We start from the raw sequence: 58,147 nt of genomic DNA, 5'->3' as shown, positions 1-58,147 counted from the left end.
ATTTTTTTCTTTTGTAGAAACGGAGTCCTCCTGTGTTGCCCAGGCTGGTATTCAAACTCCTGGCCTTATGCATTCCTCCCACCCTGGCCTCCCAGAGTGCTGGGATTACAGGTGTGAGCCACCATGCTCTGCCAATTATTTTAAATTACTAGGATTAAAGTATATTATGTATGTCTTTAACTTCTTTCTTTCCCATTGATAAACTGGCACCCTTCTTTTAAGTACCTGTTCTCCCATTACCACCTATTTCCAGCTGCTTTTTGAGGTTTTTTGCTTGCCTGTCTCTTGCTTCCTTCTTAACCTCTACCACTTAAGAGAGTTTGTTATAATCAAATTTGACTTCCTAGCCTGTGGATAATTTACTATTAAGTAAATTATTACCACAGGGAGCCAGTGAGGTCCTAGTAGTCTAAAACAGTTCATGTGTTCACAAAAATTGCCTCCCCGGCAGAGATTATGCAGTAAGATAATTTAACTGAATAATACTATGTGCATGTATCTTGCCTCAGATATACTCATGCAAATATGAATATACCTCTGATATGGTTTGGCTCTGTGTCCCCACCCAAATCTCATCTTGAATGTGTACTCCCATAATTCCCACATTTTATGGGAGGGATCCAGTGAGAGAGAATTTGAATCAAGGGGGCGGTTTCCCCCATATTGTTCTTGTGATAGTGAATAAGTCTCACAAGATCTGATGGTTTTATCAGGGGCTTCTGCTTTTGCATCCTTCTCATTTTCTTTTGCTGCTGCCATGTAAGAAGTGCCTTTTGCCTCCCACCATGATTCTGAGGCTTTCCCAGCCATGTGGAACTGTAAGTCCAATTAAACCTCTTTTTCTTCCCCAATCTCTGGTATGTCTTTATCAGCAGTGTGAAAATGGACTAATAGAACTTCTATGCAGAAATATAAAATGTAACTTCTTAACATAAGGTCCTAGTCGCAAGGGTCTATGGAGGTGCTTCAGGAGATCCAAGCCTTTTTAGAATCTGTGCAAACTTCTGTGTATGTTTTTTGGAGGAAAAGTCCATAAATTTCAAATTTTCAAAAATCAGATTTTCAAAAGGATTTATTGATTTCTGAAAACTAGCAAAGATCTGCTTTTATAAAGAGCAAATAGATGGATAGATATAGGAGAAGATGCTTGACTTGATGAATAAGAGAAAGGACATATAGAAAATGAACTGAACATAAGCAGGTATTTTATTGAAGATATACTATTTTAAATAACATTTAAACACGGAATGATTGGCAATAAACTGCAAAATGAGTAATTTGGTATCATTTAAAAATGGTTATTATCAGAGATTTTCCTTTTATTAAACAGTTATTCATTAATTCCACAAATATTTATCAGGCTTCTATTATATGTGAGGTACTGAGCTGGGCATGGCTGTAAAGGAACCATCTAGGAAGTAATTATGCAATCATTTCTGAACCTGTTTCAGAAAAGTAAATCAGTGTTGGGTTTATCAGTGTTTAACATTGTTTGATAGTCCCCTCACTTCTTGAATAAATTGTTTTTTTTCACCTCACTACTTGTAGTGTGTAAAAATGAATCTATATTTCTGGGGAAAAAGTGTTTGAAATGTCCAGCCGCAAGACTGATATTAGTAGTAGAATATATGCAGTTAAACATTCTTATGGTAAAAATATGTCCATTGTTTAGTGGTTGTCAGAAAGTAAAATTCCTGCAAAATTAAAATTAGGAATTTAACTAGGAAGAATATCTAAAGACCCTTTAAAAATAGATCAGTGTATTTGGTATTTCAAGTAGCTTTATGACATCAGGCTCATTTATAAATTTATATAAAATCACAATACTTAATCCATGCATACACAGTGACAGATAATGGGAGTTATGTTTTTAAGGAGTCTTGAAAAGGCCTCTAACATGATGAGTTTAAAAAGTAATTCTCCTACATACCTATCTCAAACTTTGCTATAGTGCGGTCAGCGGTGGTCAGCAGACCACTGGTCGGGGGGTGTTGAAGTTAGGCCTTCTTATACTTGCTCTTAGGCAGAGTTCATGTATTTGGCAGACCTTCAGTGGTGGACATCTCTACCCTCAATACAATTTCTGATGACTAAGGAGGGGAAGTTGTTTGAGCTGACTGATGTTTTGGGGTCTAAAATTACATAGGGCTAAAGGAATAACGTTTCCTACGTGGTTTTTAAAATAATAGTGCTTCTGGAAGTGGAGTTTCAAAATTATTTTAAGCAATGGAAATAAGGGAGCATGCATCACTTAGCTAAGTTGATTACTTTAATAAACAATACTCATTTGAGTGTACATATGACTTACTGTCATACCTTATTTATATCTGTTTGTTGTAACATTTATTCACATAGTATTCATTCATATTACTGAGTGCCTACCTTGTGCCAGGCACTGCTCTAGGTGCCGAGATAGAGCTGTGAACAAAACAGACAAAATAGACAAAATCTTTCCTCATAAATTTTACATTCTAATGTGAGAGAAGCAGTCTGACAATTCTAAGTACCTAACTGATAAAAATAAATGGCGATTCATTTCTTGGCTGCTCAAAATTGAACATTATCTTGTCTATTACAAAATATATAGGTTCATTGATGTTCAATTCTTTAGAATATAGATAGCTTGTGACAAGAAAAATCTATGATAAAATATATGGCATAACTATATTATTCTATTTTCTAATTTTATCTATGATTATAGATAAGTAAAAGAAAGAAGAAATCTTAAATTTCTCGAATATCCAGACAGACATATACCATGCAGTCGAAGTAGTTGATTGCCCTTAGTTTGTCTTAACAATTTAATATTTAGAATGCCTGGTAGGTCTATTAATCATTTTTAGAAAGTCATCTTGGTTGAAGTTTTTCTGTACTATTTTTGATAAGGTTCTTGCATAATCCAATCACATGCTTCTTAATGCATAATATTCATTAGCTGCTTTAACTTGCATTATGATTATCCAGTTAGAATCTTGTGCATTGATAATCTTTTTAATGAAAAGAATAGTTCTGAACTGTAAAAAATATTCTTAGTTACACCCAAAATAATTGATTTCAAACTTTGAAGGAGGAGTGTAGGTCAAAGGCATAGTTTTAATAAATATTGCCAAAAAATAGTTTGGTCTTCATCATTCTATTATCAAGGGTAAAAGTAGAGAAAAGAGATAAGCATTTCAGATGGAATGACGTTGAATAAAATGACATCATTATTTTCTATATCATATTTACAACACTATACATTCTATACTGCATTTACTCTTTTATTAAGACGTTGAGAGATTTTAGTTCGGGGAGTGGCTTGAGGTATGAATCACAGTTACGAATGTTATGGGTGAATTGTGTCTCCCCCACCCCTCACCCATTTCATATATTTAAGCCCCAATCCCCAGTACCTCAGAATGTGACTGTATTTGGAGATAAGGCCATTAACGAGGTAATTAAGACTAAAATGAGGTCACATGGGTAGGCCCTAATCCAGTCCTACTGGAGTCCTTATAAGAAAAGGAGATTAGGACACAGACACACAGAGGGAAGACCATGTGAAGACACAGGGAGAAGATGGCCATCTGCAAACCAAGTTGAGAGGCCTCCCAAGAAACCAACCCTGCCAACTCCTTGATCTTGAACTTCCAGCCCCCAGGACTTTGAGAAAATACATTTCTATTGGTTAAGCACCCAGTCTGTGGTACTTTGTTATAGCAGCCTTAGCAAATAAATACAATTAATGTTTTAAAAAAGAATTTGTGACTAGTTTCAGGATTGCATATTTTTTAATTTAAAATAAATTGGCACCAAAAATGTACCTATTTTTGTCATATTTTGCACTTTTGTTGAACTTTATTTTGCCCCTGGGATTTTTGGGCTAGCAATATATATTTTCTTCATAGTCACAGGGTAGTTTTTCTGAAGATCCTGTTACTTGATGATTTGTTGAAGTTCTTTTGAATGTTTTCTGGTTTTCTTCAAAGGTAAAATGATATTTGAAGTTTAGACCAGTTAGATAATATTACAACATTAAACATGTTTTGGACTTTTTGTCATTACCACCTCCTGAATCTTCAGCAGCTAGTAAAATCAAGGAAAGCAATATTATTAGGAGTTAGTGGATATACAGTGTTTTTATTCTAACACTCCCATAATAGTAGTGTCAACTTTGTAGACTAATTAGTCATTTTAACCTAGCAAGTACTGTGGGTTTGACCATGTAAAAACTTGAATTAATATTCAGAGTTGGTCCATTCAAAAAATAAAATCTGGGTTAGGTGCAGTGGCTCCTGCCTGTAATCCCAGCACTTTGGGAGGCTGAGGCGGGTGGATCCCTTGAGATTAGGAGTGCAAGACCAGCCTGGTCAATATGGTGAAACCCTGTCTCTACTAAAAATATAAAAATTAGCTGAGTGTGGTGGCATGTGCCTGTAATCCCAGCTACTCAGGAGGCTGAGGTGGGAGAATCGCTTGAATCTGGGAGGCACAGGTTGCAGTGAACTGAGATCATGCCATTGCACTCCAGCCTGGGCGACAGAGTGAGTGAGACTCCGTCTCAAAAAAATAAATTAAATAAATAAAAAACAGAATCTGATCAATGGTTGGCCAGTTAACATCTTAGTTTCTCACTGAGACAATGCAGTCTGGAAATCTGAGCTTGATGCACAAAGCTCCATGCCTGGTGATAGAAAATAATGATCTTAGTCCACAAAGAATTCTCTATGTAGTAGCAAAAAAACTCAGAAGTAAATTTTTGTGCAAATAAAATATAGATCCGTATCCAATGTCACTTAAAGGACCTGATCATCTCTTCATAATAAAGTTGAGATAAAGGTTAAATCTAATAGTACTAAGAAATACCCTCACTTTTCACTTGCTTGGTAAAAATCACTTATTGTTTTGAAATGCAAATCATATCTTACCTTAAATCTCTCAAATGACCCATGAACATTTTTAGCCCAGCCTTCAAGGCAATACAGTATCTGGCAGCTACCTGCACTACCAGCTTCATATGTACTTCGCACTCTTTACTCTCTAGACTCCAGCTATATCAGCTTAAAAATTTTTCAATTGCACCAAGCTTATTCCTACTCCAAGCCTTCGTACATATTTTCTTACTCTTCCTCCCCAATGCCTGCTTTCTGTGGTTAGCATAAGCATTCTTCAGGAAAGCCTTCTCCATGGCCCATGTGCACACTAGTGCTTTCTTCGAGATCGTTAATTGTGCATTGGTTCACAATGTTTAGTTCCCCCACCAAATGGTAAATTGTTCAAGATAAAGGATCCCATCTTTCCCCAGGGCCTGCCTAACACAGGGCTTTATACAGAGAAGACATCTGATAAATACATAAGTGAATGGATATCAAGGAGTCAAAAACTCCTGCTTTTATTCTGAAGGACATCCTTAACTTTGTTAAGAAAAATATTTTCTCCTATGAATTATTTAAAATTTCACTAAATGCAATAGAGCCACCTAAAAGGAACATGTCAGGGCCTTTCCACATGGAGATGATTTCTTTGTTAAGCAATAACAATTGCTTACAAAACCTTCAGAGTGATAAACTTTCAAGACAGAAATTAGCATTCCACTTTCAAAATGATGTTTGGGCCATTTGATGAACTAATAGTTAATCCTAAGCATTTTAAGAATCCAAAAACAACATTAAACTTGACAAAGTGACTTTAGGAATAGAAATTTCATGCCAGAAAAAAAATGGCACAGGAATCTCATGCCAGAAAAACATCTCCCAATGTGGAGACATTTGGGAGACCGGCAATCTCAGCCTTACTCTACACGTAGGGCTTCCTTAAGCTGAAGATCTGTAAAACCACCTCATTACATGGAGAAGAATATTAAACTCAGCGAGGTTAAGCAAGCTGCCCAAGGTCTCACAGCTAATGTACAATGTTGGGACAAAAACTTTTTTCTCACCTAACTCTAATCCCCCAGATTCTGTGGTTTACATATTATCCCTAAGCATCCAGTGTTCTGCAGAGGAGCCACCTTCTAGCAAGATGAAGAGGCCTAGCTCCAACCTCTACTTCAACTGGACCGGTCAATTCGATCTGGAGTTATACATAAGATGTTGTCTGTGGCAGGGCCAGGGGGACCTGAAAACCACTAATCGGCCTGTTAAAATGATCAGTCTGCACCAGTAAAGCAGGTTTTCTGTTTGTAGTAACTCTTTATGGCTTTGTCACATGCCATTAAGCTCAGCCTAGCTTCTGGCTACATTACAGGGAGCAAAAACAGAGCCCATCTAACCTTTTTCGGCTCCTCCTTCTTGCTTTTTTGCCTCCTCTTCAATGACCTTCATCTTTGCATCATACTCATCAGCTAGTGATTTCCATTCTACTCTGTTATTCTGAAGACCACTCAGCATAGGTGTGATTTCTTTGTGAAACCGTGAGAACTCCTAAAAGGAATTTTAGGTCAGAAACTACATAAATCATACAGTTAATTTTCAGGATCTTTCATATGCAGAGAATGAGCTGTAAGGAATTGTTACAGCACTCAGAGCTGCTAGGATAAGTTTAACCACGGGCCTATGAAGTTTGGGAAAGAGACACGTGCTGTCTTTACTGCCTGCCTAAGGAAGTGTTCAGTTCGCTCACATCTGAGTTGCCTCCTTTTATTCCAGCCCTGAATAAGATTAGGGTAAAACCTCAAACTGCTTTGGAGAAACAGTGACACCCCAATGGCTTTCCATATGGGTGACTTCTAAATTTTGGTGACAGTTTGAAAGAAAATTTCTCATCCAAGTGTTTATGTATTTAATTCAAATAATTTGCTTACTTACCTTATATACAAAAGTACAAACAAAATCAATAAATCCAACTTGAAGTTTAGGTAATTCATCTCTTTTGTTTCTGTCCATCATAGGCTAGAAAGAGAAATAAATCCTTTAAGACAGGTTTCTAAGATGTATGAACAAAACAGACTGATTTGTCCTGATAACTTTTTTTTTTTTTTTTGAGACAGAGTCTCACTCCGTCTCCAGTCTGGGTGCAGTGCCACGATCTCGGCTCACTGCAGCCTTCGCCTTCTGAGTTCAAGTGATTCTCCTGTCTCAGCCTCCCGAGTGGCTGCGACTACAGGCATGCACCACCATGGCCAGCTAATTTTTGTATTTTTAGTAGAAACGGGGTTACACCATGTTGGTCAGGATGGTCTCGATCTTTTGACCTCGTGATCTGCCCACCTCAGCCTCCCAAGGTGCTGGGATTACAGGTGTGAGCCACCGCGCCCGGCCTGTCCTGATAACTTTTAATAAGTAATACATTTTTATGTCAAGGTCTTACAATGGGTTGTTGCTGCAACACTGTTCTCTCCAGATCTCCTTGTTCCCAAAATTCATTTGCAACCATAAGTGCTACCTGCAAATGAGAAAGGCTTGGTTCACTAAATCCACTTATGAATAGAGAACTTGCATTTTATTAGTACAAGTGACATTTAAGGATCGAGTTTACAGTCAATGTTTGAGGTGCTATCAAACCGTATGCTCTTAAGTTTTAAAAAGAGGTCATTTACAGATTATATTGAAATGCAAAAGGGGAGCTTTTTCTTCCTACTTCAGTGTTCTAGGCTTATTCTAGGAGTATCTATCTCCCATTTACGATTGCCACCACTTCTCACCAACGAAAAGGAGAAATAGGAGGATTAAATATTATGCTTCAAGTTCTAACACTTCGCAGGTTGTTCTTTGTCCTGTCTATCTGTTAGCATCTAGCATATGTCTGTGAATGCACATGTGACATACACCCATTAGTATGTAGCTTTACCTAATTACAGTGTGAGGATATTCCAGCATTAATTTATATCACTAAAAAAAACATTTATCAAGTTCATTGAACACCTGCTAGCTGCCTTTACATTGGCATGAGCCAGGCTTGCCAAGAGGAATAAGGGGTGATCTTTTTCTTTAAAATGTTCAGAGTCTAGTGAAGACAGTCATGTATACAGTGTGGTAAGTGCTGTAACAATAATAGTGTAAGTGCTATGGGTCAGGGAGAAGGGAGTAAAGATAAGTTTCATGAAGGAAGGAAGTGGCATTTATGTTGTATTGTGAAGAACAAGAGTAATTTTCCAGGAAAAGAGGAGGGGAAGAATATTTGCCGAGATAAAATGGAACGTACAAAGCTTCTGTGAGTGCAGGCTTAGAGTGTGAAGCAATGACATGGGAGAAGGTGATGGGAATTGATGCTGGGAGTGTGAGTTGAGGACAGGCAGTGACAGGCCATGTAAATTTTGCCAGGAAGCTTGAATTTGATTCTCTAGGCCAGTGCTGTTTACTCTTGGAGTCTAGGGTTCCCCTGAAGTGCTCTAGGGCCCAAGAAGGTGGAGACCAAGAGAGATGAAAGCTAAAGTAGCTTTGCTTTTTTCTCTTTTATAAAGTGATCTTTGGGCAAGTTTTGTTGGGAGAAAATAGACTTTACTTCTTTGGGAAAAAAGTTGGAAACCTCTGGCAATGGGGAGTATGAGCCTTTTAAGGTGTAGAATGGCTGAGTTGAGCTCTGTGTAGAGACATCCTGGCAGCAAGTCAGAGGATGACTTGTGGAGTTGATGTGAGCATCTATTAGGAGGCTGCCACCATAGTTCTGATAAAAGTCAGAACTGAGGTACTAGCAAGGCTGATATAAATGATTTTGAAATGAGGGAGATAAGCTCAAGCAGGACCCCAGGTTTCTAGCTTGGGTGACCTCATTGATAAAGAACAGAGGAAGAAGAGCAGGCATGTCGAGGTGGAAGGAGAGGAAGCGTTTGGTTTTGGACTTGATGGTGACGGAGTTCAGGACACCCTGCCCCAAAATATTTTAAGGTGACGGAATTTGAGGAAACTAAAGCAGCAGGAAGATCAGTCTCACCTTCCCCCCACCTTCTCCCCTGAAGTAGGTCATAAAACCAGGTAAGGATTTTCTGACCTTCCCCTGAAGCAGATCATAAGACCTTCATTCAAGAGGTGCCCTCCCTATTCCTGGAGGAAAGGAGCCAGAGACACAAAGATGCCAAGAAGAATCTGAACAAATCGGCCTTGCTAAGCTGCCTCACGATTAGATCATACCCTCTTTGTTGAATTCTATTTCTCCATGACTATCTAATTCATCCAACCTAGCATAAAACATACAAGTTTAACTGTTTCTTAGGGTCTTTGTTTCCTCACAAAGGCTCCTGTATTACATGTAAAACAAATAAACGTGTACGCTTTTCTCTTGTTAATCTGTCTTTTGTTATAGGGGCCTCAGTCATGAAGCTAGGATGGGTGAGAAATAGATATTTTTTCTCCCCTACACTGAGTTCTAATTATTCAATCTTTTTAAAAAGATACAACCCACTTTTATAGTTAAACCCATTTAATTCTGGGCTCTCTTCTGCTTAGGGGTTTCCCTAGAAATTATTGGAGGAAAAAGGAAGGTTTTTTCATCCAATTAGTAAGAAAGCAAGTGGTAGACTAGTGCCTCCCCAAGGTGGGGGAAGAACTTCAGTGGAAGGCAACCTTAGACATCATCTCACAGTCAGTGCCTTCTTATAATTCACAGCACATTGAAGAAGAGACTGTAGGAGCAAAAACACCCTTGATAGAGGAAAACACTAACGATGCATCCTGATCTTGTTCTGATTTACCTCATTGATATAGTTTGGCTATGTCCCCACACAAATCTCATCTTGAATTGTAGTTCCCATAATTCCCAATTCATGGGAAGGACCCAGTGGGAGGTAATTGGATCATGGGGACAAATCTTTCCCGTGCTGTTCTAGTGATATTAAGTAAGTCTCACAAGATCTGATGGTTTTATAAAGGGGAGTTCTCCTGCACACTGTCTCTCTTGCCTGCCACCACATAAGACATCCCTTTGCTCTTCCTTCATCTTCCACCATGATTGTGAGGCCTCCCCAGCCATGTGGAACTGTGAGTTCATTAAACCTCTTTCCTTTATAAATTACCCAGTCTCGGGTATGTCTTTATTAGCAGCAGCATGAGAACAGGCTAATACACTCCTCTATTTAAAAACTCAGACATTTCTTGGATAATTTTATAAAATTGTTTACAGTGTTTCAATGTTAAAGAATTCTTTCAAGAAAGAATTTTCCTTCCAAAGTTCCTTCTATTTGCTTTATTCTAGGGCCTAATCAAATTGCCTACTGTCTCACTAATATTTGTAATTTTTCAGAATTCTGAGGTTGCCTAAGATCTTTAGGTGGACATTTACATGGGACCTAGGCAGTACCTGACAGTGTGACAGAAAAGAAAACTTAACTGGACTCACCTGACTTTGTACCTCCCAGGGCTTGGTGATAGCAGACAAGTCACATGCCGTCATCATCATTGCCCTTAGGAAGAAAACAAAACATTTTAAAATAGAAATAAGTACAAAATAAGTTATTTTTACAAAAAACAAGAGAGAAATACAATTTTAACTACCTACATGATAATCTCTTTTTTGGTTGGATCAACAGTTACATATTTGATGGCTTCTTCTTCTGTTTGCATTTGTTCACAGGCATCAACAATTTTTTGAAACATGGTCCTCTTCCTAGAAAAGATACAGCTGTGAGCAACAATTTTAGCATATGAAAAGAGAGAAAAAATATCTTAAATACATGCTTTTCAGATTTCACGTTCCCACTTTGCATTGTGATGTCCACATAGCAAAGTCTACAGGGCCAGAAAATACGAGAGCAGAGAATGGTGGTATAACTTTGGCTCAGAAAGGGTTTAAGGCAGAAAAAGCACAAACCATACAGAGAGAGAGAGAGAGAGAGAGAAAAACAAAACAAAACAGGTAACTTGGAATACATTACAACGAAAAAGTTACATATAAGGCCGGGTGCAGTGGCTCACATCTATAATCCCAGCACTTTGGGAGACTAAGGTGGGAGGATTGCTTGAAGCCGGGAGTTTTAAACCAGCCTGGGCAACAAAGCAAGACCCTGTCTCTTTAAAAATGAAAGTAAATACAAAATTACATATGAGAAAAGAGACCATAACCTAAAAATAAAGGCCCCAAACTATAAGATATCACAACACATATAGCCAACAAAAAGTTGGAACCCAAAACACATGGATGTCCAGCTGGTCTCACTGCTAATCAAGAAACTACAAATTTGAACAATAAGATATTATCTCACACTCATTATATTAGCAAAATAAAATTTCAATTTGCTGAGTTCAAGAGTACTTCAGATATGGTATTTTTCTTTTTCTTTCTTTCTTTCTTTCCTTTTTCTTTTTTTTTTTTGAGACAGAATCTTGCTCTACCACTCAGGCTGGAGTGAAATAGCTGGATCCTAGCTCACTGGAGCCTTGAACTCCTAGGCTTAAGGGATCCTCCCACTTCAGCCTACCGAGTAGGTGGGACTACAGGCATGCTCCAGCATGCCTGGCTAATTTTTTAATTTTTTTGTAGAGACAGAGTCTTGCTATGTTGCCCAGGCTGGTCTCAAATTCCTGGCCTCAAGTGATCCTCCTGCCTTGGCCTCCCATAGTGCTGAGATTACAGGCATGAGCCACCTCACTCGGCTGGAACTCTTGTACACTGTGTGTGGGAGTGCTAACTGGCACAACTTCTCAGGAGTGCAGTTTTGTAATGTAGCATGAAATTGAAGACATGCAAATCCTACAGCATTGTCACTTTTACATTTCTTAGAGAAACTCTCATATATATACAGGGACATACAAGGTAGCATTGTAGGCAATGATGAAAAATTAGAAACAATTGAAATGTCTATGAATAGAAGACTGGGTAAATTAATTATGAATATTCAACAGTTGAATACTCTATTCAGTTAAAATGGATGCATTGGAGCTCCATTTATTATCAATGATAAATCTTTGAAACACAATGTTGCATGAATACAGCAAGTTGCAGAAAGGTATGTACAGACAGTATGATACCACCTATGGACAATTTGAAAACACACAACAGGTTGGGCGAGGTGGCTCACGCCTCTAATCCCAGCATTTTGGGAGGCCAAGGTGGGTGGATCACGATGTCAGGAGATAGAGAGACCATCCTGGCCAACATGGTGAAATCCCGTCTCTACTAAAATACAAAAAAAAAAAAAAAAAAAAAAAAATTAGCCAGGCGTGGTGACGTGTGCCTGTAGTCCTAGCTACTCTGGAGGCTGAGGCAGAAGAATCACTTGAACCCAGGAGGCAGAGATTACAGTGAGCCGAGATTGCGCCACTGCACTCCAGCCTGGTGACAGAGTGAGACTCCGTCGCAAAAAAACCAAGAAACCAAACAAAAAAAACAACACACAACAATACCATGTAAAAACATGGATGGAAATGATGAATACACATCAACGTCAGATGGTGATATCTTTGTGGAAGAAGGGAAGGGATTTTTCATAGTGAAGTAGGGGTGGAATACCTCAATTGCATCACTAGTTTTTTCTCCTTATAAAGCAAAATCTGAGGCAAATATGGCAAAATTTCGCATTTGTTAAATCTAGGCTATAGATATTTGGATATCCATTTTATTATTCTTAGTATTTGTCTTCACGTTGAACTATTTAATAATTAAATATTCAGGCCCAGTGCAACGGCTCACACCTGTAATCCCAGCACTTTGAGAGGGCGAGGTGGGCAGATCACTTGAGGTCGGGAGTTCAAGACCAGCCTGGCCAACATGGTGAAACCCATCTCTACTAAAAATATAAAAATTAGCCAGATGTGGTGGTGGGAGCCTGAAGTCCCAGCTACTCAGGAGGCTGAGGCAGGAGAATCGCTTGAACCTCGGAGGCAGAGATTGCAGTGACCCGAGGTTGTGCCACTGCACTCCAGCCCAGGTGACAGAGACCTGTATAATAATATATATAATAATAATAAATAATAAATAAATATTTAATGAAGGATCAGAAAGGCATAATTTTACAATGCCCAAGCCACTGAATATTTCAATCCTATAACTAGTTCATCTTGTTCTAACCCATTTTCATCAAGCAACTTTATAGTTCACTTATGAGAAAATGTGGAGATACTGGGAGTATCTGGTCTCCTTGGCAATATTACTGTTGTAAATAGGCTGGCTCTCTGTTACGTACGACTCAGTTTTGTAAGTTTGGTTAATGTGTGTCAATGCCACCAAAATTGTTCAGCTCCCAGACTTTGACAGAATTAAATTTCTGAGGCTGAAACATTAAAATGCCAGATTCTGGACCATAGAGAATTCACCTTGACAAAAAGCCACATTGAGAGGTCTCTTGGCTTCACTCTTTTGACAAGGCACAAACTTGGCTGCACATTCTGCAATTCAAACCTGTTTGGAGAGCAACCTACTTAATATTAGGAGCTTATGTTTTTAAAATATGTTCCCAGAGGTCTAGTAAATTTACTGGCAGGCATCTGTCTTGAAGATACTCTACTTGGTAATCCAAAAGGAGAGCAAATTTTGTGTGTGTGTGTGTGTATGTGTGTGTGTGTGTCTGTGTGTGTGTACGTGTGTGAATAAATGCCTTTTAACATTAATGCAACAGATAATTTATGGAAGGTAAAACCACACAGAGTATAGGGCATTCCACTGGGCAGAGTTATGTACTTACTTGAAATATAAAGCCAGGTCAGTTGCTATTATTGCGACCTCGAACAAATGAATAACTGTTTCAAACTGCCGCTTATTTAGGTTCTGGAAGATGTTTAAACTCTGTAAGATGAAAATTCACAATAAAATGCTATCAATAATTTGCCTCTGATTGAACAAATGAAACTATGCTTAACAAGAAGAAAATCTAAAAGTCTTTCAACACTTTTTTGTTTGTTTTTTTTTTGTTTTCCTTCCTTTTTTTTTTTTTTTTTTTGGCTTGCTTTTAGTTTTTATCTCATGGACTAAGCAAACCCCTGTACTATACTTCAAGTAAGATAATTTAATTTAAACTATAAAAATAGATACTGTTAGCCAATATTCATGTAATCAGTGTTTAACTTTTTGGAGTAAATAAATGTTTTCTTCTAGGACCATTAAAATAAATAACAATAGATTAAAAATGTGCTTGTATTAATTGAGAAGCTTTAATAAAGAATTTCTGGGAGAAGTCCAACAGTCAGACATGTTACTTTATCTACCAGGTAATTTTAGAGTGATCATAGAAACCACTGGTCTTTCAGAAATTGCAAATTACACTCATATTTGTGTATATGTAGGAAAAAATAATGAAATCCTTCCACATTATCCTGAAAATGTTTTCATGCAATTCTATTTTACCAAGACTTAACTAGACCTTTCTTCAAAGAGTTTCTCACTACATCTCTTCACATAAGGATCAGCTTCATTTCTTAGAAAATGAGAATATAGGCCGAGCATGGTGGCTCATGCTTGTAATCCTAGCACTTTGGGAGGTGGAGGTGAGTAGATGGCTTGAGCTCAGGAGTTCAAGACCAGCCTGGGCAACATGGTGAGACTCCTGTCTCTACTAAAAATATGGAAATACAAAAATAGCTGGGTGTGGTGGTATGTGCCTGGGGTCCCACCTACTCAGGAGGAGGCCAAGGTGGTAGGATTGCTTAACGCTGGGGACTGGAGGTTGCAGTGAACTGAGACTGTGCCATTGCACTCCAGCTTGGGTGACAGAGAGAGACCCTGTTTCAAAAAAAAAAAAAAAAGAAACAAAGAAAGAAAATGAGAATATAAGCTGGGGGTGGTTTCTTAAAGCCTAGTTATTCCAAATAGACCATTTTAGTCATACAGGCCAAATGACAGATATATAGTGATTTTGCCAAATGAATTTGACAGTTACAAAATACAGAAAAACTCCACTGGAAAGAAAGAGGAGATAGTCTATCAAACTATATAAAGAGAGAAGTAGCATAATGCCAAAAACAATACTGGCCTGAACACCAAATAATAACAGTAAATACTTACTTAGTTCTTACTACCTACTAGGCTCTAAGTGCTTTGTGAATATTCTTAATCTCTTCACAACAGACCCCAGCACAGAGAGGTGAAGTAACTTGCCCGAGGTTAAACAGCTAGAATGTGGCAGAACTGGTGTCTAAGCCAGTGCAGCATGGTTCCAGAGTCTGTGCTCCTAATCTCTGCACCACACTACATTACCTCTCAAGAGGGAACCCAGGTTCATTTCCTGGCTTCCCCACTTTGGCAGTGGTATAATCCTAGAGACTTCACTTAACATCTGTATTTGTTTTCTCATATGGGCATAATAACAGCTGCCCTGCCTAACTGCCTAGCACTTAGTCTATGCTCAATTAATATCTGTGGAATGGTGAATCAAATGAAATGACAACTGGGAATGCATTTTAAAACTGTAAATCGCTGTTAAAATTTATTGTTGTATCATTATTATTATTAGGTAAAGTTATGAGGCTAGCTCCTGGTAGAAATAGAATTGCAAACCTAAGACCAAATATGGCTCAGTCATTTCAGAAGATTGAAATATTAGAAAGCAATAATTGGACAAGAACTCAAGTTTTAGACACTACACTATGCCTTATATAAATCTTCACTTAAGTCATCTTTTTATAACATTTTCTAGGACAAGAAAAGTGGTGTTTTACAAAGCATATATAAGTAATAGAAGGGAAAATTGTGATTTGTTTTGTCAACATAATGAGTTCATCATAGCAACTATAGTTAAACTTTTAAAATAGCTAGAATGAAGCAATGGGTGTTGACCAGTCTAAATTACAAAAACAAAAGAGAGATTATCTGGATCAAAATCAATGTTTTTTTTCGTTTTTGTTTTTGTTTTTGTTTTTTTTTGAGATGGAGTCTCACTCTGTCGCCCAGGCTGGAGTGCAGTGGCACAATCTCAGCTCACTTCAGCCTCTGCCTCCTGGGTTCAAGTGATTCTCCTGCCTCAGCCTCCCAAATAGCTGGGATTACAGGCACCCACCACCATGCCCAGCTAATTTTTGTATTTTTTAGTAGAGATGGGTTTTCACCATGTTGGCCAGGCTGGTCTCAAACTCGTGACCTCAAGGGATCCGCCCATCTTGGCCTCCCAAAGTGCTGGGATTACAGGCATGAGCCACCGTGCCCGTCCCCCGAATCAATTTCTTACTTGCGACATTTCACAGAAGTCTATTGTACATATCAGTCCAGAATCTCTGAACCAAATCTGGATACAGGTTATTTTCAACCTGGTCTGGATTACCAGGGAGGGGAAAATAAGCGGGGTCATTTTGATCCCACTTAACCTGCCCCTGATTTTGGAACAATGGTGGCCTTCCTTTTGGACTTGGGGTGATCCAGTGGCATACTGATATCAGGGAATCACTGCCTTTATTTGTTCACTGATGAACATTGCTATGTTCCCAAAGTGATGTTTATTATGTGACTCAGATACATACTTGGCAAATTAATAATATTTGAAGCCAACCTTGATTGCTATACTAGGAAAAAAAGCAAGGGGAGGGGAGGAATGTGTGAAAATGCCTTAAACTTTTAGACAAGTTAATATTTATAGCACATTAAGTCATTTAAAGAAGCAAATCAGACTGCTGAATTCAGAGAAATAATTCCCTGGGACAGAGACTTCCTCGTCTCTACCAAGTGTCAGATTGTGCAGAGTATATAATCTACAACAAATCAAATAAATCAAATTTATTATGCACCAATTGTTTTAGTGCATATTGCTTAATGTAAACCTGGACACTTGTTGCTATTTAATAGACGTGAAAGAAAACGCTATATATAAAGAAATATATAGAAACATATGTGACAAATACTGTTTACTCTTATACCTTTTTCCAATCCAAAATAATAAAACAGCTGTATTAAAGTTGATAGATTATCAAAAACTATATTACTTTTCAAAATGAGTCAATACTGGATTTTTAAAAATTGATATAACGAAGAAAAAGGGTTTATAGTCACCATTTCAATACTGCTTCTTTTGTATATAGCACTACATATCTGCATTTCATTCATACCTTTTTCTTCTCACTCATTTTCATTTTTATCTAAAAATATGTACAAGCCTCCTAACTGAAAAACTCTTCCTTAATTCTACATTCTTTTAGATTTTCTCAGTTCTCCCTTTCACACCTGAGGTTCTTGAAAGAAGAGCTTCTAATTGACTTATTAAGTTGTGGATATAGATTCATATAAAAGATCCCATTCCAGTTTTTGTATTAGTTGCTAGAAAGCACTTGGCCAAATTTGTGGCCTGTGTCTGATAAACGTTTTGGCCAAATTTGTGGCCCATCTCTGATATATATTTTGGGTATGTATGGCCTTTACTATGCTCACCTCGTTTTTCTTATTTTTCCATTAGTCCTCATTTTCTTTTTCTTTAGTGTTGTATGTATTCTTCGAAGCTCCATCAAATTCTCTTTGGAACAAAGTGGGACACACACACACACACACACACACACATGCACACACACACTTGCACACAAGTTGGGTTTTTTGTTTGTTTAGTAAGTAAACACAGACTCAGTGATTCTTTAATTAGAGCAAGAGGTCTCAAGATGTGCCCAGCACACAGGAGAAGCAAGGAATTCCTTTCAAGACCTACTTTGACAACACAAAACAACAGCAAAAGAGGAGTTGATGGAGAAGTTATGCTGATGTACATTTGTATTGACTTCTGATATTCAATCTCCTAGACCAAAGACATTGCCATAGGTAACAAGAAGTGAAGGAGGGAAGGCAGACAGCAATGGCCAGATCCCAAATAGAAGGCCTGGAGCTTCATGGGCTTTGCTCAGTGTGAGCTTTACCAACTTCCGGAAAACAAAATCAAAGAGGTGTTGATATGGCTCTGTGTCCCCACCCAAATCTCATCTCGAATTGTAATCCCCAGGTGTTGAGGGAGGAACCTGGAAGGAGGTGATTCAATCACGGGGGCAGTTCTCCCACGCTGTTCTCATGATAGTGAGGGAGTTCTCACAAGAGCTGATGGTTTTAAGTGTGCCACTTCCTCACTCTTTCTCACACACTCTTGCCTGCCACCATGTAAGACATGCCTTGCTTCCCCTTCTCCTTCAGCCATGATTGTAAGTTTCCTGAGGCCTCCCCAGCAGTGCAGAACTGTGAGTCAATTAAACCTCTTTTCTTTATAAATTACCCAGTCTCAGGTAGTAGCTTTATAGCAGTGTGAAAACAGACTAATACAGGTGTGCTCCTTAGAATTGGTGAGAGAATGTTTGAGACAACAAATTGGAAGCTGAGGATTTCCCCAGCTCATTCCTGCACTTCTTCCACGGTACTCGGCAGATAGTTGGCTCCACTCAGGGTTGAGTAATTTTCAGAGGGGAACAAGTGCAAAACCTATGCATATAATGACCACAAGAACATAAAATAATCCATAGAGCGAGTGGAATTCCAACCAAAATACCAACAAGTTTGTGTATGTGTGTTTGTAAATTGACAAATCAATTATAAAATTTATATGAAAATGTAGAGTCAATAAGTACTGGACTCAATTAAAAGTTGAATTAAAATAAACAATAGTGGAAATTACAGAGCAAAATGTAATTTTATAAATATTGATAATGGTAAAAAATTAAAAAATTAATATCATATAAAACAGACATGTGGGGAAAAGTATACCAATTCCTTCATATTTCATAGAAGGGAGTTAGTAGATACTGTAAAGTTAACACATATAGCTTAAAAATGTCAAACATCTAAATGCTCAGCTACAACTTTTCATAATTTTTCATAGTCATTTGTTATTCATTTTAGAGGGCTCTTTAAGAGCTAACATTTCTTGTGATAAAGACACCATTATGTGAAGTTCTGCAATTCTTTCCATTTCAAAAACATTTCTTCTGTTAAATTCAAATAAAGTCAAATGCAATACCTTTTATTTAAGATAAAGGGATTCTACTTAGCAATGAAAAAAATGAATTGACTGGGCACAGTGACTCACACCTGTAATCCCAGTGCTTTGGAAGGCCAAGGAGAGAGGATTGCTTCAGCTCAGGAGTTCAAGACCAGCCTAAGCAACATAGCAAGAATGCATTTCTGCAAAAAATACAAAAAATTAGCCAGGTATAGAGACTCATGCCCGTAGTCCCAGCTACTTGGGAGGCAGAGGTAGGAGGTTTGCTTGAGCCCAGGTGGTTGAGGCTGCAGAAGGCTATAACTGTGCCACAGCACTCCAGTCTTGGCAACAGAGCAAGACCCCATCTCTAAAAAAAGGAATGAATCATGGACATACACAACATGAGTAATCTAAAAATTATTATTCTGCATGAAAGAAACCAATGCAAAAGAGTGTGATTGATTGCATGATTATTCTATCATTGTGCTAATTGTGTGATTGCACTTATATAAAATCTAGAAAATGTAAACTAATCCATAGCAACTGAAAACATTTCAAAGGTTGCCGCCTAGGGCTGGGAGTGGACAGTGGGATGTGCTGTGAAGGGGCATGATACAAGCAATTACTTGGATGATAGAAGTGTTCTGCATCTTGATTGTGGTGCTGGTTTCCCAGGTATATAAAATAGTCAAAACTCATGGAATTGGGCACTCTAGAGATGCAGTTTAGGCTAGGCATGGTGGCTCACACCTGTAATCCCAGAACTTTGGGAGGCCAAGGTGGGTGGATCACCTGAGGTTGGGGGTTCGAGACCAGCCTGGCCAACATGGTGAAACCCTGCCTCTACTAAAAATACAAAAATTAACCGGGAGTGGTGGTGCATGCCTGTAATCCTAGCTACTTGGGAGGCTGAGGTGCGAGAATCTCTTGAACCCAGGAGGCGGAGGTTGCAGTGAGTTGAGATCACGCCACTGTACTCCAGCCTGGGCAACAGGATGAGACTCCATCTCAAAAATAAAATAAAATAAGAGATGCAGTTTATTGTACATATACTTCAATGAAGTTGATTAAAAACCAACTCTGGCTTAAAAAAATAGCTTGGGTAGTGGGAACACATGGAGTCCTTTCTCTCCATGCTTCCTATGTATATCCACAGGGTGACTGCAATGAGGTTCATTAGACGTTAATGAAATATCGATTTCTGGATGGTAGGATTTGAAGCAATTTAAGAAATATTTGTCTTTGATGTTTTTCCTATTGTTTGAATTTTTATAGTGGGCTTATGTAACTTTTGCAACTATTAATGAATATTGAATACATGTATAAATATGTAATATTCCATTTGTTTTCGAGCATTGTGTTGAAGACATTATGTGGAGACAGGTGCACTAGACGAGAAAGGAGACCTACTTCCCAGCCCCTGGCCACGGGCCCTGACTTGCTCAGCTGCTTTCATTTGCTCACGGAAAGAATCTTTTTTATTTTCCCTGACTATTAAAATGGCGATAGAAATATGAATTCTGCATAGCACACCCCAAACAGGTAGAAATGGCTTTAATTCATTCAGGTCGTGGCTCTCGAGCTAGCTGAGGCCAGGGAAAGTACAGGCCGTTCTAGTCTTCAGCATGGTGCCTATGACGCCCGCAAGAGAATATTGCCAACATGTTCTTGCCTTGCTAGTGCCAGTACACAAGGTATTTGATTTCTCCTTCACATTTCTATGTGTAAAATGGGGCAGGTTGAAGCAGTTGATATGAAAAAGCATAAATAAAATTATCATACTTTGGAAAGAGATGTTCTAAATAATAACAAGATTTTGTTATTTATGCTGAGCAATATGTTTTGTCATTTCTACAGTATATTCTAGTATTAAAATTTATACTTGTGCAAATTTGGCTAACAAGGTTTCCACCCATTCATTTGGGTTAAGGCATTGATTTCTGTCTGGTTTAGAGTACAGGCAGTTCTATTCCTCAAAGCAGTGAATCCATCTCTGCTAGGATAGAAGGACATTGCCGTTCAAAGCCTTCTAATATGCAAAACAAAATGTCTGAGTAATGCCCACAGATGCTGAAATTACTGGATAAATCCCAAGGATTTTCCTTATTTAAAAAAATTAAAATTTTTAATGTGTGTATTTTCTTTAGAGAATGAAAAAAATACAAGAACTACATTGTCTCCCCAAAATGTAAAAATAATATCTGATAGGTAACAATCTTTTTGTGTGTGTGTCCAATTTGACTGCTCATAAACAGGCTCTGTGTGACTGCATTGCCTAGCGACTCTATTGACAAGGCTTTAAAGGTCTGCAATTAGCAGGTTGAATGGTATTACAGAGAGGTCCTTGAAAAGATGGTATAGATTACTGAGATGCAATATTCCTTTTTAGAAAGAATAATAAGTCTTTATATAGCCATCAAAGCCAGTTCAGACTGCAAAGTAAATAACATTAAAAAAAATTCAGATGGAAAACTGTAACTCTAAACTGCCAAATCCCAGAAGGAAAAACATTTAAGAAACTAGGAGCCTTCTAGTGTTAAGCATGTAGATATTTGGCAGCTGTTTTAAAACAGTATTTTGTTTTAGTAGGTGACTGTATGATTATGCGATACATGACATTTGATGCTACCTCACTGTGGTATCATATAAACAGTGGGATTTACAGAAAATTCTTACTCAGAAACCAAAGATTGTCTCAACCAGCAAAATAAAGACTTATAACAAATTAGGTAATAACAATTTACTCTTACATTCCTGAGTTATTTTCAGTTCCGCTCCTTCTTTTAATTCTCATAGAACAGGTGTTACCTATGCTGTGAATTCTGCTGCAGGGAGAGATTCTGTCTGCATATCAGAATTAAAAGGGTTCTGGTTCAAAATACAGATTCCCAGGCCCAAACTCCAGAGAGTCTGTTCAGTAAGTGGAGAATGGGGCCCGGGATCTGTGCCTTAACAGCCTGTCTGCCCCCGCCCTGTTAAATTAATGAGTCCGAAAGAGTTGGTCCAGGTACCCATGTCTGAGAACCACCATCTGGACTTATATGATGTTAGCGTTTTGCCAAGAGCATTGCAGAATTAGAAATGCCACAGCAGGTCTGGGATGACAATGGTGTTGGGTGCTGTGTCAATCACAGATTGTTAAAACAACGCAAGCAGTTTTCTTGTTTTTCCATTTTTCTGCGCAGTTGCTCTGCCTTATGAGATTTTCCTGCTTGGCTTATGAGGACCATCTTGGATTTTCATTACCTGGAAGAATTTAGTATTCTCTCTAAACTTGGATATCTTTCTGTATATTCTCCCTGAGCTTTTAATAAAAGATTATTATTAAAAGTGAGAAAATCCCACTCTCCAGAGGGCTCATGTATCCTAATGAGCATGTGATTCTGAACAAGTTCACTGCCTGTGACAAAACAGTGCTCCCCTCAATCTAATGACTCACCTTAATCATTTTTGGTTTGGAACGTTCTTAAGAAAGTATAATTAGACAACATCCACAACTTTCCACATGCCCATATATCCCTTCAATAAAATTGATCAAGGGAAGAAGAATGACTACCCTCTCTGGAAGATCAGTAGTATGTAATATGTGCAATTCACAATGAATTCAAGGGGCTGAGCCGCTCCTGCAGAAAGCCATCTCTGATCCCACCCTCTTTGCCCCTTTCCGCTGCCACTGTCTTCACACAAATGTGGTTTCTCCCTTTGGAACTCTCAGAGCATGGCTCAGTGCCTCTCTGATGGTGGCTACGTCATGCCTACCTCCATGATATAGTTTGGATCTGTGTCTCCACACAAACCCCATGTTCAGTTGTAATCCCCAATGTCGGAAGTGGGTCCTGGTGGGAGGTGATTGGATTTTGCGAGCAGTGTTTCTTATGAATGGTTTAGCCCCATCCTCCTTGGTCATGATACTGAGTGAATTCTCATGAGATCTGGTTGTTTAAAAGTGTGTGGTACCTCCCCCGCATCTCTCTTCCTTCTGCTCTGGCCATATGAAGTGCTCGCTCCCCCTTCAGCTTCCACCATGATTGTAGGCTCCTTGAGGCCTGCCCAGAGGTTGATGCTGCCATGCTTCCTGTACAGCCTGCAGAACCGGGAGTGAATTAAACCTCTTTTCTTTATAATTACCCAGTCTCAGGTATTTCTTTATAGCAATGCAAGAATGTGTGAATACACTCCACTATGAAAGCTTGACTTTCTTAAAGGCATAGACCATGCTCTAAAGCATATGCCCCATGAATGAATAAGAAAATCAGTGACCATGTAGCCTCCTTTCCTCTTTACATTTACATATGCTTGGGGTTCACGGAGCCCTTTTGCATCCACCATAAGCTTTTTCTTCTTTCCCTACAGACCCACAGAGATTCTGTGACTTTCCATGGCTCTCTTCACCTGTCTCAGCTACTTCCAACTTGGCTGTTCAAAAACTAGTTCAATATAGCAATTTCTATCAATTGACTTCAACAAGGGTATACACTATCAACTGCTGTAACTCAAGGCCACCCTTTTTCCAAGCATTTTCTGTGGGTTAGTGCTTTGATCCAGAATTTGTGTTTAGCTGTCCTAAAGAGAGGTTTACGTACCTCATCCTGCAACAGAGTCTTACTGTACTCCAGGTGGTGCCTCTCCAAAATAGAAGAACCATGAAGTCTTGCTAATGGAGATGTGGATCTAGAAGGAAAACAACATGCCATGATTCTAGCTGTTTAAAAATTACACATAGGTTCATACAATTCAGGATTTTTCTTAATGTCTCTCTTCTCCCTCCTCACTCAATTATCTGTGAAGTGGTCAAAAATAACATATTGGAAAAGATTTTCTAGATTTAGAAGATGAGAATATGCTCTTTTGGAAAAAAACACCTTAATTTGTTGAATGCATAAATGATTTAATTGTTTAAACTAAGGAGTTCAGCTCCTTGTATCTAAATTCTTTAAGTTCCCTGGGGCTTATGGCGGTGGACTATGACTTATAAAACATATAGCAAACATGTGGAGGCCCATAGGTTATCTGCATAGAACCAAGATGAAAAGCACTATAAGGTAACATTTCTCTCCTCCCCCAAGACAGTGAGATAAATGTATCTCCCTGTTCCTTCCCATTTATTAACGATTAGATCACAGCTTTATATAAGTAGGGGCCCCAGTCTTTTGTACCCTGTTTTTCTTCAATGCCTTCAGGGTAAAAGAGGCTGATGTCAAAGGTCTAGAGATTATGTGAAGACTCTCATGAAAATATAGAATAAATAATTTTAAAGAAAGAAGAAATAAAAAACATGGCTGGTAGCCTTAGTAGAGAAGCTTTATTTATTTCATGGAGAACAAAACTTTAGGCTGAGAGAGGTCATTGCCAGGTTACTGGCAGGTCAGGGAAAGCAAATACTTTAGTTGGGGAATAATTAGGCCATATCTGATCAATATTACAATCGATCATAATTTTAACACATATTTAAACAACTACTCTGTGTTGGGATTAGAGATTTTTTAAAAAATGAGTAAATCCCAGTTTCTATAACCACCAAACTGCTTTCTATCTTCTGAGATCCACTTTTGAAGCCTCCATATGTGAGTGAGAACATGTGATATTTGACTCTCTGTGCCTGGCTTATTTCACTTAACAAAATAATCTCCAGTTCCATCCATATTGCTGCAAATGACAAGATTTCATTATTTTGGAGGCTGAATAATATTCTATTATATATATACTATATCGATATAGTATATATATACTATATATACTATATAAATATACTATATATGTACTATATATACACTATATATGTACTATATATATACACTATATATGTACTATATATACTATATATAGTACATATATACTATATATGTACTATATATAGTATATATAGTACTATATAGTATATATAGTACTATATATACTATATATGTACTATATATACTATATATAGTATATATATACTACATATATAGTACTATATATACTACATATGTAGTACTATATATACTATATATGGTACTATATATACTACATATATAGTACTATATATAGTATATATAGTATATATAGTACTATATATGTAGTATATATATACTATATATAGTATATATAGTATATATGTACTATATAGTATATATAGTACTATATAGTACTATATATACTATATAGTACATATATACTATATAGTACATATATAGTATATATATATAGTACTATATATATATACACTATATATATATATACACGCACCACATTTTCTTTATTTGAAGATAGAGAGTAGTTTGGTGGTTATCAGAGGCCAGGAAGGGTAGGGAGGTGGGAAGGATGAAGACAGGTTGATTAATGGGTACAAATATACAGGTAGGTAGAAGAAATAAGACCTACTGTTCAATAAATTAACAGAGTAACTATAGCAAACAACAATCCATTGTTATTTCAAAATAGCTAGTAAAGAATAATTTGAATATTCCCAGCATAAAGAAATCATAAATGTTCAAGGTGATGGATATCTCAATTATCCTGATTTGATTATTGCACATCATATGAATGTATCAAAATATCATGTATCCCAAAAGTATGTATATCTATTATGTAGCAATTTAAAATGTATATTTTTAAAAATGAATAAAGCTCAAATCTAGTCAGAAAGGAGTGGTATCTTTAATTCCTTTAGGTTTAAAAACATTAGTTAAAAAATGTTATTGGGAAGCTAGATATTCATCTGATCTCAAAATAACGTTTCACATATTACTTATTAATTGCAAAGGAGAAAATGTTCCTTTACATAAAGAGATCTTCTGGACATCGTCCATAAATAAAATTGATATCATGGGCTTCTTGACACAATGCATTGAGAAGGACACAGCATCACCTATGTAGTATTCCTGCCAAAAAAATGTTTAGTCTGAATTTATTAATCAGGAAACAAGTGGTTAAATCCAAATTGAAAGATATTCTGCAAAATAGTTGGCCTAGACTCTTCAAAAACATCAACATCCTGAAACACATAAAAAGGTTGAGCAACTACTCCAGATTAAAGGAGATTAAAGATATTTGACAACTAAATGCAAAGTGTGCTCCTTGATTAGATCTTGAATTAGAAGGAAAAAATAGCTATAAAGGACATTATTGTGGTAATTGGAAAATTTTTAAAAAACACTTTATATTAGATAATATTATTGTACCAATACTGAGGGTGATCATTGTATTGTGTTTATGTAGGTGAATGTCCTCCTAATTCTTAATAAATATATGCTGCAATATTTAGGAATGAAATCTAGTATTGCAGCCGACTCACAAATGATTTAGTGAAAAAAAAAAAAGAATTAGTTGGCCACATACAGTAGCTCAGGCCTGTAATCCCAGCACCTTGGGAGGCTGAGGCAGGAGGATTGCTTGAGCCCAGGAGTTCAACACCAGCCTGGGCAACATAGGGAGGCCCTGTCTCTACAAAAACAACTTAAAAGTTAGCCAGGCATGGTAGCATACACCTGTAGTCCCAGCTACTTGGGAGGCTGAGGTGGGAGGATTGCTTGGGCCCCAGAGGTCAAGGCTGCAGTGAGCCGTGATCATGCCACTGCAGTCCCTGGGTGACAGGGTAAGACCCTGTCTCAAAAAAAAATATATATTATTTATATACACACACAGACATTCACACACACTGACAGTCTGCAGTCAGGAAGCCCTTCCATCACCACATGCCCATACAGTTGAGTTTACAGAGGAGGAATGATGAAAGAAAACCAGGCCAATGCAGAGGGCAGGGTGTGGCTGCATGCATCTTTCCTGCAAACCTGGAGGCAAGATGGCAACTTCAATCCTGCTACTTCCTATAACCTAGGGAAGGTTTGACTTCATCTTTTGAGCTCATCAGTTAAAGTGGGGGATACTAGTACCTCCTATATGGCACCTCCCTTCACTGTGCTGTGAAGGTTAAATGAGGCAGTAGGTATCAAGTCCTTACTAGCACGCAATAGATGCTCAATTTGTTTCTCTGGAACTGAATTGGCTAGTATACTACTGATCAAGAAGGAGGACGAGGACTTCAGTGACTGTCAGGGGACTTGCATTCTGGAGGAGGGAGCGGCCAGTGTAGGCTGGAACCTTTGAGATGAAGATGTCTCTTGCCTCAAGTCTGGATGGAGATCATCTTTTCAAGACAAAGCCTAATAATAGGTAGAATTGCTGAAGATGAGGAGTCACTGCTTACAAAGTGCTTTTCGCTCAATGAAATTATATATGTGAAACCTGCCTAGCAGGCACTTTCTCAAGTAGGTTTCACATACGTAATTTCACTGGATTCTCACAACAATCTTTGAGAGGTCAACACTTTATACATCTCATGGCTAAGAAACTGAATCTCAAATAGATTAAATGACTTGTCCAAGATCCCCCAACCAAGAAGTAGTTGGTCCCCACAAACCCAAGACTCCAAAGCCCATTCAGTCTGTCTACAACACTTCACTACTTCTGGAGAGGGGTAGTTCATGTGTCAGAAATGAGAATGAAGTGTGGCTAAGGCAGATAGACCATCTTAAAACCCATTATCAAGGAACTGGGCTGGCCATGAGCAATACTGGTGAATGAATAGTCCAATGACATCACAACAATAATAGTAACCATAATAATACCTAAAGTTTATTTATTTATTTATTTTCCGAGACTGAGTCTTGCTCTGTCACCCAGGCTGGAGTGCAGTGGCGTGACCTCAGCTCACTTCAACCTCTGCCTCCTGGGTTCAAACAATTATCCTGCCTCACCCTCTCAAGTAGCTGAGATTACAGGTACACGCCACAACGTCCAGCTAATTTTTGTATTTCTAGTAAAGATGGGGTTTCACCATGTTGGCAAGGCTGATGTCCAACTCCTGACCTCGTGATCTGCCCTCCTCAGCCTCCCAAAGTGCTGGGATTATAGGCGTGAGCCACCGCGCCCAGCAATCATACCTAATATTTATTAACTGCCAAGATCCTACCATGAGTTGAGGGCTTTATATGCATGATCATATTTAATCTTTACAACAACCTTATGTGCTGGGTACCATTATTATAATTCTTACTTTCCAGATGAGGAAATTGAGGCTTAGAAAGTTTAAATAATTTGTGACCCAGTGAATCCAAATCTGCCTGAGCCCAGAGCTTGCACCCTTCTTATTGTACTTCCTTTCTTGGGGCAAGAGAGAAAGATGGCATCGATGTTAAGATGGAAGACCAGCTAAAGTTTGGCAGAAGCAAAAAGACCAGGGAAGTGAAGGGTAGTGAGCCCAGGGGTAGTATTCTCTAGCCTGAGCTGGGGAGTGCTCCATAGGAGTGTACAAGTGTAAGCCTAACATTCATGTACCTTATGTACTTGTTTTTTATTTTTAATTTTTTTCGAGACAGAGTCTCTCTTTGTCGCTCCAGCTGGAGTGCAGTAGTGCAATCTTGGCTCACTACAACCTCTGCCTCCTGGGTTCAAGTGTTTCTCCTACCTCAGAGGCACATGTCTACCTCCTATAGACATGTGCCTATAATCCCAGGTGTGCCACACCCAACTAATTTTTGTACTTTTAGTAGAGACAGGGTTTCGCCATGTTGGCCAGGTTGGTCTTGAACTGACCTCACTTGATCCGCCCGCCTCACTCTCCCAAAGTGCTGGGATTTCAGGTGCGAGCCACTGTGCCCAGCCAGATTCATGCACTTTAATATAGGAATTCAATACTCTGATTAAACAAAGTTGAGAGAAGAAAGCCTGAAGGCCTATAGGAAGAAGGCAGAGGCACATCTGGAAATGAAAACAGAAAGGAAAGGGGGACGCAAACACCTAGGGAGAAAGAGCAACGTTATCGTGAAGGCGGAAGCTTGGGAGGGAATAGAATCCAGCCCTGGAATTTCCAACATGGCAAAGAGGCATTGACTGGGCCAAGGAATAGGGAGAAGCGTTTTTCTCACCCTAAGTACTTTCCAATGTCCACCAATATGTGTCAACATTGGACATGTGTTCACTTACTTCATCTGGTACAAATTATTGGTGCCTCTGTGGTCAATATCATGGCAGAAAGCAGCAGCAAGCATGGCAAAGGCTTCGAGATCTGTGTAGTACTTCTTTAATCTTCCTGTCTAAAAAAATAACATATATATGTATATCTATAATTTATTTGAATTAATATACCTCTATACCAAGTGTAGCCTGCAATAGAGAATAGGCCCACTAGGTTTCTGGAGCAAGTTCACTTTATTTGTTGTGAGTATTGTAGTACTGTGGGTGAAGACTGAACCTTCCTTTAAGAAGGTAAGTGTGTGAATGTCTGAATGATCATCCCACCGGTGCTCAAGGATACTGGGACTCATCTGCAGCGGAGAGGGGTTTGTGCCCTGAATTTTTAAATTACTGATCTAAAATGATGGACCATACCTATTTCTCATCATGCTCAAATGGGAAATCTGCAGGTTTACAAGGATTTACAGCCCTCTGTACCTACCATCAGCAAAGTAAACATGGTCTGCCCCACGTTGAACCCATGCCGCCAATTGTGGTAAGTGACAGCTCGGTACCCTTTCCTCACAGTGTACATCCATCTGGTAAGAACCTAAAAGAAGATGACACCATTCAGACTTTGGAATAGAATTCTAAAGGTTAGAAGGTCTGTGGCAATCTTATCTAAAAAGATGTGTTGGTCTTGTTGACAGGGGTTAAGCTGATGTATTTAGAAAGTTAATAATAATTTAAAATTCAAACTGAGTCCATCTTTTGAACCACAGAAAACATCAGTGAAGCAGAGCCACAGAATCACACAGTATTTTAAATTAAATACCATCTGACCTCTACAGGTACTTTGAATTTCTCCACCACATTTATTTCAAAAAACAGTCGTATTCCACATTTAATCAATCCGTGCTCTGTAAGAGGGAAGTCACTGAAGCGGAATTCGTACAGTTCTGCTGAGCGTGGGTCTGGCAAGTCCTCTTTCTGTTGAAATAAGGATGGGTTGTTTCAGATTACATTCATCTGTTTTCCCTTTCCACTCCCATAGCCAACATTGGGTGTAAACCAAAATTACAATAAAAGAACACAATGTGTGATTCACTGAACCACCATGTGCCAGGCACTGGATGATGCTGTTTGCACAGATTATGCTAACGGCGGGCCTACACGATTATCTCCATTTTACAGGTGATGAAACTGAGACTTGGCCATATTAAAGACTTTCTAAGTGATGGGTTACCATTCTAAATCCAACTCCAGTAGCTCTTTTCTTTCTATGATGCAAAATAAAATGTTTAGTTACAAAAGCCTTACTCATTTTTGATACTCAACTTTTTTTCTGTTCAAGAAATATTCAGTAAACAGTAAACGACTGCTTAATTCAGTTCTCTTGAATTTTCTTTATGTGCTCAGTGACAGTTTCCCACTAGAATGTGAGCTCCCCGAGGGTGGGGATCATCTGCTTATTTGCTGCCATATCCCAAATCTGCAGGTCCTGTCCCATGAAGGTGTTCAGGAAATGCCTGTTGAATGAATGAGTGGATGGATAAACCAATGATTGCCCTGCAGTACATAGGTATACTTGCAGACATTTCATTTAACTCACATCTGGTTAGGATTTCGGATTATGTGAAAAAATAGCCAAGTAGACACATGGCATTGGTGCGACTTGAGAAATAAAAATATGAATCTTGCCTTTAAGGAACTTAACTTATTAAAGTGGCTATAAAATATATACGAGTGAAAAGTAAGCACTTAGAATAATCAGAGAGTATGGCCAGTGCTCCATGCCGAGGGAGAAACTGAATGTCCTTGGACAGGTGGGGAAATTAAAGGAGGAGAGATGCTGGAGGGACATGCATGCAGCTGAGCTGGCAGAAGGAAGCGGAGAGATGATTCCATGTGGGTGAGAAAGTGCTAAGAGGCAGAAATTAGCAACAACTATGTGGGTCTACCAGACAGATCCGCAGGAGAGATTCAGTTCAATGGGTATTTATTTGAATGTGTAGTATGTCCTTACTAGTGCACTGAGGAGGACACAAACAGAGGGAAAGGGAGGTCACTCCCCTTAGTAAGTTTAATGTTTTTCAGGGGACAGCCATGCTCTACTTACACAGATTTCAACACCGAATGGTATATAGCTATTTAAAACAAAATTACGGTTTCTGGTCCCCCCAGCCCCTGAGCCTGGGCTGGCCCCTCACACTCTTGCACAGAACTGTTGCTACACCCAGAAAATCAGCTGAGCCTTCCCTGGAGGTAACATGAAAGTGCAGGCCTGGAGAGAGACTCAGGTACGTGAAGATGGACAAACAATTACGTAGCTGGGAAATGATGCCAGGATAATTTTGGAGAACTCCTCTGAAATATTTGTTACGTTCCTCAATTTTATGCAACAATGATTTGGGATTTGCCCTGAGTAGATTTTACATTCAAAATAGGCTGGTTTTTTAGGAAGTCTACTGGTTCTTTGTCCACTTTATTGCTTCTACAACATAAGATCCTTCTTCCTTTAAATAAGAAATTAGAGAATTTCTGGTGACACGGATGTCAATAAAAGTTTTGTTTTCCAAGAAGATGCCTATTGTTGAGGGCAGGTGGGGAGAAGAAAGGGTGGTCTTCTGGGCCAGGCTGAGAGGATGGTGCCAAAGGTGGAGCCAAGCAAAATGGGAGAAAAGGGAACCTCAGATGACATGAAAACACGGGGGTGGGAAGTAAGCCCCAAAAAAGGGTCAAAGACCAACAGTCTTATGGTAGCAGAGCAAAGGCCCTGGGTGGGAGGACAGAGCCCACAAAAGATGGAAAGGGAGAAGGTGAGATAGTCGATGTGTCTTAGTTTAGAAAGAATGCTCACATCACGGATCGGAAAGAGACGGTGGAAAACAGGTTATAGCAGTTAGTAAGGAAATTAAGTGTGATATTTCCATTTCAATCAGAAGGAATTCAATCCTCTGAAATTCAAGGTCTTGGGGTCTTCGTAAATATCCCAGGATTTCATGGATTCCAGAGGAGCCACTTTCTAGAAACAAGGGCTCCACCCTAATAGTAGGAATAAAACCAAAAAAGATCATCCCAAATGAAATCTAAAACAATTCTCTCACCTGCCAGAAGAAACTCTAATGCTCTTTGCAGAAGGATAATATCACTCAGAGCCCCTACACGTTTTTATCTACAATATCTGATTTTTTATTTTAAAAGCATAAGGCATGCTTTAAAACAGGATCAAATGACTAGAACCCAGGTGTAAAAATAAACAGTAGAATCAGATCTACAGGTGATTCTGGTATTAAGATGGGTACCTTAAAATAATACACATCAATACATTTATTAAAATACAAGGGAAAATAGTCAAAATAGATCAAATGATGAAAAGTTTTAACACAGAGTTAGAATCTTAACAAAAGAATTAAATGTACCTTCTAGAACTGAAAAAAAATCTCTGAAATTACGAACTTATTGAGCGAGTTTAACAGTTGATTGGGCACAACAAAAGACAGAATTAGTGAAGTGGGAAAGTTAATTTCAAAGAAAAATAGTAGGGATGGCCTACTGGCAACAACAGGAAAGAATGGAGCCTTCAGACGCCAGAAGAGAAGCTAGAAATGGCAGGCGGTGCCAGTGCCTAGAAAGATCCATGCTCCACGCTAACTCTGTCATGTTCTCTGTGGTGGCCATGGTGTCATCCAAAGCTATTAAAATAAACTGTGCCTTGATATCCCTAGATTCTGTGCCTGAAGTCCCCTAAGCAGTAGTCTAGGCTACCTACAATTGTAAATTATCTGTATGAATTGGACCAGAGGCGACAAAGATGAAGAAAAGCAGGGAATCAAAAGATCAATCTTTAGAAGAATTCTTTCTTTTTAGCCTTGAGAAATATCAGGAAAGAGAAAACTCAACATTTACTTGAAAAACAAGAAAGCACGTCCTAATATATTATTGATTTATAATGCCTCTATTTAACAGGCATTAAGGTTAGAAAGAAAACACTTACCAAAATTGCAACAAGTTGTTTTTCTTCACAGTCGTCAATTACATCAACATTTAACTTCTCTTGAAATTTCTAAAATGTAAAAGCAATTGAGGTGTGAAATTCCTAAAGGAGAAGATTTCCATCTGATTCCTCTACTATTACAATCTTAGTTAAGATATATTTAAAATATGTGGGAGGAAGAGGCGGGAAGATCCCTGGAGCCCAGGAGTTGGAAGATGCAGTGAGCTATGATGGCACCACTGCAATCCAGCCTAGGTGAGAGAGTGAGACCCCATCTCTAAAAATAAGTAAATAAATAAAATATACTACAATGAGTTCCATGGCAAAGATGCATTCTTTGTCATGGATACAAAGACCTATAGCACCTGATTATGAAGACTTTTTTCAAGAAATAATCTAATATATTTGATTTTTAAAATTCCCCCAAAATGATTACAGTAGCTGGTTTTTTTAAAGAGGTGTGGGTTGTTTGCATGTAGGAAAGAAAAAATGAGTGGCTTACATTTATTTTTGTATTAGCTTATCACAGTTCCCTTTATTACCCCCAGATCTTCTCATCTTTAACATCTCAAACTATCAAACTGAATTACACTCAAACCACTCGGCAAAACCAAAAACCAACATGCTCACCAAAACCAACCCACTCCAGCAAAACTACACACACACACACACACACACACACACACACACACACACAAAGCCAGGGAAATAAAAGAAATAGAGATGGTGGGCACATGATATTTTCCCTTCATTTTGTGGTGATTAGAACATGGTTAGCAAATATCCACTTGCTCCCCCATCATCTATAAGGTTGGTCTTCGTGATGTGGCTTTCTTTGGCCAATGAGCATTTTGGTGAATGTGATGTGAGCGAAAACCTGAAGTATGCCTGCACAATTAGATTTGCTCTCTTGCACTTCTGTCATCTCTGTGAGAAGGACATCTATCAGGTAGCTCCTGGTCCAAGAAGGATGAGAGACACATAGAGCAAACCAAATTCATAGCTTGGAGCCAAGTCCAGCCACTGTCAATCAAAGCCTGGTCAACCCACAAATGTGAGTGAGAGATAGAGGTTCATTACTGCATGACACTGAGGTGTTAGGGTTGTTGTTATGCAGCATTATATGACAATAGCTGACTGATACATTTCCCTTCCTAAAATATATATATATTTTTCTTGCTATAGCTCCCATAGCCCCAGGGCTGTTTTGAACAAAGTGCTATTCCAGCCAAGCAGCTGTACTTCCAGTAAGGGTCTCTGTACACTGGGCCATCCATGTCTTCTTCCAACCCCTCCTTCCCTGTCTCTCTCTCTCTCAGCCCAGGAGTAAACCATTTGCATTTGTCAGACCCCTGGGTAATTAGATGACTTCTAGAATATGTGGTTAGGTAACATCTTATGTCCACAGAACTGAATTTCCCACTTACCAAAATGGACTTAATTTCTTCAGGAGTGGCTTTGGTTTGGTTCATGAGCATTTCCTGAGCAATGTCCTTTCTGTTTTCTAGCTTATTCATCTTATCATAGGTGTCAGTATTTAAAAGAGACCATCCAAGAAATTGTGTGAGAGTCTGAAACGGATAAAAGGTGATTCTAATTCTCTTCAGTGAAAGGAAAATTGGTTTGGAGGCAACAATCTGCACGCTTTTCTATCCATCTCCCTTCCATCATCAACCACCCCATTCCTTCTTTTAATTTAAGAAAAACATACTAATAATCAGCTTCAGACAATAAAACTGGCTGAATTATTGCTTTTTAAAGTGTACCATGCACCATGAATAGAAGAGAGAGGTGTTACCAACACCAGTATAGTCAAGCAGGACCTAAAAATTAGGCAGGGGGCTGGGCGTAAGAATAAGAATAAGAATGAGAGGGAACAGGAAGGAGGAGTGGGAGAAAGAAGAAGAAAATCCTCTTTCCTGTTTTCCGAGTATTATTACAAATTTTGGTTAAGCTAAAATTTTATACTTTGGTAGAAAATGTTGCAGTTTATAGAAGTCAGGAAATAGAAACGACAAAATAACAACATATCGGTTACAGCTATGTGTGACTCATGTCTTAATGGCCCTTCAAAATATCATTCCAGAATAACAAATAATTACGTGCCCTCTCTTATTTTGTGAATTGCATTGACTTCCATTATCTTATTATTGCACTTGCCTCGGTAATGTATTCATCATGCTCATCGAAAGGTTTTCCATCCTTCCTGTTGTAAAATGTAGCCACTCCCACAATATCTTCTTTCTTGTTGACAATAGGCAGGGACAAAACATTCTTAATGACCCAACCAGTTTCGTCTACAGGTCCTTTCTACAAACAAGAAGGGACCTCAAGTTATTTTTTTGCCTTTTTAGTTTGAAATAATCATAGATTCACAGGATATTACAAAAGAAATGTACAGAGAGATTTCAGGTACCCTTCACCCAGTTTCACACAATGGTAATGATGGTTAGACAACTACAGTACATTTTCTACCGTCTTGTGTAACTATAGTACAATATCGAAACCAGAAAACAGACATTGTACGATCCAGAGCTGATTTGGATTTTACCAAGATTTGTATGCAGTTACTTTTGCACATATATGTGTGTGTGTACATATAGTTTTATGCAAATTTATCCCTTGTGTAGATTTTCAACCACCATTAGAATCAAGATACAACACTATTCCATCACTACAAGACTGTCCTGTACTCCTCCCTTCTAGCTACCACCCAACCACCTGTCACTTAGTTTATTTTAATTTAAAGAAAAAGGCTGGGCACAGTGGCTGGAGCCTGTAATCCCAGCACTTTGGGAGGCAGATCACCTGAGGTCAGGAGCTCGAGACCAGCCTGGTCAACATGGTGAAACCCCATCTCTACTAAAAATACAAAAATTAGCCAGGTGTGTTGGTGGGCACCTGTAATCCCAGCTACTTGGGAGGCTGAGGCAGGAGAATTGCTTGAACCCAGGAGGCAGAGGCTGCAGTGAGCCAAGATCGTGCCACTGCACTCCAGCCTGGGCAGCAGAGTGAAATTCCATCTCAAAAAAAAAAAAAAGAAAGAGTAATCTTTTGGTGTTAGATGTGCAATTCCTACTTTGTGTCAGAACATGGCTAGGACCATGCAGCCATTATATGTACTCTAGCACATCCAATAGAGTGAACTAGAACCAAGTGTCTGTTTTCTGACAATTCTAACCTTTTCCCTTTCTTTCCCAAGCCCGAGTGATGGGAAGTGCTTCTTACCACTATGTTACCTCACTGTTCCCTTTACACTTTTTCTATCTTCTAACACCTGTTTAGCTAATTCCTTAAATAAAATTCTCCCGTTAAAATACTAGTGTGGTTTTTGTTTTTCTGACTGATCCATGAAGATAGTCTTTCATTCTGTGGTGTGTTGAGTTGAGTAAACATTTGTCAAGCCTCTGTGGTATGCCAGGAACTGGGGCAGTTGCTGAAGGTACAAAGAATAAATCACAGGTCTTGCCCTCAAGATGCTTAGGGTCTAGTCGAGGGATGTAGGCACGAAAGTTTAGGAGTGTTTCTCAAAGTGTGGTCCAAGGACCATGTGTAACAGATTTGTTTTAGCTTGTTTAATTTTTTTTTTTTTTTTTTTTTTTTGAGACAGGGTCTCACTGTGTCACCCAGGCTGGAGTACAACGGCACAATCTTGGCTCACTGCAACCTCTGCCTCCCAGGTTCAAGTGATTCTCCTGCCTCAGCCTCACGAGTAGCTGGGATTACAAGCATGCCCCACCAAGCCTGGCTAATTTTTGTATTTTTAGTAAAGATGAGGTTTTACCATGTTGGCCAGGCTGATCTTGAACTCCTGACCTCAAGTGATCCGCCCGCCTCAGCCTCCCAAACTGCTGGGATTACAGGCGTGAGTCACTACGCCTGGCCTGGGCATGCATCTTCAATAAGCTTCCCAGGTAATTCTGATGCCCTCTGAAGTTTGAGAACCATGATGTAGCATTTGCACAGTATGTAGCTAAGGCAAAGATAGACAAGCACTCAACACACCACATTATTTGTTCTTGAAGACTTCCCTTGGCTTACTTAGTCATCCTTACAGGCCCCTGTTAAGTCTTGGCTCTCCCATGAAGCCTTTCTAATTTTTCTAACTCATAAAGAACTTTTCTGTTTTGGAATTCCAACTGCACTTATAGCCTGAACCACAATTTAACATTTAGACTGAGCATGTAATAAGTGCTCAATCTAAGTAATTTGTTACTACTCTATGTAGTCATTATACCTGGAATGAAAAGCAGAGGAACCAAACCTCAACATCTGTCTCCTGATGGTCAAAGCTTTACAAAAAAGATGCAGTGCATAGTGCTTGCAAAGCCTGCATCTTTGGAAAACAATAAGAAATATTTATGTACTTACACCATCATACGAACCAAGGACAAAATCAGTAATAGAAAATATATCACATGCGTGTGAAAGAACTTCATGTGTATTTGTTAAAGCTTCCAAAATAAGCTTTGCTGACTGTTTCTCAGTATTTCAGGAAATACTCATTTGCTACCAGTTCATATTCTTCTGCTTTGCCATTAGTTAGACCTTACTGACAGACAAGTTACAGAAGGAACCCAAGGTTTAAGAAAAATTAGTAGGACAAAAAACTGAGGAAATTCTATACACTTTTCCTCCTGTGAATTAGGACCACTTTAATTGATGTTAAAGGAAGACCCCTTAGTCCACTTCGAGGAACCCTATGGCAGGCAGAACAATGGCCCCCAAAGATGTCTATATCCTAATCTCTGGAAACTGTGAATATGTTATCTTACACAACACAGGGGAACTAAGGTTGCAGATAGAATGATGGTTGCTAATTAGCTGGCCTTAAGATGGGGAAATTAGCCTGGATGTTCCAGGTGGACCCAATGTAATTACAAGGACCCTTAAAAGTAGAAGAGAGGTTAGAATCAGAATGGCAGAAGGAGCTATGATGACGAAAGCAAGGTCAGAGTGATGGTGCTGCTGGCTCTGCCAGGGGAAGGGTCACCAGGCAAGGAAGGCGGGCGGCCCTGAGAAGCTGGAAAAGGCAAGGAGATGAATTATCCTCAGAGCCTCCAGAAAGCAAGAGTCCCACCAGCGCCGTGATTTTAGCCCAAGAAGACTCATTTTGGAATTCTGACCTCCAGAACTGTGAGATAATACATTTCGTGTGGTTTTAAACCACTCAGTGGCAATTCGTGACAGCAGCAATAGGAAATGAATCCATTATGCCCCCAAGAAACATAGTGTGAGAACCACTGCCTTTGCAGGTTTGCTCTGATGGCAGTTCTTTTTATATCATTGGCTTGTCTATCAAACTTCTCAGGTGCAAAAAGGAATCGTAAGAAACAGGGTGGGGCCTGAGCAGGGAGAGACAGGATCAGAAGACGGAGCACAAAAGGAGGATGGTGGTTTGGGGAGGGCGGTCACCCGTCCTAGTCCGCTGTGCGGAATGATGCACAGGTGATGCCGTTGAAGAGCAGTGGGGAGGGAGGCTGGGGGTGCTGAGAGAGACATCAGACAGAGATGCAGTCCCGACCCTTTGCAAAGGAGAAATGGAAGGATGGAAGGTTGAGGGGAGCCCCTTAGACCACCGTGCTGTTCTGAAACTGTTTGCAGAGCTGTTAGGCATTCCTAGGGCCCAAGCTGCCTGGCAGGGGATCTGGCTGTCTTCCAGGAGCAGGCCTGCTTTACTGTCCCTGCCACACTTAGTTACCAATTGGGAGTGGCCTGTGGAGCGTGTGGCCTCAGCACAGATGTGACCATGGATTTCAGGCCAGCAGCCATTGCACGGCTACACTTCCCACAGGTGGAGATCTGAGAAGCACATTTTCATGGGCACCACAATGATGTGTCCCAGAGAACTGGGAAATCCCTGTGGCCTGGAGGTTTATCCCACACTGGGGACTCCCCAAGGCCCCAGGGAGGCCCCAGGCCTCCTCTCTGCCCAGGCCATGAGAGCACATCAGAGCAGTAGCTGCAGTGGAGCATGAGAGAAAGCAAAGGGCCTCACATTTCAGAGCAGCCTGCGTTCTCCTGGGCCAGCTCCATTCCCACTCCCTGTTTAGACAATGACTGCTTAAGGTTCAGACTCTAGAAAATCATTGTCGCCCTTTTGCTGGCATGCATCCTATTCTGACATCCACCTGCCATAAATATAGGGGTCAGGCCTGGGCACAGCATGGTCACAAATAAGCTTCAATTGCAAGGAGGAAGGAGCTAGAGCAGCCATATGGTGTTTACATGTTTTCCATGTCAATCAGCAAAGGGAGGAGCAGGCAGATGCACGTAACGAAGCAAGTGTGTACAGCTTTCCCCAAGGTGTGGTGTGGTTCTGCCGCTAAGGAGGCACGCTGCAGCCTGGGGAAGGCTGGCTTTTCCTAAAAGGCAGAGATGGGGCTCTGTATGTGAGATAGACAGAAAAACAGACCCCAACGGTACCCACCGGGGAGGGCAGTCTCTATTTGTGACTGAGATCAGGGCTCTAAGGGGATGTTTTTTTAAATACAGGACAGAGAATAACAAGTGCCCAGAGGCAGAAAATAAGAGGCTGTGGAGCCAAATGCCAGTTTATCTCTAACAGTCAGGTTGGGAGGAGGTGACAGGTGGGGAGTGGGTGGCAGGGATGACAGGTGAGGAGGGATGGGCAGGTAGAGAAGGGAGTGGCAGAGATGACAGGTGGGGGGTGACAGTTGGGGAGGGGGTGGTGAAGATGACAGGCTGGCCCTTCTCGTGGGCTGGATGAACTCGGGGGGTGGGGAGGGATCAACTCGGGTCTGCAACCAGGTTCCAGCAGGAAGCCCTGATGAGGAGAAGTGGGTCAGCTAGAGTAGCACATACAGAAGCTGATTCTTGGGAGCATCTGGTGGTGAGTGGAGGCAGATTCCCCAGGCAGTGGGTCTCTGCACAGTGGAGAAGGAAGGATACAACCGAGTCTAACAGCAGGAGAAGCTCTGAAGACTCAATCAGAATTGTTGATTTTCCTGAGAACAGTTGCAATAAGCTGCAGGGAAGGGCTGCTGAGAAAACCACCAGGAGAGTAGGATTCAGGATGTAGGAGGTAGCCAGCCATTCATGCATGCAGAGAACGTTTATTGAGCATGAATGCTGTGCCAGGAACTGTTGAGCCCTTAGATCAGGGGTCCCCAACCCCTGGACTGCAAACCAGTACTGGCCCATGGCCTGTTAGGAACCAGCAGGTTGTACAGCAGGAGGAGAGCAGTGGGTACTCAGGCGAAACTTCATCTGTATTTACAGTCACTCCCCATTGCTCACATGACCGTCTGAGCTCCACCTCCTGTCAGATCATCAGCAGCATCAGATTCTCATAGGAGTGTGAACCCTTTTGTGAACTGCGCATGTGAGGGATCTGGGTTGTGCCGTCCTTATGAGAATCTAACTAATGCCTGATGATCTGAGGTGGAAGTTTCATCCCAAAACCATCTCCCACCCCACCCTCATTCTGTGGAAAAATTGTCTTCCACAAAACCGGTCCCTGGTGCCAAAAAGGTTGGGGACCACTGCCCTAAATGACCAGGAGTGTGAGCAAATGGAGGAGTGGCAGGTCCCCTCCCTGGCCTTCTGTCTTATCTTTCTTTTCTTCCTTCACTGAAGAATCTGCTACTTGCTGGCCCAGCCAGGGTGAGTGGGAGATGGACCCGTGTGTGCCTGTGGCCACACCTGAGCATCAGGCGGACTCTGGGGGTGGAGGAGAGGCGAGAGCATCCACTCCTCTACCCCAGCCCCAAGAGGTGAGGCCTGACCCAGAGTGCAGTTACCTGAAATGTGAAGTATTCATCCGCAGGGGCATTCATCATGTTACAGATCTGGAAGGCAAGAGGAGACAAATGGTCTGAAATATTGTGTAGTGGAGCCCTCTTGATCCACAAAGCAGAATAAGAAAGAATGCATTGGGAGTGAGGATTTCCTACACGGCTCTTGACTGCTTGCGGGCAAATGGACCTCAACTAGGCCACAGCTGCTAACAACTCATTCAAGATGGCTTCCCTGCTGCTAATTAAATCACTGGAGGATATGTGGTACCGTCTCTGCCCCTTCCCACTCCCCCAGACTCCAGGGAATCCCCTTCAAATTCAAAGCAACAGGCTGCTCAGGCCAAGGGGAGGAGAAAGCTGAGAAATCCTAGCTCTGCTACAGCCAGTATGAGCAGCAGAGCTAGGATTGCTTTTCTTCTTCTTCTTCTTCTTCCTAAAGTGAGATTTGGGTTAGAAGATGATGGTTAAGAGGCAGGAGGAAACAGCCAGATAAGTTTTCAGTTACACCAAAGTAAGGATTCAGTGAGAGATATCACTTTACTTAGTGGAATTCACAGACTATTGCTCACATCTATAAGGACAAGAAATCACTCAACTTTGGGTCATTTTAAGTTTTCTGTACCTTGGGTCATAATCACAAATGGATCTTAATAAAAGACCATGTCTTTCCAAGAGATAATTAAAATCATAGCATTTTATTTGATTTTATTTTTTATATTTTATGAGATGGAGTTTTTGCTCTGTTTCCCAGGCTGGAGTGCAATGGCGCGATCTCAGCTCTCTGCAACCTCCACCTCCTGGGTTCAAACAATTCTCCTGCCTCAGCCTCCCAAGTAGCTGGGATTACAGGCACCCACCACCAAGCCCAACTAATTTTTTTATTTTTAGTAAAGACGAGGTTTCACCATGTTGGCCAGGCTGGTCTCGAACTCTTGACCTCAGGCAATCCACCTGCCTTGGCCTCCCAAAGTGCTACGATTACAGGCGTGAGCCACCACACCCAGCTATCACAGCATTTTAAAGCCAGAAGGGATCTTAGCAATTAAGTTCATACTTTAAAAAAAAGAAGAACAAATGGAAGCCTAAAGAGGTTCAGTGATTTGTTTAAATCTATGGGATGGAACTAGAACTGTGAGCTCCAGAATGGGTGCTGGGGAAATCAGCTCTCCTGGCTGGGAATTGGGGAAATCCTTGGCTTGTATCAGTTGCCAATTTCCATGGTCCCAATTCTCTTGCCATGGGAGATTTCAAGCTGCCAACAGTTTAACAACTTGCTCACAAAAGTCCTAAAAAACTAACAATCTAACAAGATCTAAGTGGGCTCCCTCCTTAAATCCCCACCTCACCAAACTCTGCCTGCCTCTCGGCCCCAAGGTAAGTGCTTTCTGAGAATAATTGAATGAACCATGTCTACTATTTTTGTAATACTCTTACACAGAAAATGCGAGAATCTTTCAAAGTTTTTATAAGCATATATAGCCTAAAAATTTAAGGAATCTTTCATGCCATGCATTAATTTCATGATCTAACTTGAATAAATTAAATCATTTGATGGGCTGAGCACCCTTCAACTGTGTTTTTGAAGAGGCAAAAAGCAGCCTATTCTTTTTTAAACTTTTCATCAGCAATTATCTGTTTTAGTCCTTTCTTTGAAGAACATTATGTTCTAAATGTTATAAGAACATTTACAGGTGGGTCAAGACCTTAGAGGCCCAAGCTTTTAACTCAATATTGAAAAGTTCCACATCCCACACCATCCCCACCCCATCCCCCACATTTATGCTTTAAAAAATTGACTGATGTACTTGAGATAGAATTAAACCCAGTCATTAAATCATAGTCATTGGATTCCAAAGGATATCTGAAATGTGTGTGGCTGCAGAATAAGAAATTGAGGGTGGAGGAACCTTTCTCATGCTGACTAAATATTTCTGTGTAGAGTTCAGAAGTCTCCAGTTAATCTACATTTGACTGTCAAGATTCTTCTCTCCTTTGTCCTATGCCAAAGGAAGTGATCATCTAGCTTTTTTTTTTTTTTTTTTTGTGGAGTTTCACTTTGTTGCCCAGGCTGGAGTGCAATAGCGCGATCTTGGCTCACTGCAATCTCCACCTCCTGGGTTCAAGCAATTCTTTTGCCTCAGCCTCCCAAGTAGCTGGCATTACAGGCATGTGCCACCACGCCCAGCTAATTTTGTATTTTTAGTAGAGACGGGGTTTCACCATGTTGGTCAGGCTGGTCTCGAACTCCTGACCTCAGATGATTCGCCCGCCTCAGCCTCCCAAAGTGCTGGGATTACAGGCATGAGCCACCGCGCCCGGCCCATCTAGCTTTTATTGGATGCATTCTTGCTTTCACAATTGTATCTATCTCTTAGCTAATAAGAATTTCTTGCAATATTATTTAAAATTTGAATTTGTTCAATAACTTACAAATCCATTTTCAGCAACATATGTTGGCAACCCACTAATGAGTGTCCAGTGGTCTGCAGGAGGCGTCCTTGGGGAAGAGAAGAAAAAAAATCATTGCAATATAGAGAAATGCAATATGTGCAAAAATACAACGGCAACTGCGGCAGCAACTTCCTGCCAATACTCACGGAATCACTTTGATCTCTTCTTTTCCATGTAAAATGTAATCAATGATTTTATAAAAGTTGACTTCCTAAGAAAGAAAGAGGATATTATGGGAATAATGTTATTTCCCAAAGAAATCATTTTTCATTGGGGAACTTGTACTTTAAAACTCTTACAAATAGAACCTTATTTCCCAACCACATTATATTATAACATAAATTATCAAACTACTTATATCCTGACTACAAACTTATAATAAAACCAGAAATATTATTGGCTGTTTATCTACATGCACAGGCTAAAATAAATTTTGTTTTTAAAAAGTTGAATTGCCCCCAAACAGCTTTTGGGGTGGGGGGGATCTTTGGCTACCAAATCATCAGAGAGTCTGTTTTTATTTTCAAGTGATCCCTTTTGTTGTCCAGAAATACCTGACATTAATAACTTCACTAGAACAAATCATGTAATTTCTTAACTGTAGTCAGTTTTATATTATATATAGTGACCCGTACCCTCCTTTCATCAGTGACTTATCTGAACAGGTGCCTCAGAAACAGGAGGTTTCACTGCCAAAGCTGAAAGGGACTAGAGAATTATTCTCTCTGTTTCATGGGGCAGATGATGAATCTGAGGCCTGGACACAATCCATCCCCTTCTCTTTCCTGTGTGCTATGGACACAGGGGTTTCTGCCTTCATGAAGCTTGCAGTCAAGGGGGAAAGTAAACCTAACCCAACCCTTCCTTAGAGATTCTAATCCCACATATCTGAAGAAGGGCCCAGGTACTTCTTTAAAATGTTGTGCAGGTGGCTCTGATGCATCCCTTCCAGTTGGGAACCACTGGTCTACCAAGCCCTGGCTTTATAGAAAAGGAAACGGAGAGGTTCAACAAGGAGTTAAGGCAGGGGCCAATCAGCTCTAGCTTGGGGCATAGCTGGGACTAGAACCTCAAACTCCTTGTCTAGTGCTGTTTCTACTACTCCAGGTCTTCCCAGGCCAGTGCTCTATGCACTGTGGCCTCTTGATTTTAGCACCTGACACCATGCACAGATGGCATCAAGGAAGACATTTGCACGTACCCTGCCATCAGGTGTCTTTGGACCTTTATAAGGTTCTACTTCTCCAAGCTTGATTGGCCATTCATCGTAGAATTCCTGGAGGCAATTAGATTTAAGTATCATTAAACACACTGTTCCATGACCTACCATATCTTATATGAATTTTATGTGTTTGTATATTTTATGTTAATCTACGTAATTCTGGAATTTTAGTGCTGAAAGATCTACAATTCCCAGCAATACTGGTTAGGAATTTTTGACTGTTAACACGTTACTTAACCTTTTACATCTGTAAAATAGGGATAACAATAGAATTTGTGCTAAAGAATTGTTGTGAGGATTAAATGAATAATACATATGTAACATCTACCCTGGCACATAGTTCAAAATACTCAATGTATAGCAATTCTTTCATAGACAATTAAGCTAAATCTGGTTTAAAAGGCTTGGCCAAGGTCACACAGAGTGGCAAAATGTTGGTTGCTTTACCCAACATTCATTCTCTGTCTTTTCCTTGCTAGCATAACCTGATGCGATTTGAGTATCAGGTGGTAATTTTCCATCAGACCACAGCCCATGAGTGGTCTACATGAGGTGCCTAGATCAGTTTAAGGGCAGGTATGTGGCCCAGATCTGGACATTGAAGAAGGGGGAGAAGTCTGCTGAGGGACTACTGGCAAAAGGTATTCCTCAGATAAAAGCTGATGAGAGTGACATTTGGAGAAAATGCCTCCCAGTTGTGTCATGCCTATGTGCCAATGATTTGAGCTGCAACAGCCATCTTTCCACCATAAGAGGAGGCCTCACCAACACGCTGCAGGTAGCAGAGACCTTGCCAGGAAGAAAGAGAAAGCACCTGGACTTTAATGACTGCACTGATCTCTGAATCAACCAGTACTAGCGCTGCCCTACCTTGTTAAGTAGGAGAATAAATATCATATTGTTAGAGATGCTTTTAGCTGTGTCTGATGTTTCTTATAGCCAAAAGAATCCTAACCAACATACTCAGCTACGAAGTCCCAGAACCAAGATCAGAACCCAGCTCTCCTAGTGCTTCATCCTATGTTTATCCACTTAGAACAATTACTCTGAAAAAATAACTTCCAATCACATGAATATGAAGAAATATAAATAAGGCCAGGTGCGGTGGCTCATGCCTGTAATCCCAGCACTTTGAGAGGCCAAGGCGAGCGGATCACTTGAGGACAGGAGTTCAAGACCAGTCTGGCCAACATGGCGAAATCCTGTCTCTACTAAAATACCGAAAATCAGTGGACGTGGTGGTACAGGCCTATAATCCCAGCTACTGAGGCATGAGAATCGCTTGAACCTGGGAGGCTGAGGTTGCAGTGAGCCAAGATCATGCCACTGCACTCCAGCCTGGTGACAGACCAAGACAGAGTCTCAAAAAAAGGAAAGAAAACAAAAGAAAAAATATATAAATAATATGGTATCGTTAGTTATTTTGAACTAGAAGGGTAGCAACAGAATTAAAGAAGATGACACAAGGGCATTATATTGTGAATAATATTACATGTTTCAATATTTCTACTTTAATTAAATTTTTTTTAGAATACAAAAACCTAAAGTTGGTAAAGATAATATTGATTATCCACCTACTGTGTAAATTCTAGACACTATGTACATATAGTGTTTATATATATAAAAAAATATAAAATCTCTAATTCTCACAATTGATAAGAGAGATGTCCTCATTTTACAGATGAAGAAGCCAAGAATCAGGTAGGTTAAAAGACTTGCTGACAAGAAGAACAAAATCAAAAAGCTGACACTACCTGACTTAAGATTTGCCATGAAGCTGCAATAATCAAGACAGTGTGGTATTAGTGAAAGAATGGACAAATGAATCAATGAAACAAAATAGAGAACCCAGAAATAGACCCTTACAAATATAGTTAACTTGGACAAAGGCGCAAAGGCAATGAACAAAGGATAGTCTTTTCAACAAATTTTGTTGGAACAACTGAACATCTACATGTAAAAAAAGTGAATCTAGAAACAGAACTTGTACCTTTCACAAAAAATAACTTGAAATGGATTATACACCTAAATGTAAAACACAAAAGTATAAAAATTATAGGAGATGACATAGAAGATCTAGGTGAACTTGGGTTTGATGAGGCTTCATAGATACAACACCAAAATCACAATCCATGAAAGAAAAAATATAGAAAAATTGGACTTCATTAAAATTAAAACCTTCTGCTCTACAGCAGACACTGTTAAGAGAATGAAAAGATAAGCCACAGACTGGGAGAAAGTATTTGCAAATCACATATTTGGTAAAGGACTTGGACCCATAATATACAAATAACTCTTACAATTGAATGATAAGAAAACAACATAATAAAATGTGGGCAAAAAATCTGAGCAGCTATCTCTCTAAGAAGATATACAGATGGCAAGTAAACATATGAGAAGATGCTCAACATCATATGTCATTGGGGAATTGAAAATTAAAACAACAATGAGATACCACAACTGATACCCCAAATACTAACATCAGCAACTGCTAATACCCAAAATACTGACATTAACAACTGCTGGTGAGAAAGTGCATCTGGTAGACATGCAAAACAGTAAAGTCACTTTGGAAGACAGTCTGCCAGTTTCTTACAAAGATCAATTTGTCTTACAGTATAATCCAGCAATTGCCCTATTCGGTATTTACCCAATTGAGTTGAAAACATGTAGACACACATAAACCTACCTACAATGGTTATAGCAGCTTTATTCACAATCACTAAATATTAGAAGCAACCAAGATACCCTTCAACAGGTGAATGGATACACAAACCTGCCATACAGTGGAATATTATTCAGTGATAAAAAGAAATTAGCTATTGAGTCATGAAAAGACATGGAGGAAACTTAAATGCATATTTCAAAGTGAAAAGCCAGTCTGAAAAAGCTACATACTGTATGATTCCAACTATATGGCATTCTGGAAAAGGCAAAAACTATAGAAACAGCAAAAAAAAAAAAAAAAAAAAACTGTGGCTACCAGGAGTTTGGAAGGGGTGAGGAAAGGTTGAATATGTGAAGCACAGAGGGCTTTGAGGCACTGAAAGTAGTCTGTCTGATACTGTAGTAGCAGATATATGACATTACACATTTGTCAAAACCCAGAGAACTGCACAAAGGATGAACCCTCATGTAAACTATGGACTTTAGTTAATAATAATATATCAATATTGATTCATCACACCACACTAATGCAAGATATTAATAACAGGGAAACTGGGAGAGGAGATTGGGAGGGAAGAGGAAACTCCGTACTTTATAATCAATTTTTCTGTCAATACTACTCTAAAAATAGTCTATTAATCAATGTAAAAAAAAAAAAACCAGACTTGCTGAAAACCCATACTACTAGGAAGTGGGAAAACCAAGATTCAAGCCTACATCTTTTTTGCTCCAAGACACACACTTTTACCTCTGTTCTTGTGATCAATCATGACTAATTATTTACATAGTGTATCTGTTTTTTAAGGATCACATTTCCTGTGATGTGTGTTTTATAGGCGATGTTAGATGAGAAAAAAATGTGTAGAATAATAAGAACCTTCTCCTTGGTCATGTCCAACAGTCCAATGGAGTATCGTTCACAGTTCAGATATGTTCTAACCGTGTAGAGCGCTTTGTGAAACTGTCGCTCAACATCTGTGAGTTCTTCAAATACTTTATTGGCTGACCACATAAGGATCTGAAAGTAGGTATCAAAAAGAAAACAGTTAGAATAAAGTATGCTATGGAGAGATAGAGCATTCACCACAAGAAAACATGAGGTGCATCAAATAAAATAAATGCATATCATTGGAAAGTGCAATTCTGATTTTGAACATGTGTACATCCAACAAACTACTCAGATCCTCTAGGTGAGATGATGAGTAGACTTTTGCAAGGCTGCGGGTCTATGGAGAGAGAGAAGCTATGATTGGTTCCTGTGTCTAGATGTTTTGGCTCCAAAGGGGAAGTGCCCTGAAATGGGATGCAGGGATGGTCCCTGGGCGGAGAATCCAGTATTGGTGGCCCACTGGCTCCTGCTGGCCCTGATGTGGAGAGAGCCACATACCTCCTTCCATGCATCCTGAGCTAGTTGGAGGTAACCTTACCTGGAGAATTCAAACGGGAAGGGACCTCCCTCTCAACCTCTACTCGTGCATTGTACTGGTGAGGAAACTGAGGTCCAGAGAGTGGGCCAGACCTAGGTATCTTAGGTACTAATAGTGCCCTTTATCCCTCTGTCTCATGGAGTTAAGAATAATATGCTCCTCAAATTAATAGGTTTACCATGACCCAGGAATTTCTACAAGCTTTATGTGAGAGCTAATCACTAATAGTCACAACAACCATCTGAAGTAGGTACCATAATTGTCATCACCATCTCATAGACAGAAATGCCAAGTCCACTCAGGATCTAGATTGAAGAAAGCCAAGCCAGTTGTGCACACAATTGGAGAGCTTGGGGTGCAGGGGAGTGTGGGTGGGGAGAGTGGCAGGAAGATCATGAGAGGACACGTGGGACTGAAGTTTGGGGATCGGCTCCACGTGGCTTAAACCCCCAGGAGGAATAGGAGGGGTCTGAATTTGTTGTCTCTGGGCGGTTTTGTCAGAATAGGTCAGCATGGAATGACTAATGCTGCCTTCCTTTTACCTGGCTTCTTCGGGATTCAATATTGTACATGTAGCTGGTGTGATGAAGCCTTAGGATGATAGACACAAAGTTGAGGTATTTGGAAAAGACCTACAGACGGCAGAGAATAACAAGTTATGGTTGTGATATCTTTTCTTTGGTTATACAACAAATAAATTTCCTGAGCCTCCAACCAGATGCCCAGGGTTAGCATTACCTCTTCATCCTGTTTGGAAAATTCAGATGCATTTACTTTGTTAACTGCCATGATCACAGCAAGAACCTCCTTGCCCACCACGATCGGGGTTGCCAGCAGGTTCTTAGTGACATACCCAGTTTGCTTGTCCATGAAGTCAGAAAAATGGCTGTTCTGAAAGAGACAGTCACATATTTGTCAAAGTGGCACAAAATCATAGAGTGGTAGATCTAGGGATGCTGACAGATCATTCTCTCTCACTTAAATGCTACCAACAGATAACCAGGGCTCCAGTACAGTGGTCCCCAGTAAACAATCCCACTCCACCTGCCATCCTATGACTGCATAGAATGGAATTGCCCATTTCAGAATAAGCGCTGCCAACCTGAGCTATGGCCTATTTAGGTTAGGCTAAGGTTGGGCCAGAAGAAAAGAGGTGATCAGACAGCCAAGTGAAAAGTGAGGTGCTAAGAGGAAGAGAGGGGAAGGCACAAGGTTACAATAGACAGCAAGTACATGCAGGGAAGGAGAGCACAGCTAGGAATACAGACACAGTTCATAGAGCGCTTCTCTCTCATTACAAAGGGAAAACATGCACTTGAAATCATCAACCCATATGTCATAACATAAAGCAAAAATTATCATTGCCCCCAGTTCCTTCCAATCTAGCCTACTAGAAGAAATCCGTGCTAACTGCTGGTGTGTCTCCTATGCCTTTCTCTATGCTTGAACAAAGAGTTTTCTATTTTTTCTAAAATTTCCTTTTCTAATTGCTTATAATAATTTCATCACTTAACAGTGTCTTAGGGACTTCCCTGAAGACCAATGCATACGGATGTGAACTCACCTCTTAGATTCGTGCACACTACTCCACCCTGGGTGCTTTACGATCCACTCAACTGTCCTTTACTGATTTTGCCTGTGTATAGTTTTCCCCACTACCAACAATACTGCACTAATCCTTCTTGCTTTTATTTTTATGTGACAGATTCCCAAAAAAGGAAATCCCTTTTGCTGGATCCACAGGAACATACAGTTTTTCTTTACATAGATTACTTTGATGAAAGGTTCACATTCTGAGGCTGGGCAGGGTGGTTCACGCCTGTAATCCCAGTACTTTGGGAGGCCAAGGCAGGCGGATCACCTGAGGTCAGGAGTTCGAGACCAGCCTGGCCAACATGATGAAACCCTGTCTCTACTAAAATACAAAAACTAGCCAAGTGTGGTGGCATGCCCCTGTAGTCTCCGCTACTCAGGAGGCTGAGGCAGGAGAGTCGCTTGAACCCGGGAGACGGAGGTTGCAGTAAGCCGAGATCGCGCCATTGTACTCCAGCCTGGGCAACAAGAGCAAAACTCTGTCTCAAAAAAAAGAAAAAGAAAAAGAAAGGTTCACATTCTAACTTCCACTGACCCTGTGTGAAAGGACCAAGGACTACCCTCTTGCCAGCATCAGATGCTTATCAGGTTTTTAATGTTCTACCAAGCTTATGTCTTCCATTCCTATTTTTTTTTTCTTTCTCTGGGAGAGAGGAAAGTGGATCTTCCCAGATTCAGACCTCATAGAGTAGATTCAAGAGATAATTCTAATCCACTGGCCATAGCAGAGGCTGAGTAATGAGTCTGGAGAAGCGCACAAATGGAAGGGCTTGAGAAAAAGGTCAAGGAAGGCAATTATCTTATTAGCTATCATTTCAGAGAATCGCCACTCACGGTGGGTTTAGACCCAGCCTTCCTTGGGTCATGACATTCTTCCCTTTGAACCTAGGACTTCTTCAATTAGAACTGAACTTCAGCCTTAACTCTGAGACTCGTTGGCCAAAATTAGTGCGGTATTCCTCCCACAGTTGTATTATTTTCATTTCCCTGTGTTGGCAGTGCTTCTAAAAGCAGCACAAACCTTGCAGACTGGATTCTGTCTGGTTTCCCATAGAAAAAAATGTGAGAATTTTCTGGGTGTGTCATTTCCAGGCCAGAGTTTCCACCAGGGAACAAGGGCTGGTTGGCCAATAGAACTCACAGAGCTCAAATGAGATTAGCAGTCCTGAGATATGCCTCAGAATCACCTGCAGATTAATGCAGCAGATGCACTGAATCCTAATCTCCTACAGTGGAACCTGCACTTTTACGTGGCCCAGGTAATTCTTAGGCTCAACCCAATGGGGAATCACTCCTGCAGAGGATCACCAGAAATGGTACCGCTCTCAGAGGAAATATGTGATGTAAAGGGGATAAAGGCAGCCCCTCACTCCAGATCTCTTCTATACCTTTCCCAAAGTGGAAACACACAAACCAACTCTTGAGGCATCAGCATTGCATAAAGGCAAGGAAGGTATTGGAGTCAGACTTTCTTGGCTGAAACTGGGCCCCAGTGTACTAGCTGTATGGTCCTGGGTGTGTTACTTACCTTCTGTGTCCTCGTTTTGTAATCTGAAAATAGGGGTAATGCTTCCATCTACTGCCTAGAATTCCTGATGTGAAGATAGAATAACATAGGATAGGCTGAGCACTTAGAAAAAAAAAGAGTATCTGGCACATAGTATTCAGTAAGTACTAGGAAGAGAAACTTAGTACTTTTCTAGGCTTTCCTGAATGAGAAGTAGTTCTTTTGCAATTACCATTTTGCTTCTAGTTTTAATTTTTCTAGCCAGTTCAAATCACTGAAGAAATCAGATGCCCGTAGCTGGATGTAGGCCTCCCATACCGCGGAGCACCCTTCCTCCAGAAGGCCAGCACACTCCCTCACTCATGCCACCAAGAACCACATTTCTTTTCTATCCATTTTATCTGTTACCTCTCTCTGTTTCCCCATAGCATCTTCACCCTCAGACCAAAGTGTCTGCAGTTTTTGTTAGATTCTTTCTCTTAATCCACTGCTTGTCTAGGCCAGCTCCCATTGTTTCCCTTCCACCCTGTTATCCATGCAGATCACATCACCTTCATTTACACAGCCTGGGCACTAAAGGAATCATCAAAATACCAGAAACGTGCACCATGGGGTGAAGTTAGCCAGGACTTCTTTCTTTCTTTTTTTTGAGACAGAGTTTTGCTCTCGTTGCCCAGGCTAGAGTGCAATGGCATGATCTCTGATCACTGCAGGCTTCACCTTCCAGGTTCAAGCGATTCTCCTGCCTCAGCCTCCCAAGTAGCTGGGATTACAGACACCTGACACCACACCTGGCTAATTTTTGTATTTTTAGTAGGGACAGGTTTTCGCCATGTTGGCCAGGCTGGTCACAAACTCCTGACCTCAGGTGATCCGCCCACCTCAGCTTCCCAAAGTGCTGAGATTACAGGTGTAAGCCACCATGCTTAGCTGGCAGCACTTCTTTGCAAACACATTTCACTCTGCAGCTTCAAACTTAATGCCATTTTATTCCAGATTCTAAACACAAGGAAATGTTAAGTTCAATGGACTGTTTTGAGAAAATGGCTTGTAAGTTTCAAAATTTGATACTTGCTTATTATTGCATCTGAAAGCCCTAGATAAACCAGCCATTAAGTTACAGGATGGGGATGGGGGAGGGGTTTTTGTGTTTTATTTTCTCTAGCTCAAAAAATCCTTAGCGAAGTTTCTTTGCATAAATCCTGCGTGTGTCCCTTGATGGTTCTTCAGAGAAGCCCTTGAAGGCAGCTGGAGAACATTGTTTAGAGCAACAGGAGGCCTGATCCCTCATCAGATGTCAGTATTGCTAAATCCTGATTAAACACCCTTAACCCCTGAGATCCAAAGCAGAAGTAGAGGAGGAAAGGAAGAGAGAGGAAGGAGGACTTTTAAACCACAGTCAGAATCAGGATCACCCATAGTTTATGGACAGCTTTCCGAATAGAGAAAAAAACAACTTAAAGAGGATATCTCTCAGTTTCCTGTTGTTAAAAGTCTTCCTCTCAGCACTTTGGGAGGCCTATGTGGGCAGATCACGAGGTCAGGAGTTCAAGACCAGCCTGGCCAACATGGTGAAACCCTGTCTCTACTAAAAATACAAAAATTAGCTGGGCATGGTGGTGCATGCCTGTAATCCCAGCTACTGGGGAGGCTGAGGCAGGAGAATGGCTCTAACTTGGGAGGCAGAGGTTGCAGTGAGCCGAGATCGCGCCATTGCACTCCAGCCTCGTGACAGAGTGAGATTCCGTCTCAAAAAAAAAAAAAAAAAAAGTCTTCCTGCCTTCAACTTGTTTTAAAACAGGCAATAATCACTGACCCTTTTTTGGCCAACCATATCCAGCTCCTAAACGCCTACTGGCATAATGACAATATTATCACAGCTATCATTTATTGAGCATCTACTATGAGTCAGGTCCTTTATATACATTTAATCTGTACATTTGCTTATCTCCATTTCTTAGGGGTAGAAACTCCATCACACAGTTACTAAGTCACAGACATGGATCTTCACCCAGGTCTGTCTGATGCCACAGCCCTCTCCCTATACTAGTGGCTTCCCTGTTACCTTCATGGACCCTCCAAGGTTGGGAGTATGTAGTTCTGTACCTTTGTCTAGGTGTGAGAAGTCTTTCCCTCACCTGCGCCCACACTGCTAGCCAGAGGAAAGTTGTGTGTGGTCAGGGATATTATAGAAAGAGGGAGGCCTCCAAGACCTGAGTTATTGCCCCAGATCTGCCACTTCCTGTCTACCTAACTTTGAACAATTCCTACTACACAGGCTGGAAATAAAAAATATGATCCTTGTCAGAGAACGTTGTTTAAATTGTCAAGTGCAATGAAAGGGGGAAGAATTAATCAGATATTTCATTTGAAACATTGGTTTCTACTTCCTTTCCCGTTGCAAATCTTACTGCAGCGGCTAAAGCACGTGAAACTGCAGGGGTGTAAGGTAGGCAAACAGCACTGGACACATACTCAGCCACCTCCGTTCCAACCCTTCTCATCCACAGACACACACCATGGACCCGGGGGAGATACAACTCCTATGGCCTCAACTTCCTGTCCTCCATAGGACAGAGTTGGGCTAAAGACTTCATAAGCCCCTTCCATCTCTAATATTCCACAGTTGATTTGAAATTCACTTCCTCCTCCTGTATCTGCTTACCCAACAGAGCAGTGGTTTTCAACATTGGCTGCATATTAGAAGAAGCTGGGGGAGCTTTTTAAAAATACCAATGCCTGGGCCGGGCGCAGTGGCTCACGCCTGTAATCCCAGCACTTTGAAAGTCCAAGACAGGTGGATCACCTGAGGTCAGGAGTTCAGTACCAGCCTGGCCAACATGGTGAAACCCCGTTTCTACTAAAAATACAAAAATTAGCCAGGCATAGTGGCGCACCTCTGTAGTCCCAGCTACTCAGGGTGCTGAGGCAGGATAATTGCTTGAACCCGGGAGGCAGAGGTTGCAGTGAGCCAAGATAGCGCCATCGCACTCCAGCCTGGGTGATGGAGCAAGACTGTCTCAAAAATAAATAAATAATAAAATAAAAATACTAATGCCTGAATTCTAATCTTTGAGAGTCCGCTGTAACACTAAAGCCACCAATATGGTTTTGTGGATTGTGTTTATTTTTTGAGACAGGGTTTCATTCTGTCACCCAGGCTGGAGTGCAGTGTGTGAACACAGCTCACTGCAGAGCCTCCCAGGCTCAGGCCATCCTCCCATCTCAACCTTCCAAGTAGCTGGGACTCCAGGCACACACCACCATGCCTGGCTTATTTTTGTATTTTTGGTAGAGACAGGGGTTTTCCATGTTGGCCAGCCTGGTCTCGAACTCCTGGGCTTAAGCCATCCACCCACCGTGGCCTCCCAAAGTGCTGGGATTACAGGCGTGAGCCACTGCACACAGCTTAATATGGTTTTAATGTACAGCCAGAGTTGGAAATCCCCACTCTAGAGAGAAAAAAATGTGAAGAAGCAGTTGAAATGAAGAACCAATGAGGTCTCGTCTTTCTCGTGAGCACAGAACCGTATGTGTCTTCAACACACATTTCTCTGTGTCCCACCCAGAACAGCCAGGAGTCCTCCAGAGAAGAGAGGAGAGACTCCCCACTCCCAGATGAAGTGCTCCGTCCATGCCGTGATGCTCACCATGGACAGCCGCAGACCAAAACCACCTCCAAGCAGCTCCATGCTCTTATTTCCTTCTCACCACAGAGAACTGGGCTCATCAAAGTATAACAGCAGAAATCATTTTACCCATCTCTTCTTTAAAAGCCTTTCAAAAAATTGCTGAATGTCACTTTTTCAAGTTTGATGTGCTAGCAGGGATGGGCTCAGTTGGGGACCCTCAAGGAGCGTATTCCCATGAGAAAAACCTCAGGATGTGCAGACATTGCCTTCCAGTTGGTTGTCTAGAGAACTTTGCCCTAAGGATGAGCATCCATTTAGACACTTGAAGCAGCTGCAGTCAGGCTCAAAAGCAAATTTAACCCAGCTTAAACTTACTGAAAGGAGGAATTATTCAGGACTGAAGCCCTACCAGGCCCCATGGTAACCCTTGCACCTGAGCGGTGTTCTGTGGTTGTTTGCAGAGAGCCGCTCGTGTTTGATGACTTCCACACCTCTTGGGTCCGTGTGACCCTCCCCCTATAATCAGCTTCAGGAGGCATTTAGGAGATTATCCTCCTGCTTCTCCAGCTGCCCTATTCACCCCTGCACAGAAAGCATTTCACAAGTTGTTCCCATTCAACTCTCTTCCATCATAATCCACTTTTCCCTTTTTGTTAATGGTAAACTGTAATAATGGACCACATGTGTAGAGAAGGAGCTGCCAGGAGAATCTCCAAGCTGGTACCCTTGATTATTGCTGAGGGGAGGGATGATGGGTGATTAGCATTTCCTCCTCTGGTTTATTTGTATCTTATAATTGTTTAAAAATGAACATGTACTCTAATGGTAAGAATAAAGTTTTTCTATTTCTATAAGGGGCATCTCAATGCCTTGTATTTGTGCAGTATGCTGTTGGTCTTCAAGAGGGTCCAAATGTCCCACTTACATGATTGGAATTCATTCTTGAAAGATCTGGGTTATAGAGCAGTGGGAGTGGTCAATTGCACTTAACCATCACCTAAATTCACATATGTAATGAATTCCAAATTTGAACATCTGAACTTTCAAATGGCATCATTTTTTCTCTTTGCACATTTGGTCGATAGATGAAAGAATTGATTTACTAGCAAAGCCATCCAAAAAACCTGAATGTTTTCAAAGGACTGTGAATGAGAGGCATGGGGAGCAGTTCACAAGTCTTGGCATCTGGGCACGTTGGCCCATCTCCCTAGTGGGGTAGTTTGTTTTGCTGGTGTTGCTGAGAAGGAAAGTCCCCCAGAGCACTGGAGGAGGCGTAAGGGAGGGTGTGTGGAATGCACCAGGTCCAGGTAGGATCACCTGATAAAATGCCAAACTTTACATGGGACATACTTATACTTCAGAAAATAATAATTCATTGTTTATCTGAAATTCAAGTTCAACTGGGCAACTTGAAATTTCATTTGCTAAATTTGGCAACACTAGGCCTGGGTGATCCTCTTCCCTGCCACCCACATTCCCCCGGTTATTGCCAAACTAATGCCACAAGGATAGCACTATCTCTCTTTCCCATTTGTTCCTCCCTGACCCTGCCAAGACCTCTGCCCCACTGTCATAAGGCCACCTACCTTTTTCACATCTGGGACATTATGAGTTTTCTTCGTGTGAGCAGCCCAACCCACTATCCCAATGTCCAATGGAAACACAACTTCTTTGTCAGGGCCCACCAGGTTGTCCTCAAACTTGGAGGTGGGGGTGACATCCAGCAACCTAGAGGCCACCTCAGGTATGCCGTTCCGGGACCGGCACAGGAACATGCTGCAGCGGTCAGCCTGGAGCAGGTGGGCCAGCCTCTGCAGGGCCCTGTGAACCCCCTGCTCTGGGGTGCCCCCCTCCTCCTGCACGGTCCACAGCAGCTCCAAGCACAGGGCCGACTCCTCCACCTGGGTCAGCTCAGAGAAGGACATGCTGGACTGGACTGGCACCTGGCTGTTCTTGAAGATTTCTCCCAGCACCTCCACCCGCAACTTCCTGTCAAAGTACTCCTTGGCAAACTGAGGGTTCTCCTCCAGGTATTTCTCCACGGCATCTTGGTTGATCTCACCCATGGTGTGGCTTGCTTTGCTGTGTTTGTTCAGAAAGGACGACCTTCAGAGCACTACCTGAGGCAGAGTGATGAGAAGGAAATTCATCCTGGTGGAAATTACTGAGGAAACCGTAAATGGTCCCTCATAGGACTTCCAAAGGTCAAGCAGAAAGCAGAGCTTTCAAACTGCCTGTAACTCTTGGGATGTGACAGAAGGCCCTGGCTTAGGGTGGGATTCAGGAAGCACAGGATTAAAGAGTTCTTCAGGACACTAAATCCCTGAGCATTAGTAGCTCATAAGTCCCTAGCGAATCTTCAGAGTATCTTAGATCAGCCCAGCAAGTAGCAAGCTGAGGTGTCTATTCCAGAAAAATAACTGAATGTCGGCTGCTGTCCACAGCAAGGAAGAATCACTGACATATCCATGAATGACACGACATTGGCAACAATTGGCACTTTGAATCGTTCTTGTATGATAGCTATAGGAAGTAAAACTACTTAGACCTCAGAAGTGCTTGGATTTTTTTTGTTTATATAGCAACTGTAATGAACATCTGGGAGATATGGAACAGTTTGCATCACTGCAACATAAAGGTGAATATTAATCTTTCCTTTTCTTAAAAGTCTTTTGATCACCAAGGTTGCTTGGCCTCCTCTTTCTCTAGAACCTTCACCTCTCAATCCCTGTCACTTCAGAAAGCTTGACCTCAGAAGTGTTTTAAAGGAATAAACCTCAAGCTTATTACTAAAGAGGTGAACATAGCAAAATATTTGCCAATGATCCAAACCTAATCAAGTCATGAATTGAATAATAACCCTTGTCGAGAGACTATAATTACAAAAGGTAACCTACATAGTTGCTGGCTGGGTTTTTCTACTAAGTATCTTAGTTAGGATTTTGTTTTCAATAGTAATAGCCAGAGGTCATGCGATTTTGCTACAACATACAGTCTACTAAATCTACTAGATGATAGATATCTTGTCTGTTGCTAGGATCCTTAACGTCTCAGGGGCTACTGGCATAGAAAGAACACTTACCACTACTTAGTTTTGTTTAATGTTCACTTTACTAAGCTTTTACATCTATTAAACACATTTCCTCAAATATTTAAACACTATTATGCAACTAATAATTCAAACTATTAATTCATGAACCAATTGCCTTCAATACTTAAATGTTGGTTTCAAACTTAGTC

General features: G+C 40.5%; 1 protein-coding gene across 1 annotated transcript; it reads right to left on the bottom strand.

Moving 5' to 3' along the window:
- Window positions 1-1,530: 1,530 nt before the first annotated feature.
- On the bottom strand, window positions 1,531-56,973 carry PDE6C (phosphodiesterase 6C). The gene is made up of 22 exons (XM_003825372.5): window positions 56,494-56,973; window positions 48,914-49,066; window positions 48,718-48,807; window positions 47,626-47,766; window positions 44,061-44,135; window positions 43,006-43,070; window positions 42,839-42,905; window positions 40,412-40,459; window positions 34,809-34,958; window positions 34,076-34,219; window positions 32,649-32,717; window positions 29,495-29,641; window positions 29,154-29,261; window positions 28,682-28,791; window positions 23,302-23,389; window positions 13,532-13,632; window positions 10,411-10,518; window positions 10,252-10,315; window positions 7,288-7,362; window positions 6,786-6,869; window positions 6,251-6,401; window positions 1,531-4,065 (listed from the first exon to the last, which is right to left on the bottom strand). Exons 1-22 carry the CDS (start codon window positions 56,971-56,973, stop codon window positions 4,007-4,009), a joined length of 2,577 nt encoding a protein of 858 aa, XP_003825420.1. The 3' UTR covers window positions 1,531-4,006.
- Window positions 56,974-58,147: the final 1,174 nt, after the last annotated feature.

The sequence above is a fragment of the Pan paniscus genome, chromosome 8, assembly GCF_029289425.2.
Source record: "Pan paniscus chromosome 8, NHGRI_mPanPan1-v2.0_pri, whole genome shotgun sequence".
Classification (NCBI taxonomy): Eukaryota; Metazoa; Chordata; class Mammalia; order Primates; family Hominidae; genus Pan; species Pan paniscus.
Note: the sequence above shows the minus strand (reverse complement) of the source record. Positions and strands in the feature narration are given on the sequence as shown.

Coding starts and splice junctions, on each gene's coding strand:
- PDE6C (XM_003825372.5), bottom strand. CDS start 56,973: ATGGGTGAGATCAACCAAGATGCCGTGGAGAAATACCTGGAGGAGAAC. Junction 10,316..10,410: donor ACCAAAAAAGAGATTATCAT/GTAGGTAGTTAA, acceptor TTTCTTCCTAAG/GGCAATGATGATGACGGCAT. Junction 6,402..6,785: donor TTTGTACTTTTGTATATAAG/GTAAGTAAGCAA, acceptor AATTCCTTTTAG/GAGTTCTCACGGTTTCACAA.